Consider the following 72,089-nt stretch of genomic DNA (forward strand, 5'->3'; position numbering starts at 1 on the left):
ATCTTCACCTTCCACTCCTCTCGAGGGCTTATTTCCAGCCTTCTTATGAGGACACTTCATCGCATAATGTCCCAGCTCGTGACAGTGAAAACATTTAATATTCGACATGTCCTTCTTCCTGCCACCCTGACTGGAATCTGATTTGGAATGGGATGACTTCCCCTTCCCTTTATTCGCCTTTCCATCTAAGGCATAGTTTTCCTCATCATCATGCTTGGATGAGGATCCATCTCTGGTGTTCTGTTGAATCTCTTTTTGCACCAAGTCAGACCACAACTGCTCCCACTCTGGTAGCTTCTCCCTCCCATTAACTGAGTCCTGGTAGTTGTGACAGCTCTTTAGAAGGCCTAGAAGTGCTAGGCTCACCATATCATCTTCAGCAACTGTAACACTAACACTTCCAAGCTCATCCTGACATTGGGTGAACTTGGTCAAGTACTTCAGTATTGTGTCGCCCTTCTCCATCTTGATTTTTCTGAGCTTGTCCTTTAGTGCCAACTTCATGTGGTCACTGTTGTTTTGAAATAGGATTTTCAAGGCCTTCCACTCACATACGGAGTCTCCTTACCGTGGAGGTTTGAGACAATATGATCTCGAACTCCTTCTAGGATAATCCTTCTTACCTTTTCCACACACTTTCTCCACTCTGCCAGATCCTGAGCATTAGCTGTTGGAGGCTTAGTAATATCTTGGTCTATGAATTTCTTAAGCCTGTTGTCTTCCAACACTACCTCCATCTTGCCCTTCCAAGAAATATAATTCAAACTACCCTCAAGGGCATATTCGATTCTCAATCCATAGAACGACATATTGCTAGCTCTGAAGTATGATACTACAAATTCGATTTCTCTTGCAAAAGGACAAACTCATAATCTCCTCTTCTATAGTGATTTCTACTCCAATACCATGTAGAAATTCCTTATAGATTCAAATTGTAAATTGTAATATGTTAAAACAATTGACTTGAATCTACTCTACTCATCAGCAGAAACAATAAATGATCAATGAAATCACGAAGCACATAAGAGAAAGAATTCAATCACACATAACACCATGATTTCCTCAGGAAAGCCATAGCTAAAAACCCCTACTATCTATATATTGAATTAATCAGAAAATATGAGAAGATTACAATGATTTTGTCAATCTCGAGCAACCTCTGCACTATCTCTATCTGTCTCATTGCTCAGGCCAATACTTAGCAAATTTATTGCTTTCCCAAGTCCCTATTTCCTTGTGCTATTCCTTAAGGAATTAGCCCCTATTTAATTGTGGAATTTCTTAATTATGAATTTCACAATCCTCATAGGTCTTCCTCTGATTGCATGCACCATCAATTTAATTTAGATGATTTTACAAATAATAGTACACTTTCCCTGGACTCCAATCTCAACTAGGTCTTTATCCGATCTAACATGCATGAGTTAATTATGAGTGAATCTTCAGTTTATTGGTTGATCACTGTAGGAATCAACATATTGCACTTCAGGTAGCACCACAGAGTATTGTAGGCAATACCACACTACGCTTCAGGCAACACCCCACTGTACTACAGGAAGCACCACACTGCACTTCAGGAAACACCCCACTATACTTTAAACAACACCACACTAGACTGCAGGCAGCACCCCACTATTAGACCTCCCACTAATTCCTCCATCAATTGGAACTAGTTTAACTGACTTTAACTTAGTTAAACTGAATTAATTAATTACAACTCAAAATAAACTCAACTAATGCTCATAATTGTAGGAGACACTCTACATGACTCTAGTTAGACCCTCAACTTGAATTAATTGAGCCAACTAAGTCAAATTAACTTAGTTAACTATTACAAGTTGTCATGAGATGTGGAATTACAATTTTATTCCCAATTTAATTCAAGGACAAAATTAAATTAGGATTTTTTTGTTGCATTTTCAATAAAGAAGGGATATGGATCTTAGCCTGGAGAGAAAAAAAATAAAGGTAGTGGCAAAGAATCATTGCAATGTTGGATTTGTGGCAAGGATCATCACAAGAAGGAATGTCCATTGTACTAGGGTGGAAGACCTCAAATCTGCAGTGCTCAAGAGGCACAAATAGTTGGGAATGTTGGTCAGAGCATTTCTCATATTTATGCAACACTTGATAACATGCAGACATACCATCAAGCATCCATTATTGAGATGGAAGGTAAGTTGTGTGATCGAGTTGTTTCCATTTTGATTGATCATGGATCTAATTATAGTTATGATGATAAGTGTGAGTTGAAAAAAGAAGTGCATGTAGAGTCTTGGTTGGTGTATTTGGCTACATGGACCAATAAAAGAGTTCATCATTGGGTGAGAGTTTATGCATTGGAGTTGAATGGTATGCCTACATCAACACATATAAATGTGCTTCGTTTGGGATCATATAGTATGCTTTTTGGCATGGATTGGTTGTTTACTCATAGGACCAAGGTAGATTTCTATGAGAAGGCTATTGAGTGCTTTGATGATGATGGAGAAAAGAGAATATTGTAGGGAAAGAAGAAGCCTACATCAATGAGAATGGTTACATCTATGGAAGCTAATCGCAGTTGCAGGAAAGGGTGTGTATTATTTGTAGTGCATATTTCTAGTGACAAAGGGAAAGATGTTGAGGATGATGAAGTCTTGAAGAGGTATCCTATTTTACAGCAATTTCAGAATGTGTTTCCTACAAATATTTCTTTATTGAGTTGGTACCAGGAGGAAAACCAACATCAAAGGCACCTTATCAGATGAGCACTCCGGAGTTGGTAGAATTGAAATTGCAGCCTAAGGAAATGCTTGATAAAGAATACATAAGGCCAAATGTGTCGCCTTGGGGTGCACCAATGTTCTTTGTGAAAAAGAAGGATGTTACTCTCAGGTTGTGCATTTATTATAGGCAGCCGAACAAGGTGATGATTAAGAATAGGTATCCATTGCCGCAGATTGATGATTTGTTTGATAATCTCAAGGGAGTAGTATCGTTCTCCAAGATTGATTTGAGATCAGGATATCATCAAGTGCGAATCAAAGAAGAAGGCATCTACAAGACTACATTCCATATAAGGTATGGGAATTATGAGTTTGTGGTGGTTCCTTTTGGTCTTACTAATGCTCCAACCACTTTCATATGTTGATGAACAATGTGTTGTGTCCTTATCTGGACAAGTTTGTGATAGTGTTTATTGATTATATATTGATATATTCTAATATTGAGGAGGAGTGCATAGAGTACCTGGAAGTGGTGTTAAGATTGTTCAGAGAGCATCAATTATGCCAATCTTAGCAAGTGTAGTTTCTTTCAGTCTCAAGTTCATTACTTGGGGCATGTTGTTTTAAAGGAAGGGATAACAGTGGACTCAAAAAATATTAACGCTATCATGGAGTGGCCAGCTCTTAGGAATGTGGATGAGGTCAAATCATTCATGGGACTAGCATGTTATTACAGGAGGTTCATCATGAACTTCTCAAGAATTTCCTATCTTATTACATCTTTGGAGAGGAAATGAAAGAAGTTTGAATGGACTAAAGAGTGTGCAACTAGCATTGAGCAGTTGAAGAATTTGCTTATAAATGCTCCAGTCTTGAAGATTGAAAATCCTAATAAGTAGTTCGTGGTATGTACAAATGCTTTCAAGAGAGGACTTGGTGGAGTCTTGATGCAAGAAGGACAAGTGGTATGCTATGAATCAAGGAAGTTAAATGAGCACGAAAAGAACTATGTGACTCATGATATTGAGTTGGAATATATCATTCATGCATTGAAGATGTGGAGACATTATCTTCTTGGCAGGTGGTTTATTCTGATGAGTGATCATAGTGGATTGAGGTACTTGTTTGACCAACCCAATCTGAATTCCAAGTAAGCTAGATGGTTGGATAACCTCAACAAGTTTGACTTTGAGATCAGATACATTAAGGGAAAGGAAAACAAGGTTACGGATGCTCTTTGTAGGAGAATGAAGGTGAATCGTCTTTCAACCATGAGTTCATATGAGACATATTTGGAGCAACAGATTTTGCAGGTAGAGCAACATCATAACATGTACCAATAATTGAGGCATAAATTACAGCAGTAGGGTGAAGGTAATAGGGACGAGGAGTATCATCTCACAACAGATGGCTTTGTCATATTTAGGAACATGATTTATGTTCCAGATGATAGTGAGCTCATGGAGTTTATCTTGAGGGAGTTTCATGTCAAATCGTATTTAGGTCACCCAAGATCTTAGAAGACTTTGGCATCAGTTAATAAGTTCTACCATTGACCGAACATGAAGAAAGAGGTGATTGAGTTTGTTGCGAGATGTTTGGACTGTCAGCAGGTGAAAGTCGAGTGTAAGCACCCAATTGGTCTATTGCAGCCCAAGCAACATGATTCCATTATGGTTGTGGTTGACAAGCTTAGTAAGGTAGCTCATTTTATTGTAGTGAATTCTACCGATTTAGCTAGATAGGTAGTTCATATCTTCATTAAGGAGATAGTGAGGTTGCATGGTGTTCCCAAGAAGATTATATCAGATAGAGATGCCAAGTTCACTTCCAAGTTTTGGAAGGAGTTGTTTGCAGGCTTGGAGACTGAGTTGACTTTCTGTATAGCTTATCATCTGTAGATAGATAGATAGACAGAGAAGGTTAACAACATTATTAAGGACATGTCGAGGATGTATATCTGCATCAACAAAGGAAGTGGGAGGAGTATCCTCCACTAGTATAGTTTACATATAATAATGGGTATCGGGAGTCCTTGAGGATGATTCCATTTGACGCTCTTTATGAGCGAAGTTGTAATACTCCTATCAGTTGGAGTGATCTAGAGAACAGGGTGTTGATTGGATCAGACATGTTGGATAAGATGGAGCATGAGATGCAGGTTATTAAGAGGAATTTGAATGCAATACAGGACATGCAAAAGAGTTATGCGAATCAACATAGAGCATTCAAAGATTTTTAGGTTGGGGAGCATGTGTACTTGTGCATCAAGCCCAAGAGGAGCTCCTCAAGGATTGGGTCATGTGCCAAGTTGGCACCTCGGTAATGTGGGCCTTTTGAGATCCTTGAGAGGATTGGACTAGTGTCCTACCGACTTGCACCACCACCAACAATGAAAGTCCATGATGTTTTCCATGTTTCATTACTTAAGAGATATGCGCAAGATGTTGCTCATGTGATTGATTGGTCCATATTGTAGGTGGAACCAGAGGGATAATTCCAACCAGAACCTCAATGCATATTGCAGCAGAAACAACTCATGCTCTAGAACCGAGCAGTAAATCAAGTTAAAGTGTGGTGGAAGCACTTTGGGCTCGATGAAGCTACACGGGAGATGGGTGATTAGATGCGAGTTTTTTATCCTTCATTATTTTCTAGTTCAAGCAAATGAGTTTTTAGTATATATATATGGTTGTAAATACTACAATGAGTTATGTTTTAAGTCTCTAATAAGTGGTATGTTTGTTTTTATTTTCGCGGGATGTCATTGTAAATACTGCATCGAGCTATGTTATAAAGTTCCATAGGCATTATGTTTGTTTTTCAACGGTTTGTTGGTCATAAGTGTCATGGAACACCGAGGAAGATATTCCCCAAGGAGGAGGGGTTTGTAACCACTCAAGTTTAAATTTGCTTGTAAATTATTGGGATGTGAATGCATGGTACATGAATTCGTTTATTTGGTTCATTTTCTGTCATTGGCATGGGTTTGGTTTCAGTCTTGCCTTCCTGGATAGCCATGGTCTGATGGGATTCATTCTTGGTTGAGCTTTGGATTGTTGGAAGGTTTTGGAACCGGATGAGGTGGTCAAAGTAAAATTCCCAAAGGTTGGGGATGGAGATGGTTTTCTCCAAGAAGCCCTCAATAGGTGGGTGGAGAGAGACACATTCCTCAATGTACGATGAAGAAATTTTGAGGCATCCAAGCTTGGTTTGGTTTTGTGATCTTGGGACTGGTTTAGGTGAGATCGCGATAGCTTGAGGGTGGAGGTGGTTTAACCTTTGGAGTCCCTATTTGATTATGTCTTGGTTTATCCCATGAGATCCCACATTCATGCTTGTAATATGGCACATGGGATGATTGACTGAAAGAAAGATTTGGTTCAGCCTAATCTATGGTCGGGTGGTACATGGAAGTCCTTGACATGGTTGGATTTTGCATAAGTTAATAAGATCTATTTTTCCTATTGTGATCTATGAGCACTTATACTTGTTATTATGTGGATTTTATCATTGATTTGTCATGGTTAATATTCTGGTTGTATGCTAGTTATAAGCATGGTTCTATGATGTTCTCTAGCTATGGCTCTTTTTCATGATTTGATAAGTATTTGAATGGTTGATGAATGCATGGGATAACAACTGTTGTTACAGCTACTTGAGAGGGCATTAGACCTCCCTAGTGATTCTCTACTGAAGTTCAAAGATTTAAGATCATATATGCATTCATGACTTGCAACTTATATGTTTACCATATGTTTAATGAAATACCTAATGTGTATTAGCTTGTCTAGGTCAAGTTCTTGATTCAAGTTTGAATGTTTGGCATTGTTATCATCTTAATCATGATTCTAGAAAGTTACAGACAGTTCTAGCTAGTGGTGTGGATGCTTGCCTAAAAAAGTGCCACAGATCTCAGAACCACATGCACTAAACTGGAGAAATTGGGTCATAACCACACGCAGGAAATCTTGTGGCCAGTGCTGTTGGAGCCTCATAACCTCACGTATGCAGGGTTATGGGTGCAGTTAGAGTGTTAAGTCACTGAAAAAGAGTTATAGCTCAGGGATTGGTTACCAGGGGTGGTTGTCAGGCTCCTAAGTGATCTGTAGTCTTTGAGGGATGTTAATAAGTTTTCAGTTTGTCGGCCCCACTTACATAACTGGAACTTGGAGGTCAGGTCATGTCATAGTAGCACTCAACTCACATTTACCCTGGAAATCTTGTAAAAGAGGGTAAATGTGGGGTGGGTGGTTACATTCTTTGAAGGGGAGCGACATGTTAAGCCCTATATAAGCTCCATATTAACCCTAAAACCCCTTATTAAGACCCAAATACTGAGTGATTACATTTCTATTGATATATTGTTATGTAGACTAGAACCCTTCAATGGTCCCATTTTATTATAATTGTACCTTTTGTCTCCCATATATAATGAAGTATAGTCTTAAGATCATTAAATATCATCTTGTACATTGTATTCATTATAAAAGAAGGCTTCACCCTCGAAGACAACTATAATGATCGGTTTCTTATCATTTTTAAGGCACAAGGTTCACAACAATTTGAGAATAAGTTATTAAAATTTGGCCATTATCATAAGGAGAAATAAAACGATTTATATAGGAGAGACAATATTAGAAGATCCTATTAAGTGGAAAAATGTGCCAAGAGAAATTATGGAATTTCTAGTGACAAACCTATCAATATAAGATGGACCCTGAAGTGGTGAATTGTTTATGTAGAAGAATCTTTAACTAATCAAGCATTAAGGGTAACAATATTTTGAAGAGATAAGACATGTTAAACCTCAAGGTCTAAAACTATTTCATTATTATTTATATAATTGATACCACTATTGATGAGCTCATAATTTGTAATTATACCTTTTGTCTCTTTTTTCTCAAAGGAAATCCTGTGGTTTCCACCTTCTTCCTTATAATATCCCAATGAAAAGAGGCTCAACCACTAATCATAATAGTGTTTGGAAACCTTGAAGAACCTAATCAGATTTATGACCTAACACTATCCAGTAAAAAATATGCTTAGGTGAATAATTCCACCGATTAAACAAAACCTTGAAATTTTAACCTTTTATGTTTACGTCGATAGGCGTCCCTTCTTGAAATTGGTCAGACCAACCTTTGTATACCCCTTTCCACCCATGATGACATTTGTCCCATGGTATGAGAAAGACATTTGTCCCCGTAACATACTCTACCCTAAACAAATTTAAAATTACTAATTTTAACACAACATTCTACTTACTTTACGATCAAATACTTTTCCCACATGTAATTAAACATGTATTAATGATTGACAAGCAATAAATCAAATCGAACAAATGAAAAGTAGGGGTATGGTTCATGTTTGTCCAATTTACAATATGGTTTCATTTATGTTTCATTCGGAATTTCATACAATGGTTTCTCAGCACCTTTTCCTCGTCAGGTTGTTCGCCATTTGCTCTTTTGGTAAATTTGGAAAGAGGGCTCTACTGCAAACCCCCACGAATTCAAAACTCTTTACGAGACAACCATCAAACCCTTCTTTTCCGCTTCCTTTTTTTGTCAAGAGTCAAGGGTTAAATCTCTTTCATAGTCTTCCTCCTGTTGTAGCTAACACAATGCTCCGCATAGGGTTCTCAATCAGGGTAACTGGATCTGGCATGGAGGTCTATTGGTTCTCAACCAAGAATTATGTTTTTCAAGCTAAGGAGTAGGTATATATATTTTTTATTCTTTTTAATGGTTTTTCTTTCCATTTCTATACATGTGCAGAGGGCCACTGCGCTTACTTATGGTAACTAATACTCTGCCTTTGGTGGCAGGGCAAGCCTTGTGTTACCAGGCCACCACAAGTGAGAAAGTTATCATCTAGCATAATTCAATGCCCTTTCTGATTTTCTAACCTCTAATTCCTCTAAGCTTAATATGTGTTTTTAATGGATTTGATGTTTGTATAGGTGGGTAATCAAACTCCTTCTAAGCTCAAGTTTATCTACCGCAAATGTTATTGAGGATGAGCACCCTAGCCAACAGCTGACTTCTAGGTTCTGTTGCTTCCAGGTTATTGAATCTTGGTCCATCTCATGCAGGGTTCTTCCCGTAGGTTTTTCGTTGGGTTACATTAAGTTGTTTTTACTGTTTGACAAGGTGTGTTGACCGCCAAGCCTTAATGGCTAACTATAACCCATATTTCTTTGATTTTATGCTACCAATCTTCTTTTTCTTCGTTGATGGTTCGACAATAACCAACACAATGGTTTAACTTATTGGTTGCAAGATGTATTAATTAAGCTAATTAAACCCAACAATATATACTTGTTTTCAGACAGCGGTTTCTTAGACTATTTTTAATAAAATATCAAATTTACCACTAGTAGTGGGAAAAATACATTAAAAAACGATGAGGGAGTCTTAAACTCTAAGTTAAGGTTGAGAAACTAAGTAATGAGTTGGTGGGAGGAGAGGTATAAGGTGCACTATTAATTATATATATATAGAGATATATATATTTATTTATATATGCATCTGATATTGTATTGATATTTTAAATATTTTATTAAGAATAGATATCAAAATTTCGTTATTCTCTTAATGATGTAATATTATATAAGATGGGCATTCTCTATGTAATTTTTTTAATAAGACTTTTCACATTTTCATTGTTATTAAAATATGACAATATTATTGTTATGTAATTTGTGTATTATAATTTTCCATACTAATATATTTTGTATCATTTTGATATATATATTTTTTATAATTATAAGATAAATTAATATAGAAAGTTTGATAGTTTTAATTATTTTTTGAGTTTTGTTTTTTTGAAATATTGTATAATTATATTCAATTCAAATTTTTGAACTAATAAATAAGACATAATGATAATAACAATATGTATTACTTTAAATTTTATGTAATTATATAAATTTAAAAATTAAAATTATAAAGGGAAATTTTGTTTTATTCTTTTCCTTTTTAAAATGTGTGTAATTATATAGATTTTAAAATATAAATATTAAAAAGACTAAATAATTGTATGGTAAATACTTACCCACTTTATTTCCTAACATACAATATAAATAATTGTGCAAATCTCCATTTTCAAAAACTAAATACTTTTTGTTTTTATAACAAAATTATAAATTTCCAATTATATAATTATATAATTAATAGAAAATTATAGAAAAACATATTTCTTATCAATTTAAATTTTTTATTAAATTTTTACTAATCCAAATCAATTTAAAATAGGGCAAAACCTAAAAGCATCTTCTTTATGTATAAAATTTGAATATAATAAAATATAACATTCTAAATATAATTTTTATTTATTATGATGATGATGATGATTAATGTCCACTAAGACCAATGCGGTCTATCAGACCTCAAGAAAGGAGAGTCTAATTGTCATTCTTCACAATCTTGTTTCTATGATTAAGGAGCAGGGAAAGAACTATTCCAAGATCGCTATAGTTGGGCTGACTTAATGTAGTATACCTAGGGGGGATAACATGGGGTACAAAGGGAGGTACCCAAGGGAATAATGTAATAATGGGATGGACCATAGTTAATAAATAAAGTGGTTAACCCGCAAAAATAAAAATAAAAATATCTCTCCACTTTGCCCAAGAAAGTGTTATGATACCACTTGTAAAAGATCTATCCTGCAAATATATGAAAATAACAAATATGCCCAGAAATAATAAGAGAGAAATAGATAAACTTCAAATCTTTATTAATATTAAACCCTTAAGGTAGGGTAACACCATACAATCACTCCTTAAGGAAGGATAACATTCCACAAGCCATATGCTTGTCAATACAATAATCATTGACATCTCTCAATGGGGAGTCTCTAGCCTCTATATTATTCCCTTGGGTACCTCCCTCTGTACCCCATACTATCCCCCCTAGGTATACTACACTTAATAAGTCAAGAAGATTGGAGGTGTGGCTGATGATAGGGAATTGAGAGAGGATGTGGGCAAGAGCCAGACAGTCTAAAAGGAAGTGCTTTTTATCTTCCACCTTCTTAGTATCATAAATCTGACAGATTCTATCATCCCAAGGAGTCTTGGGAGTGGACCACCACCCGGTCTCACTCCGAAGCTCATGAGAGTTAGTTCTAATCCTAATGATGTTCATTTTCTTCTTAGTGCTAGTCAACATAGAGAGATAATTTTGGTTATCAAGTGTGTGGTTGATCATCTCCTTATATTACCTTAGCTTCCTTTTACCCTTCAACTCCTTAGCATCCCACATCTTGTCCTTAAAACTGGAGGTAATAGTATCTTTGATATTGTCCTTTCTTCCCATGATGATCATCTCCTTAATTCCTCAAAGGTTGAACCAAGACTGAGCATCCTGATGCCACCCACGCTTGAGGTGCGAGTGGGGGTTTTGACTAAAGTTAGAAGCAATTTTTGGGATCCTCTTGGATTCCATATTGTGAAACTTCTTCTTATACATCATATATCTAAACATAGCTACACTTTCAATGGGGGAGACACGAGTTTCGATCAAGAGGATATGATAGGGAGTATTTCCCTTGATCTTGAGGTTATAGGTTATGAATTTCTTTTGGATCATCTCAATCTTTCTCCACGACTCCCTAGATATACTGCATCCCCAAACTTCACATCCATATAAGATAACAGGGGTGACGAGAGTCTCAAAGAGGAACCTTTTTTTACTTCAAATGTAAATATCGGCTGACTTACAATTGTTTTCAAGTTCATAATAAGCTTTCCAACCTCCAATAATTCTTTTCTCAATGCTATAATTCCAGTTGTTCTGATGAGGAAAGTCAATACCCAAATATTTATAAGAAGAAACCTGCTCAAGACAATTGTTATCATAGACAAAACTACCATGGGTGATCTTTTTAGATTTAATGATCATGACTTTAGTCTTGTGAGTATTAACTGTCATACCCATATTAGAGCAGTATACATGAAGAGTCCTAAGCTACTTGTCTAGGTCATCATGGCTCCTTGCAAGAAGAACAATATCATCAACATAAAGGAGAAGAGTAATGATAATACCAGCGAGTTCGATGCCTTTGTAGCGCTCAGTTTCCAGACACTCCTCTAGTTTGTCAATGTAAATACCAAAAAGGCTAGGGGAAAAGGGACAACCTGATCCGGATTTAAACAGGAACGCAACAAACTACAGATATAACCATATACACAAAGATGCAGCGGAAATAATACTTCATTTCATTAATGGAAAATACTGAAATATGCTTACAACTAGAAATGGAAATAAACTAGCTAGGGCGATGGTAGCTTATCTCTGAGAAGAGATGTGATGGCTACATGCCTCTGAACTATGTTACAATGAGGCTCGAAGGCCTATTTATTGTTGAGAAACAATGGAAAACCCTTAACATTCCAAAACCTAACCCTAGGAGATGAAACGCAAAACTGTGGGCCCCGTTTGGGGTAAATTGGTACATCAATTTCCCGGGGTCGTAACTTTGGCATACGATCTCCGTTTGACGCGTACAATAGCTCATTAGAAAGATCTATCCGAGCACTATCATTGTTGGAACGGGCAACATCGATCCATGATTCCCCAAAAAACGTCGTTTAGGGCCTCAAAACGGCTCCGGAAGTTCAAGACCCGAAAAACTGCTAAAAATAGTAAGTTGTGCTACAATTAAGGAAACTGAAAATGCTGAGAAAGATAATGGTGGGGGTCCAGGTGGACTTGGCAGGTGGCCACCAATATCCACCTGGATCATTCCTCCCCCCTTAGGAAGCAATGGTCCCCATTGCGTTGAGCTCCTCCATGAGATGAGGAAACTTCTGCTGAACTTGTTCCCTGGTGAGCCACTTGCCCTGCTGAAGGAGTAGGCCTGCTTTGAAAACTCGATACAGTTGGATATTCTGTTGGCGAGTGTTCTTGATCTGTGTGTCCATGATCCGATCAGTTGCAGCTTGTTCCATGCAATCTGGATTTAATTCTGTGGGTTTGAGCTGTTCTGCAATGTCGGATGTGTCTACCAATGGTGGAAAGTATGGCTGAAGGCGGTCCACATTGAACACTGGGTGCAGGCCAAGGAATGGGGGAATGCTGAGCTCAAATGCATCGTCTCCCATAGCCTTAGTAATGGTGTAAGGACCATATCGGAGTGGTCTCAATTTCCGATAGGCTCCAGTAAGGCGTTCCTTTTGCAAATGCAACCAGACTTTGTCGCCCACCTGAAACTTGTGTGGCACCCGGTGTTGATCATGTCGCTGCTTGTACTTGGCATTTGATTTCTCAAGAATGTCATGGACCTGCTGGCGAATATGTTGGATGCACTCAATGAAGCTGGTGGCCTTATCTGTTTCGGACTGGACATGAGCTAAATTCATGTAAGTAGCTGCAAGTGGCATGGCCACATCAATGGGGCATAGTGGTTGGAATCCCAAACCCACCTGAAAAGGGCTATGGCCAGTGGAGCTGTGAAGAGCTCGGTTGTAGCTGTGCTGAACATAGGGGAGGCTCTCGTCCCATGTGCGTGGATGCTTTGAGTTATACATGCGCAGAATGTGCACAATCATCCTGTTGACAACCTCTGTCTGGCCATCAGTTTGAGGATGGAAGGCTGTGGACTTCGTGAGTTTGGTGTCCAGCATCGACCAGAGACTGGACCAAAATGTGTGCTGAGAAACCGACTGTCCCGATCTGAGATGATAGACTGTGGGATCCCAAAGTTCACCCACACTCGTTCAAAGAAGAGTTTAGCAGTGGCTTTTGCTGTGATATTCTTCTTGCAGGCCACCATAATGGCCATCTTCGAGAACCTGTTGACGACCACAAAAACACAGTCATTTCCATGCTTAGTGGAAGGAAGGCCTGACATGTAATCCATGGAGATGGATTCCCAAGGTCGAATAGGGGTAGGCAACGGGGTATAGAGGTCGTGCTTCTTAATGGTCGGTTTGGCAATGGCACAGGCAGTACATGATCGGATGTACTTCCCAACATCATGTCAAAGATTCGGCCAATAGAAATAATTTTGCAGTACTGCCACTGTTTTCTCGACCCCGAAATTCCCAGCAGCCCGACTGTAGTGTGCTTCCCAAATCATCTTGGCACGCTCGCTTGAAGGAACACAAAGGTGACCGAGGTGGCATAATAGGGCATCCTGGAGGTGAAAATCTGCAACATGCCGACCCTCCAAGAGTGTCTGGTATGTGTGGCCGAATTCTGGGTCGCTTTTGTAGAGAAGTGGCCAATCAGAAGTCTCGTGCCCACAAGAGTTGAGCACGGTGGTTAGCGCCATGATCGGTGGCCGACTGAGGCAATCTGCAACATTATTGGTGCTACCCTTTTTATACTTGATGTTCAAGTGAAACTCTTGCAGGTATGTAGACCACTTCTGATGGCGATCATTCTGCAATTTCCCTTGGGTCTGTATGAACTGCAGCGGTCGGTGGTTTGTGTGGATGACCGTTTCCTTCCCCAAAATGTAATGCTTCCATTGTCAGCAGGCCTGTACAATGGAATACATCTCTTTATCATAAGTGGGGTACTTTTGGACTGTGTCTGAAAGTGTTTCACTATGATATGCCACTGGATGTCCATGTTGAGTAAGGACTGCCCCAATAGCATAGTCAGAGGCATCTGTCTCGACCTCAAATGGTTGTTGTAAATCTGGTAACGCGAGCACTGGTGTCGTGCAGAGGCGATCCTTCAACTCCCTGAATGCCTTCTGTTGAGATTCAGACCAAAAGAATTTTGCTTTCGCCCCGCCCTTGGTGACTTGACTCAAGGGCCAAGAAATATGATAAAACCCCAACACAAACCTGCGGTAGAAGTTGGCAAGACCTAGAAAGCTGCGGAGCTCTGTTAGAGTGGTTGGAGAGGGCCAATCCCGAATGACTTGGATCTTGGCTGGATCGACATGCACCCCCTGTTCATCAATGATGCATCCCAGATACTGAACCTGGGTCATGCCAAAAGTGAATTTCTCCAAATTTGCACATAGCTTGTGTTGCCGCAGTGTTTGGAGAACCTGTCGGATGTGGTGGAGGTGCTCTTCCTAACTCTGGCTGAAGATCAGAATGTCATCCAAGTATACTACTACAAAGGAGTTGGTGAATGGCCGCAAGATGTCATCCATTAGCCTCATAAAGGTTGCAGGAGCATTCGTTAACCCGAAAGGCATGACCAACCATTCGAAGAGGCCCTCCTTGGATTTGAAGGCAGTCTTCCACACATCGGAGGGTTCGATTGGTACCTGGTGATATCCTGACTTCAGATCGATCTTGCTGAAATATTTCGCCCCCTTTAGTTGGCCTAGGAGGTCATCAATCCGCGGGATCGGGTACTTATTACGGACAGTGATCTTGTTCAGCGCCCGATAGTCAATACAGAGTCTCCACGTCCCATCCTTCTTCTGTACCAACACGATCGGGCTCCCACAGGGCGATGAACTCGGACAGATGTGACCTTTCTGCAGGAGCTCCTGAATCTGCCTCTTGATTTCATCGTTCTCCAGAACGGAGCGCCGATAAATTGGTCCATTGGGTAGCGGCGCACCTGGGGTCAGATCGATGGAGTGCTTGACTTGACAGTGCAGAGGAACCCCTGCCGGGGAGGTGAAGATGTCCTCGTACTCCTCCACAACCTTGTCCATCTGTAGTTGTCGTGCAGAGGGACCCCGTTTGGAGGTCGCGGCCACTGTCTTCTTCTTTCCTTGAGGGCGTATCATCAGGAAAACAAATTTCCTGATTTTGGAAATGATCTTACTGCATTGTTTTGCAGTAATCAAAGAGATGGCGGCAGGTGGTGCTACCTCTGGTATCCTGAACAACTTATTTCCCAATGTAATAATAACAACACGGGGCCTTGATTCATACACAGCATGTCGCTTCCACAAGTATGGTTGTCCTAGTAATACATCACAAACTTCAAGAGGAGCAATGTCACACAATACCTCATCCGTGAAGGGCTTGATGTTGTATGGAAGGCGACACTGCTGGCTCACGCGAAGATCTCGTCCTTGGTGAAGCCACCCAATGGTGTATGGTTGTGGATGTGCTGTGGTCGGTAAGCCCAACCGCTTCACGACCTCTGCCGAAATGAGGTTCTTTTGACTCCCGCTATCAACAATGAACTGTATCGGGGAGCCCTTTACCCACATCTGGGAGTGGAAGAGACGCTCCTCCTCCTCTGGATCTTCGGGTTCATTTTTCTGGATCTTTGCGGTAGCAACAGTGGCGCTGGGATCCGCATCAATGATCTGCTTCCCTTTTTCATACCCCTTATCGGGTTCTGACTCAGAGTCGGAACATGCATCTGATTCTGAAACCTTTAGCTCAGCCACCAGTGACTGCTTGGCCCGACACTCGCTTGTGTTGTGAGTGGAGCTCTTATGGAACTCGCACCATTTTCCAGTGTCCTTTCTCGGCTTCGCGGCGCTGTTCTTTGCTTGCAGCTTCGGCTGGTTGTCTTGGGCTGTCCTGCCTTGGCTTTGTCCTTTGTTCTATGGTTTAGGGTCACCTTTCCCCTGCTTTGGATTCGCAGATCCAAAGTCTCGCTTCTTTTGTTTAAACTTCTGCTCGACCTTGACGGCATATCGATATGCTGCGCCGAGCGAGGGGATGTTTAGGAATTGTATTTCTTCCTGGATGTACTTGTGCAGGCAGCCACGGTATTTGAGTATCAAATGTTGCTCCGAATCCTTGATACCCAACTTTGTGCGAAGGGTATGGAAAAGATTGGTGAACTCCGGCACGTCTTGGTCCCTTCCCTGCCGCAGCGTGGTCCACTTTATGTATTCATCCTCATAGCTTCCGATAGGGTAGTACTGCTCCTTGAAGGCATCCCGGAACGAATCCCAGGTGGGTGCTGCTGAAAATAGTGAGCCAGTACTTTCATCCTTCTACTCGCAGTAGGTTTCCCACCAGTCCTTGACGTGGGGGGCTGCTTTGAGAAGAGCAAAAACAATCTTTTCCCGACTCAAAAATTCATGAACAGAAAAATAACCCTCTAGCAGATTTAACCATTTATCTACGACATCTGCGTCTATCTGACCCTCGAATATGGGGATTTCAAAATTAACTTGTACCTTGAAGGGTGTGGCGTTTCCAGAGTAGCTGCTGGAAGCCGATGCGTTGCTTCTGGGTAGCCACTGAAGGATATGGGCAAAGTTGTCCATCATCGCGTTCCGTTGTCGCTCGAGGGCTTCTTCAAGCAAGATTTTGATGGGATCTCCTGCCCCCTCATCTTTCTTCTCGTCCGCCATGGGAGGTCGTCGGGATTTGCAAGGCTAGTCTTGCAAAGGTTCAACCAGTTCAAACCCTAACTCCTTATATCCCGACCTTGTTGGGGACATGCAAAGAAAAACAGAGAAAAAGCAGACCGCTTTGATACCACTGATCCGGATTTAAACAGGAACGCAACAAACTACAGAGATAACCATATACACAAAGATGCAGCGGAAATAATACTTCATTTCATTAATGGAAAATACTGAAATATGCTTACAACCAGAAATGGAAATAAACCAGCTAAGGCGATGGTAGCTTATGAGAAGAGATGTGATGGCTACATGCCTCTGAACTGTGTTACAATGAGGCTCAAAGGCCTATTTATTGTTGAGAAACAATGGAAAACCCTTAACATTCCAAAACCTAACCTAAGGAGATGAAACGCCAAACTGTGGGCCCCGTTTGGGGTAAATTGGTACATCAATTTCCCGGGGTCGTAACTTTGGCATACGATCTCCGTTTGACGCGTACAATAGCTCATTAGAAAGATCTATCCAAGCACTATCATTTTTGGAACGAGCAACATCGGTCCATACCATGGACCCATGTTGCCCCCGGATTCCCCAAAAAACGTCGTTTAGGGCCTCAAAACGACTCCGGAAGTTCAGGACTCGAAAAACTGCTAGAAATAGTAAGTTGTGCTACAATTAAGGAAACTGAAAATGCTGAGAAAGACAATGGTGGGGGTCCAGGTGGACTTGGCAGGTGGCCACCAATATCCACCTGGATCACAACCTTGCTTAACCCCGATATTTCATTTAATATCTTTTGACCACCCTCCGTTGGTCTTAAGCTTGGAAATGATATTCTCGTAGAGGTGAATCACAACAATCCTTAGTTCAGGAGGAACCATGATTTCTTCAAGCCTCTCCCAGAGCTTATCTCATGGGACAGTGTCGAAAGCTATTCTAAAGTCCACAAAACAACATAAGAGATCAGTTTTACTATTGCGACATTCCTTTGTGATGATCCTAAGAGTGACAAGGTGGTCGATGGTCAAGTGATGCCTCCTAAAACCATATTGCCCTTTAGCTCTTTTACCGTGGTTCTCAAGCCAAAGGTTAAGTTTTTTTTCTAGAATGAGCCCATAAAGCTTGGTTAGGATGTGGCTAATCATAATGGTCCTGTAGTTAGAGGAAACACTTTTGTCTCGATTTTTGAAGATAGGCACAATAAGGCTTTGCGTCCAAATCTTAGGGAAGCCATACTTTACAGTCAAATTGAGAAGCTTGTGAAGATGAGGAATGATGATAGATTTTCCCATTTTAAATACCTCAGCTTGGTAACCTTCAATATCTTTGGCCTTCCCATTAGCGAGCTTATTAGTCCTTGACTCAATGTCTTCCAGAGAAAAAATATCATCCTTAATATGAGTATTTAAGATGGTGCCCATGGTGTCCAAGGAGTCATATAACTTCGTAAGATAGCTATCCCAATTTTCCCGGGGGATAGAATGATTATCTTTAGTTTTACGAGCAAGCACATTCCGCCAAAACTTTCTAGGCGCAACTTTAGAAAGCTAGAGAAGATGCTATTGTCTCTTATTAATATATCACATCTTCTTCCTCTTAATGAGAGCTTTGTAAATATTTATATTATGGAGCATAATGCTTTCATTAGGGGCATTTCTGATTGCTTTCCTGGAAATCTTACATTCTTTGTCATACCAACGATTGGAAGTTCTAGTATTTTCCATATATGAAGTATTATTAGATAAATTGCTAATGGTGGTGGAAAGGGTAGTAGTAAAATAGTAATAGATTTGATCAATGTTGTTATTATAAGTTAGGGAGCCTAAATCCCTTTGCAAATCCCTTAAGAAAAGGTCAACATTACTTCTGTCAAAGTGAATGTGAATTTTTCTTTCATTGTTCTCCTGCATGTGGATGGTATGCATAGCAAGATTGAGGGATAAAGACAAAGGTTTGTGGTCAGAGTCAGGATCGTACCTATTAAGAAGCTCAAAGTTTGTAATATGGTTAAGGACATGGATGTTAGAAATCACATAATCCATGACGTCGCTACCTAACCCATGGAAACAGGTCATTTGACTGGAGAGAGGCCATTTATTAATACCATTACAAATGATTAGGTCCTGGGAACTACAAAGTTTGAGGAGCTCGGTGCCAAATAAGTTCTCATCATGTCTTCATATTTTCTCTTGAATCTATTAGTTAAGTTACCATCCTCATCAAGCCACAAGGGTTCAGGGTTAGAGTTGTTACTTAACATAATATCTTGGTTAGAGGTAGTTCGAGCATTAAAGTCCCCAAACAAAAGGATATTGCCTTCATTCCTAAGGTTGTAGATGTCTTTTTCTAAGGTATTGAAAGGAAAATTCTTATCGAGGTTATTTTTCTTATAGGATGTAGAGTTGATAGGGGCAAAATAGTAGATTGCAAGAAAGATCCTATTGGTTGTAGAATCAGAGATCTCGATCCAAATATATTGATTAAAGGGGTCAGTTTTATGAAGCCAGATGTGAGAGGAAATAATGTTCCTAATATAATAGGCTATACCACCAAAACCTCTCCTGGAGGATTTCTTATTCCAGGCAAACCAAAGAGTGAACCTATCAAGGTGAGGGACCCTAAATTCGTCATGCTCCCAAGTTTCAACTAAAAGAATAAGATCAATATCACTCGGGATCCAACTTAACATAGGACTTTTACACAATGAAAAACCACGACAATTTCAGAAGAAGATCCAGAGTGATGCTATTCCCTATTTATCACTCGTGTTTGGGACTTTATCTCTAATAGTAGCTTTTCTATTCCTAATGATTGCCCATTTTCCTTCTTTTCTTGCCTCCTTGACCTTTTGTATTTCTTTCCTAAGTTTAACTTGGTCTTCTGGAATGAGATCTTCATTTATAAATATGCATGTTCCCTTTAGGCTTGGGGATTTCCTAAGTATATTTAATTTATGGTCATTACAACTGACCTTGACACAGATTAGTCTATGTTTATTCTCAAGTATCTTTCCTACCCTTATTGCTTCGGTGAGATAAGTTGTTTGAATTTGAGATTTTGTCTCTAATTGTTCTTTAACTAATACTAATGTGTCTTCATTGTTTTGTTCTTCTATACCAGCAATTATAAGGTGTAAGGCTCTTTTGTGGCACTCATGGTCGAGTACAATTAGTTTATTAATTTCTTCTTTTATGGGTTTAATATCTAATTTATTCTCTGTGTTATTTAGGGCTGAGTTATTATGTAGTTGTTCTTTTAGATTTTTAATCTCGCTTTTCAAAGTGTCATTTTCTTTAACCATTGCTTGTTTTCTATGTTTGATTTCTTGAATTCTACCTTTCATTCCTTGGAGTTCAGTCTCGAGTGAGAGTATTTTATTTTCTAACGATTTGTGGTTATTATCAAACATTATAGTTAATTCTAGTTTAAAATGGTTTTCTCTTTCTTCTCTTCATCTTTCTAAAGATTCAATGTACTCATAAAGACTCTCTAGGGTAATTTTACTTGGTCTCCCTTTGCTAGAGGGAGGTTTAAAAAGATGAAAAGTACTAATAGTGGAAATAAGCAAAACTTAACAAGAGGAGAGTAAGTGGAAACGTATGCACCTATGAGAGATCAGATTGTATATTAATATTAACTCATTATATTAATATTTTATAATTAAATTATTGTTTTTAAATTATCAAAATTAATAAATTTTTATTCAAATATAATTAATAATTAATTTATTATCCAAATCAGTCAGAGCTCCATGTTTAAAGAATTATATCATCTCAATTCCATATATTAATAATGACATCATTTTAATTAAACATATATTATTAATTATATAAATTTAATTAACTTATATTATTATTAATTTTTTTTATATATTTAAAATAACTTAAAATTAAATTTTAATAATAAATAGTTAACTCGTTTTCTAAAAGGAGATTTCAAACTTTTTCTATGGCCAGTCATAATAAGATTCTCGACCTTTTAATGCAATTGGTAAGTACAACCTTCTAGTCTTGTCATTGATGGGACTTTGCTTTTTAAATTATTAACTTTTATCCTCTTTGTTATAGTATACAATTGACATATTTACGTCGATAGGCTTCTCTTCTTGAAAATGGCCAGACTAACCTTTGTCTACCCTTTTCATCATGTGATGACAACTTTCCTGTGGTGTGAGAAAGACATTTGTCCCCATTTTCAGCTATGAACCTTCCTCCATGCTGCACGATCGTGGTCTCCACAGATTTCTATGCCGATAAAACACGAGATGTTCGATTTTTCGAGGACAACGTAGACGTTCAACGCATGAAGGAGGTGAACCCATCGGTCAATGAGCCAATCATGCCTACCCTCATCAAATTCAACGACATCAACCCTGAATCCATCATTTTGAAGCGATGTTTATGCTCTTTTTTAACTAAATTAACTAATTAAAAAAATGTCAAATGAACAATTGTGTTGAAATGAGTTATGATTTTTCGTATGTGTTATTGATATGTCGTTGTATTGGCCTATGAAATTGTAAGTAAACTTAGTTATAGGTTAAGAATCTCCATTTTAGATAAATTTACACCGTTAAGAATTTTGTTACAAATTTTTAAAAATGTATATATGTTTAACTCATTACTATTATTATTATTATTATCTAACTGTTATGAGATTCAAATCCACATGTGGATTGTAGCTTGTATACTAAGTGAGTACAATGAAAATCCTTCTAGCTATACCTGTAAGCTCACAATAAGCTCACAACAGTCTTTATTTTCCATATATGTTAATCACTTTACTATCCTAAAGGACTCATGGTATTTGGAGGTTAGATTCTCCAAAAAAATGTAGAGACACAAAATTTACACTGCATATCAAACCCACTATCAAGTGATGCAGGAGCATCTGGCTGACAGGACGAGATAAAAGGAAGGTTGTTTGGTCTCTGAAGGGGACAGAGGAGTAAATTTGTTGAAGGGATAATGTGTTTGTTTTTTTCTTTTCTTTTATTTGATTAAGTTGTCTAAGTCAAGTAACTGAACAGTAACTAGGAACAGTAGAAATTATAATTAGTTAGGATTAGATTTTTAAAACAGCTAATTTTGTCTTTGTGTTAATGACGAACGACAAAGAAAAAGTTCTAAACAAAACTGATGTAACTAATCAAAACATAACCGACAGCGGTTGAAAAGAAACTGACAGTCACCTAACAGTTGTTAAAAGGGGAACAAAACATAGTAGTCTTTCTTCTTTGATTTTTTGGGTAATGAAAAAAATTGATTGTTACAAAAATTATGTGCACTCTAGCCTCTCCAGCGTCTCTAGACTGTTTTGAGTTGTTATACAATATAGCATCCATTTTTCTCTTATGTATAGTATAGTTCTGTGTGTGACATAATTCACAGGTGTATGGTTATATGTAAATCGAGCTACGCTGGTCCAACGAGAGAATTAAATCTGGACAGCACACGAAGGAACCCCCAAGACGAGGGACGAAAAGCCACTTATAGTTTACAAGAAATCTACAGGCGGAATTATCAAGACCCGACCCAAATTAAACGACAAGCGAGTAATTAATCTCAGACATTGCCAGGTATGCACAACAGACGAATATTCATAGCTCTATGCGTTTAAATTTATACAGAAGAGAAAACAGAAATTTCTGTGCATTCATTTCATATATATCAGTCAAAACCAAAACCGTTCAACAGTTACAAATTCCGTGCCAAATTCCTTGACAAGTTGGGGCAAGATACCACACGGGGTTAGAAACCCTCGACACAATTATAGACACCAAACAGAGAAGTAGCAATTGTAAACCCTACAGCCGAGACTGTAACTGTCAGCGGCGCAACAAGCCATTGACACACCGACTTGACAAAACCCGACCAGACTTGAACAAAAAAAAACAAAAGCGACCAGAGCATAGAAACGTTGCTACCCGTGAAAAGCTGGGACAACCAAGCCGCTAGGCTTCAAATCACTTCGAGTAGCCAACCAAGCCGCCAGGCCCCGAATCCTTTCAAGGAACCAGACCTACAGTCACAAAACAGTGTCATAAGAATAAGAAATGGTTCATAAGGAGGGACGAAGCATATAACAGGATGACATCAAATATCCGTAAGTGTTTACCTGACATTGGCGAGCCGTGGCCAAAGCAGTTCCACCAAAATACCCTACTCACCAAGGAGCCGGTACATTAGCTAGCTGAGAGAAGGAAATGCCAAAGCTGGTAGCATAGAACCGGAGAACATACCTTGTGAGTGACGAAGGCGCCGGAGAAAGTTGACACCATATCCTGCCTAAGAACGAGGAGGGATGAACAGGGGAGACCGGACCTTACCGAGTCAACATTGTCAATGGACCAGGAGGAGCAACATTCGGGCAGCATTCCGAGTCAGAGGACGAGCAGCAGAACCCCAGGTCGAAACCTCCAGAAACCACCGAGCATGCAGAGCATACAGAACCCAAACGAAATGTGCAAACCAAACGACCAAGTGAGGGTTTGATTGCCCATACCTAGGCGGGACGAGAAATCCGAGGGAGGACAGTTGGCAATCAACGGAGGGCAGAGGTACCAATCATCTGTACAAGTACAAAGGACAATTACAGTATCCATAAATTCAACCGTCGGCGAATCGACTTATATCCAAAAGAAATATGTTGTTCATTATTAACTGCCACGTAATTCCCGCATTGTTGTTCGTGGAGAAGGGCTACGTGGGCTGGGACCATCAAGTGGTATCAGAGCAATTGATTGAAAGAATCGGGATATGGAGGTTCAGAGACGAGGACGTGGAAGAGGTGTGTGCAGAGCAGCCGATGAGGGCTTGAGGGAAGAAATAAGGACCCTTACTGCTCGCTTAGAGGCAGTGGAGGCAGGAAGGAGAAGAGACCCAGAACTTGGAGATGATAGCGAGGAGGAGGCAGTAGCTGCTGCAGACGGATCAGATGAAGAAGCCCTAGAGATAAAACTGTTGAGATCAGTATTGCTAGCTAGCAGCAAACCTAAACTGGAGATTCCTAACTATGATGGCAGTCTGTCTGCAGATGTTCTGCTGGACTAGATAAGCGAGTTAGATAAGTATTTTGAAAACGAAGAGATTAGTGAGGACAAAAGAGTCAGATTTGTTGCAACCAAATTAAAAGGACACACTGCCTTATGGTGGGATAGTGTCCAGGCAGACAGAAGGAGAATGAATAAACAACCGATAAAGAAGTGGCCAAGGATGGTGGCAAAGCTGAAGGGCAGATTCCTGCCTAAAGATTATCAGGTTGAGCTTTACCGACGGGTACAAAACTTAAGACAGAAGGGTATGACCGTAAAGGAATACACAGAAGAATTTTATCGTGTAAACCTGAGGGCTGGTTATACTGATGATACTCCAGAGAAGACAGCGCGATACGTGAACGGTTTGAGGTTGGAAATCCTGGATGAGATTAGTATTCTTTCACCGCGTAACATAGAAGAAGCTTTTCAAAGTGTTGTAAAGGCTGAAGAAAAGATTAATAGGAAACAGAATAATAGGAGAGGACGGGGAAATGGTAGAGGACGAGGACAGTCCTATGGCAGAGGGAGAACTGCCAGTAACAACGAAGAAGGCAGTAGCTCCAGGGCTTCAGGAACAATAGAGAAGGGAGATAGCACGAGAGGAGGTCGGCCATATCAGCGAGGAAGAGGGAATGGCCAAGGAAGGGGAGCTAATGTCCAGTGCTACAGGTGCCACAAGTGGGGGCATAGATCCTTCGAATGCTCGGAAGCAGAGCACACTGGCCAGAGGGGAACATTTGTTGCACAGCCTGAGGAAGTTGAGGCACCGCCCTAGGAGGTGGAAAATGTGGCAGAAACAGGAGAGGCTTTGGTTCTAAATAAAGTACTGTTGAAGCCAGCCAAGGAGACGGCTGAGCAGACCCAACGGAAGGCACTGTTCCGAACAGTTTGCAAATCACATGGGAAGTGCTGTAAATTGATCATAGACAACGGGAGTACAGACAACTTGGTTGCCACCGAGATGGTGGAGAAGTTGGGCTTAAGGCGACTTAAGCACCCTACACCTTACAAGGTGTCATGGTTGCAGAAAGGCCACCAGCTATTAGTTGATGAACAGTGCGAGGTTGAATTTCACATTGGCAAGTACCAGGACAAGGTTGTTTGCGATATCATGCCAATGGACGTGTGCCACATACTGCTGGGGAGACCGTGGCAGTATGATCGGAAGGTGGTACACGATGGGAAGACGAATTGTTACAAATTTGTGAAAGATGGAGTCAAGCATACGCTTGTACCCATCAAAGAGGAGGACACAGCAGAAGCGAGTGGAACAAAAGCCTTATTAGTAGGTGGAAAACAGTTTATCAAATAGATTGAGAAGAATGAAGTGAATTATGTTGTCGTGAGGAGAGCTAAGACTGTGTTGCTGCACACAGAAATGTCTGAATTGCCTGCAGAGATTCAGGAGATGTTAGAGGAATTCAAGGACATTGTAGTTGATGACTTACCGGACAAGTTACCTCCCAAGAGGAGTATTAGCCATCATATCGATTTCATACCAGGAGCCAGCTTACCAAATAAAGCAGCGTATTGAATGAGCCCAAAGGATAACGAAGAGATTCGCAAATAGGTGCAAGAGCTGCTGGACAAGGGGTTGATCAGAGAAAGCTTGAGCCCTTGTGCGGTGCCAACAGTACTCGCGCCTAAAAAGGGTGGAGAATGGCGGATGTGTACGGACTCACGAGCTATTAATAAAATCACCATTCGATACAGATTTCCCTTACCCAGAATGGATGATATGATGGATTGTCTCAGTGGGGCAGCTTATTTCACGAAGATTGATCTGAAGAGTCATTATCATCATATCAGGATCAGAGAAGGAGACGAGTGGAAAAAAGCCTTCAAGACCAATGAAGGGTTGTACGAGTGGCTAGTCATGTCGTTCAGTTTAAGTAACGCTCCTAGTACTTTTATGAGGTTGATGAATGAAATGTTGAAAGAGTTTATCGGTAAGTTTGTGATAGTATATCTTGATGATATTTTGATTTTTAGCAGAACAAAAGAAGAGCACCTTCAACATGTTCAAAGAGTGCTAGAGAAGTTACAGCAGAACAAACACCTGATAAACCTGAAGAAATGTACTTTCCTGCAAAAAGAACTAGTTTATTTGGGGTTTGTAATCACATAAAATGAATTGAAGATGGATCTAGAAAAGATCGCAGTGATCGTCAATTGGCCGTCACCAAAGAGCTTGTTTGAGGTACGTAGCTTTCATGGGTTGGCAAGTTTTTACCGCAAGTTTATACGAAATTTTAGTGAAATCTGCGCGCCAATGCTAGACACCATAAAAAAGGCCAGTCAGCCTTTTTGTTGGACCAGAGCAGCAGAGAACAATTTTCAGCTTTTGAAGCGGAAGATTACAGAGAGGTCGATTTTAAGGCTACCAGATTTTAACAAGCTTTTCCAGGTTCGATGCGATGCAAGCGGGACAGCCATTGGCGCTGTGCTCAGTCAGGAAGATAAACCTGTGGCATTCTTTAGTGAGAAATTGAACAAGAGCAGGCAGAAATATTCCTCGTACGACAAGGAATTTTATGTCGTGGTCCAAGCTTTAAAGCATTGGAGACACTACCTGCTGGGCAATGAGTTTGTGTTATTTTCTGATAATTCATCGCTGCAATATATAATGCAACAGCACAAATTGAACCATAAGCACGCCAAATGGGTATAGTATTTGTAGATTTTCACCTTCGTGCTAAAACACATCAGTGGGCAAGCCAATAAAGTGGTAGACGCCTTGAGCAGAAGAGCTTTGCTCTTATAGGAAAGTACAATACAGGTGATGGGGTTCGAACACCTAAAAGATTTGTACCAGGCCGACACGGACTTCAAGGAAGCCTTTGAAGCCTGTCAGAATCCAGTGCTGAGAAATACAAGTCCATGGTTGGACTACAATTTACAGGAAGGACTATTATTCAGAGGAGGACAGTTATGTATCCCGGACTGTTCGATGAGGGAAAATATCATACGGGAGAAACATAGCGGGGGTCTAGCCAGTCATTTCAGCATAGACAAGACTTTGGAGCAGCTCGGACACTTTTATTACTGGCCCAGAATGCGCAGGGATGTACAGCGGTATGTGAACAGGTGTAAAGTATGCCAACTAGCAAAGGGACATAGTCAAAATACTGGACTTTACACACCACTACCTGTTCCAAGCAGGCCGTGGGACTCAGTCAGCATCGACTTTGTCTTGGGACTGCCTAGAACACAGCGAGGATATGACTCAGTGATGGTGGTGGTAGACAGATTTTCAAAAATGGCGCATTTTATTCCGTGTCGAAAAACTAGTGATGCCACTCATGTAGCTCACCTGTTTTTCACAGAGATTGTTAGATTACATGGCCTACCCAGATCTATCATTTTTGACAGGGACGTAAAATTCACAGGACACTTTTGGCGCACCCTGTGGAAAAAGTTGGACACACAGTTGAACTTCAGTTCTGCATATCATCCGCAGACTGATGGACAAACGGAAGTGGTGAACAGGAGTTTGGGAAATTTGTTACGGAGTTTGACTGGGGAAAATTCACGGTTATGGGATCGTGCTCTCGCTCAGGCAGAATTCGCTTATAACAATTCGCCAAATCGTAGCACCAGACACAGTCCATTTCAAATCTTATACGGCATGCATCCTCGAGGGATACATGAACTGCGAGATTTGGGAAAGTTGGAGTGGAGGAGTGCCGACGGAGAAGACTTTGCGGAAGCAATGAGTGAACTACATGAATGGGTGAAGCTAAAGCTGCAGGACAGCGTGCAGAGATACAAACAACAGGCAGATTTAAAGCGACGGGAAGTCCAATTCAATATAGGTGACGAAGTCCTTGCACACTTACGCAAAGAACAGTTTCCTAAAGGCGCATATAACAAACTGAAATTTAAAAAGATTGGCCCCTGTAAAATTTTGCGCAAGTTCTCAGCCAACGCTTATGAAATTCAGCTGCCACCTGATATAGGCATATCACCCATTTTCAATGTGGCAGACCTGTTCCCATATACTGCCAACTCAGAGGACGACAGTGTGGTACGGCCAGAACGGGACACCCAAGTTGGAGACAGTTCTTGGATGAGGCACATGCCTTCGGTTCAGCCCCATGAGATCGAGAAGATTCTCGATACCCAGGTAGCCAAGAAGACTCGCAGGAAGGAGTATCTACGATACCTCGTCAAGTGGAAAAACCGTCCAATCGAGGACAGTTCGTGGCTCGATGCGGCGCAGATACAGAAGGTTGGTTATTCTGTGGAGGAGCTCATGGAATGGAGCCATGACTTTTTCTTACCCCGGGAGCCTGATGCAGGAGCATCTAGCTGACAGGACGAGATAAAAGGAAGGTTGTTTGGTCTCTGAAGGGGACGGAGGAGTAAATTTGCTGAAGGGATAATGTGTTTGTTTGTTTTTTTTTCCTTTTATTTGATTAAGCTATCTAAGTCAAGTAATTGAACAATAATTAGGAACGATAGAAATTATAATTAGTTAGGATTAGAGTTTTAAAAAATCCAATTTTGTCTTTGTGTTAATGACGAACGACAAAGAAAAAGTTCTGAACAAAATTGATGTAACTAATCAAAACATAACCGACAACGGTTGAAAAGAAACTGACAATCACCTAACAGTTGTTAAAAGGGGAACAGAACACAGTAATCTTTCTTCTTCGATTTTCTAGGTATTGAAAAAAAATTATTGTTACAAAAATTTTGTGCACTCTACCCTCTCCAGCGTCTCTAGACTGTTTTGAGTTGTTATACAATATAGCATCCGTTTTTCTCTTATGTATAGTATAGTTCTGTGTGTGACATAATTCACAGGTGTATGGTTATATGTAAATCGAGCTACACTAGTCCAACGAGAGAATTAAATCTGGACAGCACATGAAGGAACCCCCAGGACGAGGGACGAAAAGCCACTTACAGTTTACAAGAAATCTACAGGCAGAATTATCAAGACCCAACCCAAATTAAACGACAAGCAAGTAATTAATCTCAGACATTGCCAGGTATGCACAATAGACGAATATTCATAGCTCTATGCGTTCAAATTTATACAGAAGAGAAAACAGAAATTTATGTGCATTCATTTCATATATATCGGTCAAAACCAAAACCGTTCAACAGTTACAAATTCCGTGCCAAATTCCTTGATAAGTTGGGGAAAGATACCACACGGGGTTAGAAACCCTCGACGCAATTACAGACACCAAACAGAGAAGTAGCAATTGTAAACCCTACAGCCGAGACTGTAACTGTCAGCGGTGCAACAAGCCATTGACACACCGACTTGACAAAACCCGACCAGACTTGAACAAAAAAAAACAAAAGCGACCAGAGCATAGAAACGTTGCTACCCGTGACAAGTTGGGACAACCAAGACCAAGCCGCCAGGCTTTGAATCACTTCGAGTAGCCAACCAAGCCGCCAAGCCCCGAATCCTTTCGAGGAACCAGACCTGTAGTCACAAAACAGTGTCATAAGAATAAGAAATGGTTCGCAAGGAGGGACGAAGCATATAACAGGATGACATCAAATATCCGTAAGTGTTTACCTGACATTGGCAAGCCGTGGCCGAAGCAGTTCCACCAGAATACCTTGTTCACGAAGGAGCCGATGCATTAGCTAGTTGAGAGAAGGAAATGCCAAAGCTGGTAGCATAGAACCGGAGAACATACCTTGTGAGTGACGAAGGCGCCGAAGAAAGTTGACACCATATCCTGCCTGAGAACGAGGAGGGATGAACAGAACCCTAAGGACGGACATCTGAAGCAACTCCCACCAGTAATTGAATACAGTGACAAAGAGAGGAAAACCACAGGCATTAATATAATTATTTACAAGAAGCACAGAGACGCAACCGCGGACCATAGACATCCAGTGAACAGTCAGGGACAAGAACGGAACAGGGGAGACCGGACCTTACCGAGTCGACATTGTCAACAGACCAGGAGGAGCAACGTTCGGGCAGCATTCCGAGTCAGAGGACGAGCAGCAGAACCCCAGGTCGAAACCTCCAGAAACCACCGAGCATGCAGAGCATATAGAACCCAAACGAAATGTGCAAACCAAACGACCAAGTGAGGGTTTGATTGCCCATACCTAGGCGGGACGAGAAATCCGAGGGAGGACAGTTGGCAATCAATAGAGGGCAGAGGTACCAATCATCTGTACAGGTACAAAGGACAATTACAGTATCCATAAATTCAACTGCCGGCAAATCGACTTATATCCAAAAGAAATATGTTGTTCATTATTAACTGCCACGTAATTCTCGCATTGTTGTTCGTGGAGAAGGGCTACGTGGGCTGGGACCATCATCAAGGAATAGTTGTGAGATAAGGAATACCATTTCTCATTAGAACTCTTGTGTCCAAGTTTACACCATTATTTGTAATATCAACTACAACAAAATTGTTCATTCTCAAGACATGAAAAAACCTTTCCTCACTTGATCAATAATGTTCCCAACATGTAATCCTGAGGCAAATATCCATGACCAAAGTGATAGATAACTAGTTGTGAATCTCACAATACCACCAAATCTTCGATGTTTGCTTCTTTGGTCAAAAATAGCCTTTGTAATAATCCATACACCTCTTTCACATAAGTTGAGAATAAGCTTACACACTCCAACCACCCCCAATTTTTTTTTTTTTTTGCATGTGGTTCACAAGCACCCTGGTCAGTGAGTGATGGCTACGTCCACAAAAAAAATATGGGTGATAGCTGGGCTAAATCGCCCCTCGACCTACTGCAAGACCTGACCCCAAGGGCTTCGGGTGGATTCAACCCTGTGACCTCCCAATGGCGAGGCACGGTTTTTGACCAACTGAGCTAACCCTTGGGGCTAACCACCCCCAACTTATATATTAATTCATTTTATAATTAATAATGAGAATAATAATAATTTAAAATAAAATTATAATTTATTTTAACTTGATTATTAAAATAATAATAGTCAATATATAAAATAAAAGGAATTTAAATAATTTGATTTTTTAAATTTTCTTATCTTAAAATTTTAAATAACACTTTTAAAATAATTTGATTAAACAAATAGTAATAATTATAAGAATAAGAAATAATAATTTTATACATTTAGAAGGAAAAATATTAAATTTTATCTATTATAAATTAGTTGGTTTGTGTGGTTCTGTGAAGTTGCTTCCTCCCCAAAATGAGTTCACTAATTATCTTAGACATATATCACCACCATGGGTAGAACAACTTAGCTTTGACAGACATGAAGAAGGAATGTGGTGATTAAGTTTATGAATGTGTTGCAAACTCATCAATGGAGAATGCTTGATAGCTTGGATGCACTTATGAGGAGACAAAGAAGAATGATGGACAAATTGGAAAGGACGAAAACCTCTCTTGCTCATATGGAGTCACATGTCCACTCCTCATGCAATCCACCTTCTTCCTCACAACTCAGATTTGGTTCACTCCTTTGATCTTTTATGGTGATGGATAATTTCTCGATTTTATGTGTCATTTAGTTTTTTGGTATGTTGGTTTTCGAATGCTTTCATTGTACTACTTTTTTGTTCTATATTTTGGTAACATTATCATGACCAAAAAATCAGGTAGGAGAGAGGAAGGCAAAATTTTACACAAAGGTAGGCAATGTTGTATTATTACTCTGAATTTAGGTCTAGTAGGAGAGAGGAAAGCAAAATTTTGCACAAAGGTAGGCAATGATGTATTATTACTCTGAATTAATATAAATGCCTAAATTCAGAGAAAAATGAAAAAAATAGTTGGTTTGTGTGGTTTTTACTTTGTGTTAAATTATTGATTTAAATTTCATGTGGATGAAGTGAGGATGAGAGTCATTTATGGGGGTTAAAAGCTATCCAAATCATTGTTTTAGTGATAACATCTCATATGTAGATAGATATTTCTTTTCTACAATATTCAACCTCACTTTAACACAACTTAACAGAAATATATATTACCAAAAATATATATGATTTAATTTTGAAAATTTTTCATTTGTATGAAATGTATAACTAATTTTGAAAAAAATTCATTTGTATGAAATGTATAGCTAATATTAAAGTAAAATTAAAATACAACTTTTTCGATTTAAAAAACTATAAGCTATCTTTAATGTGATAAACGTTAAAATAATTTCTTTCTTTCTTTTCCTATGTAACTCTCCTTACACCTTTTAAACCATTGTTAATATATATTTCAACACCAATTAAGTCCTTATAAAGTCCTTATAGAGCATGAGATTAATCCAATTATGATATTTCGATCCCGCATCATAGAGAGTTCAAACACACCATTTTCCCAACCCAATTAACTTTACACTGGCGGAGAGTACATAATTTATCAGTAGCTTCCCAGAATTGGCGAAGTAATTGTAAAATGGTCCTCAGTCATCACACCCTGCTCAGGAAACTCAAATTCTTCAAACAATCAAGTTCAATGGACTAACCCATTTTATATTATCATGAAAACGTTTTAATCTTTTTTCTCAAATATTTCGTTTAGGACTTCTTGTGTCTGTTTTGTCCCTGTAATTCGCCGCTGAATTTTTCGGTACCAGGGATGCTGCTAGGCCTCCCAAACAGAGCTCCTCTTCAACCCCAGGTATGTTAAAGTGTGTTAGATTTCTTTCATTGAATCGATCGAAATGTCTTTAGGGTAAATCAACCATTGAAGTTATGCCGTCAATATGGCTGCATTGCCCGATTTTGGATCAGCTGTAACGCTAAACCCTGTCTAAACCCTCCTAGAATGCGGCACACAAGCCAGGAAATTGTAAATAATGTCCCCTATTTTGGAACTGTTCATAATTCATGGGCTACAAAAGTTCAGTACTCTGAAATTTTGGTCAGAAGAGTATGCTCCATTTCAAAAGGAGGTTTAAGAGATGACGAGGTTGTGGAAGATTTGGAAGAGTCATCAGGTTCCGAGACTGAAGAAGAACCCCAAACATTGAAAAAGAAGCATGGAAACATGAAGGATGAGGGTTTTGTTAGAAATGTTGATGGAATTTTGTGTATCCTGAAGGGGGTTGAGGGGCTTAGTCTTGAAGCAAGGTTAGCTCTAGAGAAATCTGGGGTGTTTGTTAGCTCGGACCTTGTGGAAGAAGTACTGGCCAGAGTTAGGAATGATTGGAAATCTGCATATACAGTTTTTCTGTGGGCTGGCTCACAACAAGGCTACAAGCATAATTTAAGAGTGTACCATACAATGATTGCAATCTTGGGCAAGCTAAAACAGTTTAATCTTGCATGGGGATTGATCAGAGAAATGAAGGATAGGGGCATGGTGACCCATCAAACTCTGTTGATCATGATGCGTAGGTATTCGGCTGCCGGCGATGTAGGAAGAGCTGTGAGGACTTTCCATGGCCTGGAGAAGTTCAAGTTAAAAGTGGATATCAATGCATTTCAGGGGCTTCTAGGTGCTCTTTGTAGGTACAAGAATGTTGAAGACGCAGAGAAGTTGCTCTATTTGAATAAGAATGTTTTTGATTACGAGACGAAAACTTTTAATATTGTGCTTAATGGGTGGTGCAATTTGATTATCAGTGTGGTAGAGGCAAAGAGATTTTGGAAGGTTATGATGAATAATAGCATCACCCCAGATGCCTTCTCGTACAGTAGTATGATTTGTTGCTTCTCCAAATCAGGAAACCTTCACGATGTTCTGAAATTCTTTGATGATATGAAGAACAGAGGTTGTGCCCCTGATCTTAAGGTGTATAATTCTGTTGTTTATGCTCTCGCTAAAGGAAAATGTGTCAAAGAGGCATATAATCTCTTGAATGTAATGACGGAAAAGGGTTTTACTCCAAATGCTGTGACATATAACTCTCTAATTAAGCCCCTTTGTAAGGCTCTAAGAGTAAAAGATGCAGACAAGGTCTTCAGCGAGATGCTTCAGAAGGGTCATGCTCCATCTATCAGAACCTTTCATGCATTTTTCAATGTCCTTAGGGATTCAAAGGAAATTCTGAAGCTATTGGAGAGAATGATAGAGAGTAAATGCAATCCAACTATAGAGACTTTCATTATGTTGATCAGGAAGTTTTGTCGTTGGCGCCAATATGAAAATGTCTTTAAGCTCTGGAATGATATGGAGAAGCATAGACTCAATCCTGACCGTAGTGCCTATACTGTGTTGATACATGGTCTTTTTCTAAACAGTAAAGTAGAAGAGGCTTACAGATACTATGAAGAAATGAAAACCAAAGGTTTCTCCCCAGAGCCCAAGACAGATGAAATATTCAAGGTTTGGATTGCGGGCAAAGAATCAGCAGCTTCTCAGTTATCGAAGCTCAAAATGAAAGAGGTACAGAAGAGTTCAGAGGTAAGGAAGGTGGAGAATATTAGTGGTAGTTCCATGCCTAAGCAGACGAAGGATCGACAATTTAACAAGGGAAATAATTTTTTTGTTTCTCAGAAACAACAAAACAAAGGACAATTTAATGGGAAAGAAAAAGATATGGCTTCAAAGGGGAGACAATTTAACAAGGGAAAAAGTCTTTTTCTTTCTCAGAAACATCAAAACTAAGTACAATTTAATAGGAAAGAAGAAGATCTTCCTTCCACAAGTGAAAAAAGGAAGCAGAAATTGCTGGTCTAACATCAAAGTTGGTTGAAGCAACCTGTTCTCAAAATAAGGTTGTTGGGTGAAACCATAATAGATTGTAGAAATCTGTAACCAGCCCAACAGCTATTTGCATGGACCTTTTGCTCCTTTAGCCAATCTGGACGAACACAAATAGCTTTGCATATGAAATTTGTGAGGCGACTTAATTTAGTTGTAATCATTTTAACAGTGAATCAGTAAAGATGACCCTGAGGCACATATCAATCTATAGCTCTGAAGGCATTTTCTTATGTCAGATGGCTATATTAACTATCTTTGCTATCTATATTTGGTTTCCCAGAATTGCGGTTCTCGAATATGAGTGCTTGTTAATTTGTGGAGATTATTTTCAACAAATAGCACTTTGACAAAAATTGTTGGCCCTTAACAAACTGTAAAAACTGTGAGGTTCTGGCAGAGCCATTTCTTAACAGAAAATAATATTCCAAGATGGATATTTAAGTTCCTCATGGATTGGTCATTTAGTTTGATTAAATATGAAGGCTTTATAAAATATGCAACTAAACCTTATTTAATTAAGTTTTCAATGCTTAGGAAGGCTTTCACATTTTCTATGCTTTTAAAACATGTTGATGAGCTTCAGGTCCTTGGAAAAAATGAGGACTCTCTCTCAACGAGCTTCATACCGAGACTAGTAAGATCTATACTTAGTTGTTTAGCATTTATGACATGTTATAATAAGAAATGTTTGGTAGATGTATGAACTTTGACCCAAATATTGTGTTTGGGTACAAATGAAGAGAGTAATGAGCTCCCCTTTTCTTTTATTTTTTTTGGGGATTTCGTATCTGGTCTGCTCCATCTAGCTATGTTTTACGGCTACTTATTTGATTTAGATTTATAGTTAAGTCTTAACTTATCATTTATTTTTCCCTTTACTGGGAGATGCATTATGTACTCCCTTTACAATTGTTAGTGCATGTTGTAATCTTGGGTTCCATTGACTTAATTTGGTGCATTGTAGCACTTTGAGAAGCATGTCTGCTAACTCTTCCAATCTTGCATCAAACTCTGTTTCTTTTGCTGTTGCTTCTGCTGACACAGACATGGTCTCTTCTTCTTCCTTTTTCATGGCAGCAGTCATTGAATCTTCATTTATCACTTATCATATTTACTGAAGAAGCATACATGACACTGAATTATTATTGCTTTGAATCATTAATTGGATTTAAAGGTCCTGAAATTGCAGGTTTCATTTATACCATATCTTTGAGTTTGTAACTATTAAAAATATTGATGATTTTTTCTTGCAAGACTAACCATTTGAGTTTTATTAAAGCATTTGCCTGAAACTGAGGGGAAATTGGTCTCTGTCCCCCGTTAAACTTACAATGTGGGAAACATCTATCCCTCTTGGATATTGCAGGTCTTTAAGGGCTTCTAAAATCACCCTGGGCAATGATTGCTTCCAGTTGTTGAATGACTCTTAGGGGAAGAATACCGTTATCTGCAGTTGCTGCTGCAGAGGGTGTTGTTGTTTCTACTTTCATGAGTACAACAGCAACAGGAGTTGTAGGAGAGGTGAGGGGTAGCTGAGGAAACATGCACAACAGCAATAGGCTTTAGTCTAGGAGTCTTAGAACCCTGGCCACTAGCACTCACATTTATAATGTTGCACCACTTGTCCTTCAAGGTCAGACGGGAATGAGCTGTGAGATAGATTATGAACTCAGGATCCTTGAGATACAGATTGTATGGCATGGAATCCTTTAGATTATTTATGTCTTCATTTGTTGTATTCCAACTTTGTCATGAACATGGATTTGAAAACAAGGGTTGTGGATGGTAAAAGGTTTGACAAAGAAAGCAATGATAGAAGAGTTATATGCTTGTGAATGATATAGCATTTAATTGAATGTACAGTTAAAAATGATGGAGATTAGTATCTTCTGGACTACGACATTTTGCTTCACTATGTATATGATGTTGAATTTTTCCGGTCATGGATGCTGCTGGTGCAATGTCTAATGTTGTACTAACAAGCATGACCTCTTTCAGTTATTTCTAATATTTATTGTTGTTCTTGATATGTGGAACTCTTGTTTTCCCTTTCTTTTGTAAATGTTTATGCAAACCATAATACCTGTTAAATGACTGGATATACTCAAATATGTGTCTTGAATCTCTCCTATTGTATATTGATTGGATTCAGTTACTTGATAGACAATGACAACATTGACTATGGACATCGGAATATATTAGATTTGATTATGGTTTGTAGATTATGTTTTTGCATTTCAGAACTGTTTGTTACCTATCCTTGAACGGATGTTCTCTAGCTTCAGGGTGAGGTGTCAGTATTGTGTCCTAGCTGTGTTCAGTTGAATAATTCTATAAGAAATTAAGTATCCAGATTTTAGTGGCAGAGGTTGTGCTTTTTGCTATGGCAGGCAGGTCTTCATCAATGTTTGGTATCTGCTTATATGACATGTCATTTCACAACGGACATCTGGCCTTCTTTCTTGTAAGAAACCCTTGCTGAGGGCACATACTGTAACGATAAGTTTTTTTTGGATGATCAGGAGGAAGGAGATGGGGTTTCCATGTTTTGCCCTAAAATATCTGACAAAGAAAACACATTGCAGGAACAGGAATTTGGGAGTCTATTTGCTTCAGCAACAGTGCAACCTAGGTAAGCTTTTAAAGATTGGAAATTAAAGTGACCGTACCAAATATCGCAAGAATTAATTTTTGACACCCTATTTCTCTTGATAAGGTTCAAGAATTTCTATTTTGGACCAAAGAAGAGCTATTTTTAATCTGTACCATATGTTCACTTACATTGAGTTCTTGTATACAGCTGAAATTTTTGTGGATTACTGGTGTACCCATGAATATTTCTTTTATGTTTGACCAATTCAGAGACTAATATTGTAATAACAAACATGACCCTTTTCAGGTCTTTCTAATGTGTAATGTTGTTCGGTAATATTTGGGGCTGTTATTTTCCCTTTGTTAAATATTTATGAAAACCCCTAACACTGGTTAAATGATTGGGTTTATACCCAAAGACAATACACTGATAAGAACTATCTTACATATAATACCTATTTGGGTTGCTCCATTCTGTATAGCGGGCTTTAAGAAGTGTCAAAGATGAGAGCACAAAGTTGAATCCCAGTTGCGAATGTTTCCGGAACATGTTCATTAGTTATCCCCACGAACTCGAGCATAATGAAGTTGAAAATGACAGGGCCTTCAGAGGCACAACATATTGAACGATGAAATTTGTGTAAAACTTGAGAAAATAAAATGAATTGAAATATGTATATTGACTTCCATTGAAGCCCAAATAAATCAATGGGACTAAAAAGTATACCAATCATGAGAAAGCCAAGAAGGGTCCAAATAGTCCACAGCAGAAAAAATAAGAAAACTGAAATGAAAAGAAAACCTATTAAACTCACTACAAATAAAACAACATAGCAAAGCCTGGACCTACAAGAAGGTTATCCCTATGGAGAAAAATCTGGCATATGAGACAGCTGTCAAAGGAACATCCATGTCTGAACATAATTAAACTGGTAACCTAAAGAGGAGAGAGCAAACCTTACTCATCATTCGAACTAGTGTTGTTAGGAGCTGAAGCTAAGCGCAAAACAACGATTTAATATATATATATATACACACGTTTGGACTTGCATATCCATTTCACATGTCTTTATATTTTAGAAGCACCATATAAAGTCTTTTGAAACAGGACATTATCTTATACACCTAGATTCTATTCTCTTAAGTGACATGTTGAGCTCGTAATGAGTATATTGTTGTAATGACTTTGAGCTTTGTTGTTGACCTAACATCATGTCTTAAAGAATCTAGGGTTTATGTTAGGTACCATCCTTGAAATTAGGGGAAGTGCTTGTGGTTTTCCTCAAGATATATTACCAAGAAAAGAAAACAATGAGAAGGTATTTTGATGCACATATATTCAAAAAGTATATAGAATTTCAAACTAGCTAGATTTTTGTGCTACTTGTAGATGAATCCTAAATTTTTAAGATGTTAGATATGAATCCATAGTAGATTGATCATTAAATGTTAAAGTATCAACCATTTGGTACGTTGATAACTTCAACTATCTAGCAATTATAGCTAATGTTATCAATATCTAGCTGCATTAGATATTGTCAACCATCTTGCAATGATAACATTTGTCATCAATATTTAATTATGATAGATAACATCAACCATGAAATAAAACAAGCCATCACGACTAATGAATTGTAATATGTGATCAATTACCATATAATGTTTACAAAAAAATAGACCATAATGAAGATAAACAACTCTTAAATTCTAATTTAAAAGGAAACAAATCTACTATCTACTAGTGTTTCATCTTGCCACAACTATCTTCATTTTTTTGTGTTTTCTCATGATCTAACAACATTAGTAGGAAGTGGTCACAGACACTAGTAATATAAACACTACCATTAGTTACACAATTCCCTCATAGGAGTGGATGTTGTGTAGTTAAACCTTCTATATTTGGAATTTTGCTAGTGTTAACAATGGCATGGATAGGGATGGCATTTCACCGTGATCAAAAGTTGAGTCTCATTATGACCTGTTTCGTGTTTGAACATTGTAAAATTATGACTCCATTCTCCAAAGTATCCTCTAGATTGTTATCCAAAGTATTTTATGTTCTATCATTCTTGGCTTCCTCACAATAATAGGACAATGACTTGTAAGCTTTAATGCACATAACACAATTTTTTTGCCCTACTTTGAATTTGTTTCTCTTCATGTTATGGACAAATTTGTAGATGCTCCAATACCTCTCTATAGAAGAAGTGTTTACAACCTTTGAAAGCACCCTTATCACTAATATATGCAAATGTGTAGTAGAATTGTCATAGATGTTTTACCATTATACATGATTCATCGTATATCGATCTTTCATTGTGTCAATAAAACCAAAAAACCCATGGCCTCTAATGTACTTGATTACATTGAATGTCATCACAAATTAGTTTGTCTAGTGCAAACAAATATCCATTTTGAACATTTAGATTCATGCATGAACTTAACTTAAAACCCACCAACAAGTGTTGGTTGGGCCAACCATTATGCAAAATAATATTTTGGTGCAAGGATATATGTTGAAGCATGGATTTGAACATTTAGATTGTCCTACTGTTTGGCTAATTGTTTATGGATTTGATTGTACAAGATCACATCTTTAAGCTCAACAATGCCTTTGATTTGGACTAGCATGTTGTCCATCTCTTTGGAAACCTCTTTAATGACTAATTGATTTGAATATGTGAACTAAATTGTAATATAAATGGGCTTGGTGAATATACAATGTACTTAAACTATGATCAAAATTTACCATCAAGAACATTCTCCTCCACCTCTTGAGATTACTTTTGAGCATATGAGATCACATATCTCAAACCCTACCATGATCACTAACCACCATACTAGCAAATGCCTCTCCCATCTTCAAATAGTGCCTAAATATGAGATAATGGCTAGTGAGTTTGTTCTTCACAAGCATAAATAGCTCCAAGTTAGAATTATTTCAAAAAATGATGTGGTTGGCACTATGATTGGTGATGAATTTTGCCATCTTCTCTCTCTTTTTTCTTTTATTTCCATGTTGTCAAACTACCATCCTCCAACCCATAGGTGGGAATGAGATTCTAGGTATCTTGTCAGCGCAATTAACAATTAGCTCATGAAGAGCAAATATGTCACAAGTAGTATTTGAACTTGGATGGAGAGGATAACAATTTCCTCTTTATCACTCAAGCTAGATACAATTGACATCTCCTTCCCTTTCTTGTATAAGGCACCAATTGATTGATATCCAAGATCCTTCATAGTCAACTTAATAATAACATTAAAAAGGTTTAACATGTGTACCAAAACCCAAGAGTGAAAATATGATAGGCTATACATCCTCGATGATTACTCCTATTTCCTTACAATTAGGTGAATATTCAACGATGACTTGATTAACGTTATACAACATGGTTTCTTGAATAGTTTTGACTAAGGGATTTTCAATGTAAAGATGAATCTTTTAACAATCTGAGAAGTCATGGGCTGCAAGAGAGATTGCACCATTAGCAAACACACCTAAGAACTTTATGTTTCCTACTTCCATAGCGTAATAAATTGTCCAAGTAACTTTCTAAATTCATTGCATATGATGAATCGAAGTCAATTTTTTAGATCAACAAATTGTGATCCATCATTGAGAAAAAAGGAAAAGAAAAGATGAAATTGATGTTTGTTTGCTTAGGGATTAATGCTTGGAACCTAATCATCACTAACGATATTATAACTATACAAATATAAAACATTAAAGGAAAAACATAAATAGACACATGGTCAACTTGAAGAGAGAAAAAAAACCCAAAAAAACTAAGGATCAACAAAAGAGCAACCAAATTAATAAAAATGTAGACTGATAAGAATATCATAAAGCAATCAAATAAAAACTAAGGAACAAAAGAAAATAGGAAATACTACGCAAAAGTAAATTAACAATTTACAAGGAAAAACCACTTATTAAAAATATACTAACTAAAGAAAATTGATCATTTTCAAAATTAATAAGATAATATTAATTACTCATAAGTAAAGACAATTAACTGAAAATATACTAATGAAAGAAATTGATATTTCCTTCCTATATGGTGTAAATGGGTTGAATTGAGGGAAGGTTGAATGTTTGTCCCTTCGAGTCATGTGCAACATCAAATAGTCATTAAGTTGGACCATGCAAAGGAGGAGGTAAGCATGGGGAAATTACCTTAACTTGGCCCTTTTGTCCATGAAATGATTTTCCATCTACTCCACTGCATATAGGTATGATGGTTTTGGATGAGCAAGGAATTAATAATTCCTAGTATGTTTCAGATGTGAATAACAAAGTGGTCTATGCCAAGATTTTGCTAGTAAAGTTGGTTGAACCATGGTTTGAATTTCATTGATGTTCTTCTAGCTATTCTAACCAATATTGGGAGAACTTTAGGGTAGGGCTAGAATAGTTTTTTGCTTTAGCCTCCTTGGACCCCTTCATCTCTATTCCACAAGGCAAGACACAATTTCTTATGTGGTCCTATAAACAACGATGCCAATGTTTATAGGGAAAGAGGAACGAGGTGGATTTGTTTGAAGAGGAAGTTTGACCTTTACTAAGTCAAACTATAGGATTTGACTTAGAGGGATGTCCTAAAGGAATTAAGAGAGAGGTTCTAGGAGAATTTTAGTCCTACTCATAGTCTTATGAGAGACTGAAATAAACTAGCAAGCATGAATGGATAGTAAACAAAAGCAAGCCATGAACAAGGGGGAGCAAAACTAGGGTAGTCAAACAAAGTAGGCATTATCTTGCAAACAACCTAGCAAAGGAAGGCCCCCAATATAGCAAACTAGAACATAAACAAAAGCTCAGGAAGCTACAATATGGTAGCACAAAAGATTGCCCACTTAAATCATCGCAAGTAGAAAGAATTGAGAAATCAGCGAAGGAGAAATAAGGTAACACTTCATTTGATGTTATTGACATTGAGCTTATGGAATGGATACTAGATAAAAGTTCCTTTTAAACACCAAGTATTTCAAACAAATTGGTCTTTATTGGCACAACAAATTCATAATATCGCAAGTAATTGAAAAACAAGAAATTCAACAAAAAACCATCTTGGACTATTTGGATTTCCTAGACATGAAGGGAATTTAGGGCATGGAAGTAGTGCAGCGAGATAATAACTAAGAAGACGAAACTCCAGCCACAAAGGCCCCTACTAACACCACCCCAATTTTCATTATAGTGCACTCATCCTCTAGGACTAAGGACTAGGTGCTGGACTATTTGATATTAGTTCTCTTTTTTATTTCCCTTCATGTTAAATATTATGAGAAGTATATCCTCTATTTTGGACTCTAAAATAGGGTGTTGGTTGACTATTTCTTGGCTTCAAAATAATGCATGTAACTATTGATGGGCCACCAAATGGTGGGATTGCAAGGCCCACCATCTTACAGTTGATGCGATCTATTATGTACCTAAAAGGTAAAGCTTACATTAAATTGGAAAAGATCATGATGAATAGGAAACATCTTGGCTTATGCATGTTGACTTTTATGAAATGCTTTAGTCTCAAAATTTATGTGATGTCCTTTTGCTTAATCATGATGTTTTGATGAATTTATACATTCTTGAGATTGCAAGCTAATGATTGAAACAAGTAGGCTGAATCCTAGGGTTTTGATCTCCATCAATAAACAATTAGCTCCACATGAGATAAAAATAGGATCATGCCACCTCTCAAATATCCAAGGGAGCCAAGAATTCAAGCACTTAAACCACTCAATTAGGAATGATTAATATATTATTATTATTATTTAGTAATCTATGAATATAATTCCTTAATGAATTAATGCATTACATCAATATTAACATATTAATACCTCAACATTAAATCTATTAGTAAGTTAATGCATTAATATATTAAGATATACTTCATTAATATATATTAATATTATATTACATTAAATACATAATTAATAATATCCAACCTATTAATATTATATTACATTAAATACATTAATAATAATATCCAACCTATTAAGATATTAACATTAATAATTAAAATTATATTTTAGGTTTTTTATTTTTTTGTTCTTTTTGTTTTTTCGATTAGGTTCCCCACCATCGACTTTTTCCTCCTTAACTTTCTCCATTTCTTTATATTTAGATTTATAAATGCCCCTCTCCTCCTTCTCTCAATCATTATATCCTGATGATGAATCAACTCAAAACATTGATTAAAAATGATTGCTATGGATCAAATTCTAAACTTGAATTTTTCAAATGATCCTCATTGTTAGAGGCATTTGAAGTGGTAGAACGAGAAACAAGCCTCTTGAAACAAAGATGCTTGATTCTAGGAATCAACGAGACAATCACCAAGCTTCAATCAAGGATTAATTGAATGGATAGTTAGGATTTTTTATTATAAGTTAAGCCAGGATGGAAGTAATAGCTAGTTTCTTCTTACTGTAGAACTTACATAGTGAATTTGAATTCTAGAAGACATTTTGTCGTTATAATTTTGAAATTTTGAATAGAGAAGATTGATTTTCTAGATTTAAACATCTAGTGGTTTCATTGAGGGTTCTTGTAGTAACCTTGAGTAGGTCCACTCAATGGAATGCAAAGAACTCCTTTTATTGTAGCATTCTTAATCCTGCTCTAGATTACATAGATGTATTATGTAATTTACTTCAACAATTTTTATTTGGGTTGTGTAATTTCCTTCTTATCATTTCAATTCTATAATCCCACTTCTTACTTGATGCATTTATAGTTCTCTAATTGTGGTTTTCAACATCTTGGTCCATATTATTTGTATATGAAAGTAATAATTGTTTAACATTATTCATTAGAAGAAATTTCATCTAGTGCCCATGAATTTTTTCCATAATTTCCATGTCATAAAATGTAAACCAATCAGTTTTTTTTTAATTTAAAAAGAGGTACATGTCCTAAATAATTTTAAATTGTTTGAGTTGGGTATCCATAAAATATTTTATTATTAATTTGGGTATTTAAGAAATATTTTATTAATGATATTTACCTACCTTACCCATATGAATTAGAATATCGAAAAATTTATTAATGCAATGTAAATCTGGGTATTAGTGAAAAAATATAAATTAAAAATATATAAATATAGATTAAATATAAAATATTTAAATAATTAAAATGTAGTTAATTATAAAAATATAAAATATAATATTGTTAAATAGTTAAAAATAAAATATAGTTATAATTAAATATAAAACAGTTATATGATTAAAAAAATTTAAATAGTTAAAAAATTGTATGCCAAAAAGGACAAATTTACCGGTTTTGTGCGACTTTTTGGACTTTTTGATATCGAAATCCGGCAAAAATATTTGAGGTGAAATCTTGATGTGTTATTTAAACTGATTTTTTCACTGTATATATGGATTCAGCACCCTGAAAAACCATTAGGGCACTTGGATTGTGCAAGGGTTACCCATTAAACTTGTGATTTCAATCAATTCCTGCCGGATTTAGAGAAATTAGACCAAAAAAACCCACCGGAAAAACTTTCAAAAAGTCGCAGTAAAGACAACTCGATATATTTTAGGCAAAATTGTGGCTTCAGTAGACAATGTCCTTAAAAAAAATGCCAAAAAAAAATTAAATATAAAATATATATACACTGTTAAATATAAAATATAAATATAGATAGTTAAATTTAAATATAAAATATATATGGACAGTTATTTTAATAAAAGTGCCATATATTGAGGGATTTTGATAAAGTAAAAAAATTAGAAATAATATATTAAATTTTCTATTATTAAAAGTGTCATATATTGAGGGATTTCAGTAAAAGTAGAATAATTAGGAATAACATATTAAAAAAATTATTAAATCTTGTGCTAATAAATATTGTGGAACATCGATAAAAGTAAAATAATATTAAAATTTGTCTACATAACATTTTTTATCAATTTCTTGATTTTTCCTTAGGAGGCCACTTTTAGGCCGAAATTTCTTCTAATGTAGTGGTTGAATGATCTTATGTATACTCTCTCCTTCATCATAGAGAACAATAACAATCACCTCCTTCAACCCTTGTTCTTCACTTGGAATTTAGGAGTGCATGTCACTAGCCTAAGTGGATGAAGAGATAGAATATGAGGGACTAATATTGAGCATCATATTAACTTTTGAATTGAATTCTACACCTTCTTTAACAACATTTAGTTCTAATATTAGTTTCAGGATCATTTCATTACCTAATTCCCTACATAGTCTAGAAGGTTAACACTTGAATAGGTTCCTACGATTAGTTTGTGGTATATGATTATGAAAAGATTGTTGAACCCATGACACATTACATCATTCATTTTCAAACTCTCTATTGAGTTAGTCATATAGTAGCTAGCTAGTAACCCTATAGTCTCCATCTCTTCTCATAAAAGAGAGATTGAAGGTTATGAACAAATTGCTTGAGGTAGGAAGCCAATAGAAAATTCAAGCAAGCATTATATTGCATGTACTCTATTAATTCATAAGTCAGATTGTACTATTGTAGTTGCACATACAATGCTCATGGATTGATAAATTAAGGGAAAGCTAAGGATTTCAAAACTCTTATTGTAATTCTTTGACCCATCACTTGTTGGCATTGTTGTGAAGAAGGCATGTATATATATATATATATATATACTAGATTGTATGCATTGACCTATAGATAAATTTTGTATAATTTTATCAAGAACACATATTTATGTACAAGTAAACAAAGACATCAACAAGAGGACTATGAGCAAACATCCAACAAATCATTGAATAACTTATTGGGTTACCTCAAGAAAGAGTAAGCATTTTTGTGAATCCCTTTGCTAGTCAAGGCATTGGACATAATGAAAAATCATCATCTCATCATACCATGGATGAAGATGGATAATGAAAACATGAGATCTTTGAGTTCCCCATTCAAGAAACTAATGAAGAAATAAGGATGTAAAATATAAATATTATTGCTCTCCTACATTTTCATGTCCTTACTATAGAGGAACATAATACTTTCCTTTTTGAATTTGAAGATGTTTGTAGGAGTTATGACTATGCAATAGATGCTCAAAAGCTCAAGTTTTTCCCCTCCATACTGAAGGAACCAACCTTGAGATGGTTTATGCATTTAGAAAGGAAATATATTAGAATTTGGGAGTAAATAAAGAAAACCTTCATGGATAAATATCAAGTCTATTGTAAAGCTATGGTTATTAGAGATGATATCTTTAGAATCATCCAAGGAGAAAATGAATCCCCAAAAGTCTATGAAGAGAGGTTCCAACTTAGTTACAAGAAGGATAATAGTTGCAAACTAGATGAAAACTCCCTCAAACTTGTGTTCTTAGAGGAGTAAGAGAGGAATTGACATAAACCTTGAATCTCCTTGCAGATGGGGACATCTTCCACTATAAGTATGAAGACGTCAAGAAAGTAGTCAAGAACTACTCCAGGTCTACAAAAAATAAAAGTTGGGGTGGAAATAATGCTACCCCAAAATCATCTAATTTTGTAACTCTCATAAAGATGGAAAAATAAGCTTATTAGAAGATATGAAAACTAACATTTTACATCCATTAACTATGGAAATGGATACAATTCACATAAAGAAGAAAAAAGAAGCAAAAAAGGCTTGAGTTGTTTTTATTATTATCATCAATGCAAAAAAAGGCATGCTAGGAATCAATGTTTGCTCAATACTATGAAAATATGTGGAATTTGTGAAGAACAACTTCAAAATAAAAAAATGTCCTCTATTGTCAGGTATCAAGGTTGCTTACCAAGGAGCTAAGGAGAATATGGAGCAAATATATTTCATCAACCAAAATAGGCAAGGAATAGATTGTTTGTTTCAACCAATATGTCTAATTCCCATACTTAATATTTTATTGGATATAATGCACAAATGAATGCTCAACCCCAATATCCTCCCAATCAACCTTGTTGGCCAATGAAAAATAAATGGTAGTACCAAAATTTTCCTCAACCATTCAAATATCCTCTTCAATCTTTTTCATCTAAACCTAATCTAGATTGGATCATTATATTGTTTGTCATTTATCTTGATTCTTTCAGAGTGGAAAAAGTGGAGGAATCAACTCACAAGAACATTTTTACTAGTGGGATGCAGTTTGGTAGATTGGGGTATGAAACCTTTCGAGAGTATTTTGAGGAAGAAAATGAAATTTTTTGGGGGTAAAAAATTTTGCACTTTAACGATACACCCTCTCTTCATATTCTACACATAGAGACCTTAATAATGGTGCAAGAATTTCCTCAATCAGAGTCCATACGCAAAAGTTATCTCACTTAGAAGTTGACCTTCCTATTTTGATTGCCATAATTTGAGAGAATGCCACATCAGCCCCCCATTACTCATGGAAATGGGGCTATCCACGTGACCATAATGAAGATCACTCTATAAGAGTCCATAATGTGACTCTAGATAAGATTTGAAGGAGTCAAACCTAACCACTAGTAGACTATTGGGTTGTGTTATAACCAGGCCACTAGGAGAAAAAGGGGTTCCATTATTTTCGAGTGCATTCGTTCCATAGATAAGCAGAGTAACCAAGAGAGATAGGGAGAGAGCACACAAATAAGATTTTTGCACTGTAGCATCCTACGGGCCACAAGCCTTACTTCTTTTTACTCATAGCCATTTTCTATTAAGAGAAAGAGAACAAAGTGACCTCACCTTTTAGCTGGGTTTTCTCTCGAAAGGGTTTCCTTGGTTATGTCTTGTTTCAATCATGGTTTGTGACTTTTTATTTTACTATTCTTTGTTTTTGCATAATTATAATTTTTGTGCATACACAATAAACAATAATTTATAGATCTATAAATATAAAGAGAAATAAACCCTAATAGTATAGATTTTAGATTTTTAAGTATAATTTTATCAGATATTTTGCGATGAAATGTTGAGTGGAATATCCATGGAAAATTATAGATCATATTGGTATGATAGCAGGTTTCTTTGGGTATATCATGGATATTTGCAGGGGATCTATATCGGCTAAGACAAAAGTCATAAAAGCGTAGTCATGGTTGTTGAATCCGTGAATAAACTTTGTGATCCTACGAAGAAGATTTTGTTGTGGCTGGAAGCACACATTACAGATATAAACCATAATGGTATTCCCCTCATGGAAGCCTTGACCAATAAGCTGAGGCTATTCATAGAATATGTTGGTTCTAATGAAAATGTCATTTAGGAGATTGGGAAGAAACAAATAACGAGTCAAAGAAAGAACCCAAAAAATATCAACCCAGTTCGAGTGCCATGAACCATTCATTGTCCCTATTCAAAATGGAAGTAAAAGTTGACATCAATTCATATCAAGGTGAGATAAATGTTCTGAAGATAAATAGTTGGTTACATCAATGAAAAGTTTATTTTAGTCTTCATCATATAAAGGAAGAAAAAAAATTATTTCATTTGTACCACTGAAATTAGAGGGCCATACCCTGATCTAGTGTCAAAGCCACACGAAGACCTTGAGGTTGGAGGGAGATCTTCTAGCAACTAAGTGGGAGGACTTAAAATCCCTCATAAATTCATAATTTTACCCTATTGGGTATGTAGAGGATAAGTGGATATGGTGGCACTACGTCAGGCAAAAGAAGGGGCAAAGTGTACAAGAGTACTTCACAAAGTTTAGAAAGATGACCATAACTCTAGGTATCTCCCCAAAGAAATCAGATGTACTCCTCAAGTATCTTAGGGTTCTACACAACCATTCAAAAGAAAGTGGTGTTATTCAAGCCCATATTAATGAATGTGGTTTGTGTACAGGTACAATACCCAGAGAACATAGGCCTGAAGAAAGGGAAATCATGTCGATCAAAGTAGAAGGAGCACTAGGATGATTTTAAGGAGGACAAGAATAAGTGGAAAGGAGAAAAAGATAAAAGCATGACACCACAACACAATAGTGCAAATATCCCAACAACCATTGCAACCACTCTAACATTGACAAGCATATGGAGGGGAAGTGATGGAAGTTGCATTCAGAGATTAACCCAAAGAAAAAAAAGAAATATAGTAAGAAGAATGTCATGGCCATTGAGTTGATATCATCTACGCTTCAATGAAAAAGGAGGTGAATCCAAGTAGCCTTCAACAATAGGAAGAGAACAAAAAGACCAGGCTCTTCCATATAAAGGTATAGGTTAAAAAGGAAAATATTGATGCTCTATTCGACTCGAGATTGCAGGAGAATCTCATTGCAGCAAAGCTAATCAAAAAATTGGGATTGGAAGTTCATGACCATCCAAGCCCATATCCATTGGGATGGATAAATAAGGATGTAGAGGTAAAGGTAACACAATAATGAAAAATTACATTTTTTATCAATGTTGATTTTATCTAGATGTAGCTCCCTTGATGTATGTGGGTGGTGTTTGGAAGTCCCTATATCTACATGCGAGATGCAATCTTTATGTGGAGAGCCAAATAATATCCTCTCGTCAAGGATGGAAAATCATTAACCATCAACGCATATAAAGGGAAGTTGAAAATTTTGTTGGTAAGTGCCATCCAAGTTAAGAAATTGATCAGTTCTAGCAAGAAGAATGTTTTACTATTTTTAAGAGAAAATTATTATGTAGAAGACTCAATATGAGAAAAGGCATCCCTAGAGGGGTGTACTAAGAAAGACAAACAACAATTGGAATAGTATGTTCCCGAATTCTAAACAACAAGGATCGGTTCTCAGATCCTAAAGGGAGAAGTGGGGCACCACCCAATAGAGAAGTGGAGCATGAGATCCAACTATTGCTAGACTCCCCATTTCCAAATATTGGGTTGTACAGGTAGCCTATTTTAGAAGAAAGTGAGATTAAGAAACAATTGCATCAAATACTAGAACAAGGTGTCATTCAACATAGTACATCAGCATGTGGGTGACCCATTATCATTGTGCCAAAGAAGGATGGGACTTGACCAATATGTATAGATTACATGGTGTTGAATAAAATTTTGCTCAAGAACATGTACCCCATACCCAGAATAGATGATATGTTGGATCAACTGCCAAAAGTGAAATACTTCACTAAGTTGGACTTAAAGTTTGGATATCACCAGGTTCGAGTCAGAGAAGAAGATACTTGGAAGACCACCTTCAAAACTAGGCAAGGTCTATATGGGCAGTTAGTCATGCCATTCATCATATGAAATGCAACAACTACATTTATGAGGTTAATGAATGATATAAGGTGCCCTTTTATAGATTAATTTATTATTGTCTATTTGGATGATATACTAGTATATAGTGCTACTTAGGAGGAGCACATTTCACATTGGACGCAGGTGCTGGAGACATTGAAGAAGCACCAATTGCTGGAAAATCTCAACAAGAGTGAGTTTGCACAACATTCTATGGTGTATCTGGGATATGAGATAAGTGGAGGACAGCTTAAAATAGATCCTTCCAAGATGGAGGCCATCATGAAATGGATAATTCCTACTAATGTTTTTGAGGTTAGGAGTTCCGTTGGGGTAGCACAATACTTGAGGAAATTCATAATCTCATTTTCAGTGGCAGTAACACAACTCCATATCATAACAACAAGTGGAAAGAGCTTCCATTGAGGAAAGGTTCAGTAGAGGGCCTTTGAGGAGCTAAAGAAGAAGATCTGTCAAGCACCCACTCTGGCATTCCTGAACTTGCAACAACCCTTTGAAATGTAAAGAAATGTGAGTGGGTATGCTATGGGATGTTGGGGGTGTGTTATATTTTTTTCATGACTAGTCGCACACGCAGGGGGGTGATAACCCCCCATGTTTGTTGCATTGGGTACAGCAGGTGTGTCACAGGGGGGCACAACCCCCCTTTCACGGAGTCTGTGGCAACGCTCCTGGAATTTTTTTGGACCTTATATTAGGTGGGCGAACCTACCTATGGTTTTGTGCATGGGTTTTGTACATGGTTTTGGCCATGATGTTTGTCTTCCTAAGGTATTTTGTAGATTCGGTCAAGGGAACTACGATTATGTTCTAATATAGGGTTAAAGGATTGGGGTTTATGAATGCTTCGACATGTATATGTATGTATTGTAACATTGAAAGGAACACAACGAAAAATCTATCAGGTAGTCCCGGTTATGGGATCCATGGGAAAATCTCTGTGTATATATGTTTTATGTTTTATGTTCTTGTCATTGTTTATTTCCTGTTTTTAGAATTCGTATGCAGGTGATTTATGTACAGGGTTAAAACCTATATTTGGTATCAGAGTTGTTTCGACTTCAAGGGGACGCCTTTGTTGTCGAGGATTTTTGCTCGGGCCTGTGGTAGACCCTATTCAATTAGAGATCTGCAGGATCGATTCTTGCAGTGAAAGAAGATGGCGGGAAGTGGAAAGATAGAGATCAATAAATTTAATGGTCGTAGTTTTGAGTTATGGAAACTCAAGATGGAGGATCTGCTAGTGGAAAAATACCAGTGGATCGTGGTAGATTCAGGTGCTAAACCAACGAAAATGTCAAATGAAGACTAGGTAAAGTTGGATCAGAAAGAAAAGAGCACAATACAATTGTGTATCTCAAACTTAGTATTGTTGAATATATCAAGCGAAGCTACGACGAAGGCTTTGTGGGACAAGATAGGGACTTTGTACCAATCTAAGTTTGTGGTGAATGAATTGTTCCTACGAAAAAAGTTTTATAACCTGAGGATGAAGGATGGAGACTCGGTGACAAAGCATTTGAATGCCTTTAATACTATGGTAAGCCAGATGTTATCTGCTGATATTAAAATTCCAAATGAAGATAAGTGCATCTGTTTGTTGTGTTCTCTACTAGATTCGTGGGATAGTATGGTTGTTGCAATAGGTAGAAATACAACTACCTTGAAGTTTGATGAAATAGTCTCATCCTTGTTATCGGAGGAGATGAGACAGAAAAATATGGAGGGCTAGAATGGAGATGCCTTGTCTGTATGAGGACGATCCCAAAACGTAAACAAAAATAAGTCCTTCAGTGGGAGATCTAAATCTAGAGGGAGATCTAAATCTCCAGGAAAACCTGTAAAGGTGTGTTGGAAATGCGGAAAGGAAGGGCAGGTCAAAAGGCACTGTAGATTTAAAGCTCCTAAGAAATGAAAGGAATCTGATGATTCTCCTTCTGCACAGGTGAAAACCACCTTAGATGAAGGCGGGGATGTGTGCTTGGCTTCTTCTTCTTGTACACGTGTAGATCATGAGGCATGGTTGATTGACTCAGATGCATCCTTTCGCTTCACTTCCCATAGGGAGGTTCTGCAAGTATGAGAAATATGATGGTGGTGATGTTTTCTTAGAGGATGATAAGAAGGCTAGAATCATCAGATGCAGAAAATTCAAGTTGAAGCTGCAAGGTGGAAGGATTAGAACACTTCTGAGTGCTCTGCATATTCCTGCGTAGGCCAGAAATTTGATTTATGTAAGCAAGATGGATGATGCAGGTGTAAAAACAATGTTCGAGAAAGATCACTGCAAGATGGTTTGAGGAGCACTAGTATTGAAATAGTTATTTTGGATTGGAACTTTGTACAAACATCTGGGTAGTATTGTTTTTTATGGGTGCAATAGTTCTGTGGTTCCTGAAAGTGGAGTAGAAAATATAGTGGTCTCTGGAGAAAAGACCATGCTATGGCATCAAAGGCTTGGACATATTGGAGAGAAGGGCCTTCAAATACTGTATAGTAATGGTATGGTAGAAGGTATGTCTAATTTCTCTTTGGATTTCGATTTATGTGAACATTGTGTATATGGGAAGCAGAATCAGGTGAGTTTTCCCTATGGTGCTAAGAGGGAGAAAGGGATATTAGAGCTTGTGCACAGTGATGTGTTTGGACCTATGTCGGTTCCATCACTGGGTAAGTTTGTGTACTATGTATCATTTATAGATGAATTCTCAAGGAATACGTGGATATATTTCCTCAGGAAGAAATCTGAAATCTTTGACAAATTTAAAGAATTTAAGGCTCTGGTGGAAAACCAAACAAAGAAGAAGATAAAGGTGTTGATGACAGATAAGGATGGAGAGTTCTACAAGAAGGAATTTGAAGAGTTTTGTACGAAGTGTGGTATAGCATGATAGAAGACTACTCCATACACACCTCAACAAAACGGAGTTGCAGAAAGAATGAACAACATGTTGATGGAAAAGGCAAGAAGCATGCTCAGTGGTGTCGCGTTACGACAGGAATTATGGGCAAAGGCAGTGGAGAATGCATGTTACCTAGTTAATAGATCACCTTCATCAGTGTTGGAGGATAAGTCTCCACATGAGGTATCGACTGGTATGAAACCCTCTCTTTCACATCTAAGGGTATTTAGTTGTGATGCATATGTAGATGTTCCAAAGGAGAAAATAACCAAGTTGGATAGTAAATTTGAAAGGTGCATCTTTATTGGGTATAAGGATGGTTTAAAAGGTTATAAACATTGCAACCCAAAAACAAGGAAGGTTGTATACAACCGATATGTGGTGTTTAGGAAGGTGAAAGATGTTAGTAAACATGAATTCCTACTAAAGGAACCTGAGAAGATAAAGTTTGAGCTAAAGGAGGAATAATCAAACTCTACAATAGAATAGGAATCAGAAGATGAAGAGCCACAAACTCCAACTATGAGAAAATCAGTTCGAGAAAGAAGGCAACCAGAAAGGTATAGTCCATTTGCTCTCTGTTCAGTTTTTTCTTTATCTATTCTTGATGATGATCCCAGAACTGTCAGGGAGGCAGTAGATCCAGAGGATGGAAAACTCCGGAAAGAGGTCATGGTTGATGACATGCCATCTATGGACAAAAGTGAGGCCTGGGATATGGTGGAGTTGTTGGTTGGAAGGAAATCCATTGGCATTAGAGGAAATTTTAGCTTAAAAATGCCCATGAAAGTTTCACGTAATTTCCATGTCATAATATGTAAACCAATCAAAATCCTTTAAATTTAAAAAGAGGTACATGTAAATATTTTGGAGGGAAAAGAAGAAAAGCTATTTTTTAATTGTATTTTTTGCTTATCTCCTTATAGGTTTATTCAAATTTCAAGTGTAGACACTCGTTGGATGCGGAATTAAATTCTGCATCCAAAAAGTACCCATCATGCATACTTTTGAGAAGACCCATATTGATAAAAATTGAAGATACATTAAAAAAAATGCGTTCAACACGTTTTTTAATGTATCTTCATTTTTTGTCAATGTGGATCTTCTTAAAAGTATGCATGATGGGTACTCTTTGGATGTGAAATTTAATTTCGCATCCAACGAGTGTCTCCACTTGAAATTTGAGTAAACCTATGAGATAACCCAAAAATACAATTAAAAAATAGTTTTCTTCTTTTCCTTCCAAAATTCATAACTCTTATTTTATTATTTTAACTATTGTTTTATTATTTTTCCTTAGGAGGCCACTTTTAAGCTGAAATTTCCTTTAATGAAGCAAATGGGTGAAAAAGAAGAAGATGAATGCAGAAGGTAAGGTGGAGAAATACAAGGTTCGTTTGGTAGCAAAAGGTTATTCCTAGGTGTCGGGAATTGATTTTGGTGATATTTTTTCTCCTGTTGCCAAGGTAGCTTCTATTATATTATTTTTATCTATTGTCGTTGCTTTTGATTTTGAGGTAGAACAGATAGATGTGAAGAAAATATTTCTTTATGGGGATCTGGAAGAAGAGATCTACATGAAGCAACCTGAAGGCTTTGTGGTGAAGGGAAAGAAAAAACTGGTATGCAGGTTAAAAAAGTCTTTGTATGGGTTAAAACAATCACCAAAGATGTGATATTGAAAATTTGATACATTTATACTGGGACTTGGCTTCACTAGAAGCAAAGAGGATCATTGTGTGTATTTTAAATTAATTGGTGACCGTGTTATTTATCTGATCTTGTAAGTGGATGATATGTTGCTGATTGGAAATGACAAAGAAATTATCTAGGATTTGAAGACCCAATTTTCCTCCAAATTCGACATGAAGGATCTTAATGCTGCAAACTATATTTTGGGTGTGGAAATTAAACGAGATCAAGGAAAGAGGAAGCTCTGGTTAAACCAGAGGAAGTATGTCGAGACAATACTACAAAGATTTAATATGCAAGATAGTAAAACGGTCAATATTCCCGTTCATATAGGTGTAAAGTTATATGTTGAACAATGTCCCAAGACACAAGAAGAGGAAGAGGATGTGTCATGTGTTCCATATGCAAGTGCAGTCGGTAGCCTGATGTATGCAATGGTCTGTACTAGACCATACATTGCACATGCATTGGGAGTATTGAACAAGTTTATGTCAAAACCAAGGAAGGAGCATTGGACAACAATGAAGTGGGTTTTCAAGTATTTGCATGGCACTAGTAATTATGATATGTGTTACCAAGGAAGACCAATATTGGACAGAGTTTTGGACATCCGTGGATTTCTTGATGCAAGCTGGGCTGGAGATTTGGATCGGAGAATATCTACAACTGGGTATGTGTTTAGCCTATTTGGAGGTGCAGTTAGTTGGATGAGCAAGAGACAGTCTGTAGTGGCACTTTCAACTACAAAGGAAGAATACATGGCAACCACTCATGCAAGCAAGGAAGCAGTTTGGTTGCAGAGATTGTGTTCAAGTATGGGGTTAGTACAACGAGCTATAAGGATAGATTGTGTTAGCCAAAGTGCAATTTTCTTGGCAAAGAACCCTGCTTATCATTCAAAGACAAAGTGAATTGATGTTTAGTATCACTTTGTGAGGGTTTGGTTGAGGAAAAAAAGGTGTTGTTGGTAAAGGTGGACACTTTAAAGAATGTCGCAGATGCATTGAGGAAGTACAATGAGCTATAAGGATAGATTGTGTTAGCCAAAGTGCAATTTTCTTGGCAAAGAACCCTGCTTATCATTCAAAGACAAAGTGAATTGATGTTTAGTATCACTTTGTGAGGGATTTGGTTGAGGAAAAAAAGGTGTTGTTGGTAAAGGTGGACACTTTGAAGAATGTCGCAGATGCATTGAGGAATTTTGTGAGCACTAAGAATTTTTCTTGGTGTAGAGAAACAATGGGCTTTGCAGGGCTGGACCAATGACTAAGCTCTCCTTTGACTCCGTGTGTGGAAAAGAAAACAACAAGTAGGAGAAGGTTGGGTGTGTGTTATATTATTTACACGGGGGAGTCACAGGGGTGTGGTAGCCCCCCTGTATGGGGTTTGGGGTAGCGCATCGGGAAAAAAAAAATTGGACCCTATATTAGGTGGGCGGAACTACCTAGAGTTTTGTGCATGGGTTTTGCACATGGTTTTGGGCATGATGGCTTTTTTCCCATGGTATTTTGTAGATACGGTCATTGGAACTATGGTTATGTTCTAATCTAGGGTTAATGGATTGGGGTTTATGAATGCTTCAGCATGTATATGTATGTATTGTAACATTGAAATGAATATAATAAAAAGTCAATCTGGTAGTCTTGGTTTTGGGATCCAGGGGAAAATCTCCGTGTATTTGTTTTGTGTTTCTTGCTATTGTATATTTTCTATTTTTTAAGAACTCGTTTGTAGGTAATTTTTGTACAGGGTTAAAACCTACAATAACAATTAAAAGAAATATTAATTCACCCCCTCAATATTTCCAACAAGTAATTTAGACCACATGAATATACACGACTCAATCTTAAGGAAAAATATATAATTATGAATAGCATGTAAGTTTGAAGAGTTGTTGAAAGGTTTTAAGAAAAGTAATGAACCTTAGAATTTACTTGTAAGAAACAACCTTTTGAAAAAAGAAAAAAAATATAGTTTAAGAGGGCATGAACAATTGAACATTTTTATTTTTAATTGGCTATCACCTTTGTTTTGTAATTGAACTATTAAGCACTTCAAGGAGGGGCTTTATTACGAATGGAGGAATTTTCCTTGTAAACTTGGAAGTTTGAGGTATATTTGAGATCATTGGGTCAAATTTTAAAACCTTGACCAAATTCAAATATAAATTATAATTGAAACATTCATACGAGTCAAGTAAAATACATTATCAATGATTTTTTATTGAGGTTATTAAAGGATCAAGGCCAAGGCCCTATAGCACTCATTTACAATGTGTGTGCAATGTCTCTTGTGCATTATTGTGTTCAATTTTTTAATCATGGGCATTTCATATATAATTAGTCATGTCAAGGTTAATTAATATATTTGTTGAATTAGAATAATTGAAAGGACCCAAGAACTACATGACTTGGTGTCGTCATATGAAAAACACTTTAGTCTTTAATGACTTGTGGAAAGATATTTGTAATGGAGACAAAGATCCAACTAAACCCACTGACGCTAGAGATCTAGAAAAATGGGAAGCATTAGATGAAAAGGCACATTTTTCTAGTATTTTATCACTAATGAGCTATATATTCATATAGAAAATGTATCTGATACATGGGCTACATGGAGTACTTCTAAATTTATGTTTGATACTTAATCTGAATCAAAAAGGGTTGAGATTCATAATAAATTGCTCCATCAAAAATTGGTTGAAACGGGAGATGTTATAGAATATATCTCTCTTTTGAAAAATATTTGGAAAAAAAATTTGAAATATGGTTTTAAAGACGTGGAAGAAAGTTTAATGATTAATATTTTGATGAAAGCTTTGTCACCCTCATATAATCAATTATTAGACACATTACAAATTGTTGATAAATTGGTGAATCAAAATTTTGATTCTCTCATTGACTTGTTGGTTCAACAAGATACGATGTTTGGTAAAAGAATAACTCAGGGGAAGATCTTCTCTTTATCAACTCAAGGAGAAATATAAAGAAGGGGCAGCTCATTTAATGAAAAAGCAAGAGGTAGAAGTTCCTATAATGAAAGTGCCATAGAAAAAAGCGCATAAAATGGAAGAGAAATAAATAATTATTGTGAAAATACAAGAGGAAGAGGTTGGTCCAACAATAATTACAAAGGAGGAGAAAAATTCAATAATATGGTCGTGGTTGTAAAAGAAGCTGCCAAGGAAGAGAAAGAAATGATCAAAATCAATGATACCACAAGATATCTCAATAAGGTGAAGAAATGAGTCAACCAAAATGAAAAAGATGTATTTGCATTGGCCATGTGGCAGAAGACTGTAGGACAAGAAATGAGAATTTGCTAAAAAATAAATAAATTTTCCAATAACATTCAAAGTTTAATACTTCCACATTAGCACAATATACAGAAAACACAGAAGATGATTATGTATTCACAACAACATAAGAAAATAAATACACAAATTCATTGGCCACCAACAAATTGCCATGAAAGGAATTTAAAGATGATTGGATACTTGATACAACAAATACTCAACATATGTGTTATAGAAAAGATTATATCTTGACATATCAAGATATGGAACCAAATCCAATCTATTTGTCAAATAATACAAATCATACAGCTAAAGGAAATGATCAATTCACTTTTCTCTTCCAGGAATTGGAAAAGTGTTACTTTCAAATGTATGGTATGTTCTAACATTTAAGAAAAACATGTTGTCTCTAGTACTCATTAGGCAGGGAGGTCAAATCATTATGGAAGATGGATGGATAAGAATCAATTTAGGGAAACAAAACTTCAATATAATAATCTTTGTGTTGGCATTATGATGCATGTGTTGTACTTGATGGCAACCAACTCGTAGAAGATCAACTCACTTATATATATCTAGATGAATCTACGGAAAAGGTATCAGATGTGACAAAATACATAGGATGCAGGACAACTCAAAGGAATCAGATGACAATTCTCAGTATGACAAGTTAGCTTTGCCATCAAGTCCAAAGGGGGAGATTGTTGGCATTATGAGACAAGTGTTGTCCTTGATGGCAAATCACACAGATGATAAATTATAGTGCAGCAAAGTTATTTTCAAGTTCATGCACTTTCATGCAAAGAAAAGTTTCTTTCATGTAAGGAAAAGTTCACGCACTTTCATGCAGAGAAAAGTTTCTTTCATGTAGAGAAAAGTTCACACAATTTCATGCAGAGAAAAGTTTCTTTCATGTAGAGAAAATTTCACGCACTTTCATGCAGAGAAAAGTTTCTTTCATGTAGAGAAAAGTTCACGCACTTTCATGCAGAGAAAAGTTCCTTTCATGAAGAGAAAAGTTCACGCACTTTCATGCAGAGAAAAGTTCACGCACTTTCATGGTTGGTTCATGGTATTAATTTGACAGTTTTTGATCCTATGGTTTTGGTCCGTGGTATTGCATCCAAAAGTGTTGATCTCAAGTATTGGGTCCATGGTATTGATTTGTTATGGTTTTTGGTCCGTGGTATTGTGAAATGACTAAGGCTATAAAAGGGGAAGGAGATCATTTGGCAAGGCATCTTTTGAATAACTGAATATCTGATAAAGTGCTAGATCTGGAATATGGTGATTGGGTTATGGTGCAGATCTAGATCTGAATAAAGAAGGAACCTGAGCGCAAGGAGAAGGATAAGTTCTATTGATGGGTCAAAATCTTAAGGCTGGAATAGTGGTATCTCTATATGATTTTGATCTGTGATATGTAGCGCACACTTGATCTATAAATCTGATAATCTGGGTTAACTAATATCTGAATGTTTGAAAGAATGAATTTATAGATCTGTACGCAGGTTTCTGTTGGTGAAGTTGCGGACTTTACTTGCAATATGTTTTAGTTGTTTTTATCTATTACTGCGGTGTTCAAGGTTCTGATTTGATATCTGGTTGCTGTGTTCTGAGAAAGTATTAATTCAGTTTATGCACAAGGAATTTGGTTGATTGCAGATCTATTTGATACTTAATGGATCAGGATCTTAAGTATTGGAATGTTTATCATTATCTGGTTTGATAGACTAGATCTGAATTATTGACGTATGTTTATGAATGGTATGATCTGGGTATGTCTGATGTATGGAACAACTGCAAAGTTATAAGGAAATATTTGCAGATCTATATGTGGGTTGGCTTTGGTGAAAGCATTGATTCAGTATTCGGTAATTCAGATATTGATGATGCTAGTATTGATTGATTATGAGCTTCAATGATATTAATGGGTCCAGTATGAAAATTGGATGAAATGTGGCCTTTCAGATTATGATGTTGTGCTTCAGTGTATCCAGTCTGAAAATTTATGAAACGTGGTACCTCGAGGAAGAAAGAGAAGGTTGTAGCCTTCGGTAGGTCGGCACCTACGTACTAGTACATCAGCTAGTACAAGAGCCAAGGGGGTGGTAGCTCTCTTCTAGTAGCAGCTGGAAAACAAGTAAAGGTTGGAGCATTTCAGCAAGTAGCAGCCTGCGTACTAGTAAATGGATCGGCTAGTACAAGAGCAAAGGGGGTTGTAGCTCCCTTCTAGGAGAGTCTGGAGAACGAGAGAAGGTTGTAGCCTTCTGCAGGTAGAAGCCTGTGTACTGGTATAAGTCTGCACTAGTATAGAACTATTGTAAAAGGTATTTATTATTAAAGAAGATTGAGACGACTTGCAACAGGCGGTTTTCACCCACATTGGGTTTCCACCTTACATCATGGTGTTCATGTGTGCTTCTTGTGTGTGATGATGTGTTCTATTTTACTGCTTCGGTTTACTGCTCATATGGTTAATAATGTTTTGATGCACTCATTAGAGATCAACTAATTGAATCATATGTTTACTGGATATATACTTGTTGCATCACATATGAATCTTAATATGGAAAGTGAAAAGTTATATTGATCTGATAATACTGATTCACTCCCCCCCCCCCCTCTCAGTATTATTTCCAACACATTGAAGGGATATGAAGATTGAAAACTTCTCAGAGGTTAAAGGAACAATGATTCCTCATATGGAAGAATTGGTCGCATCAGTGGATTTATCACCTAGCTTTCTAAGATTATGGCATTGTAGATTTGGCCACTTAAATTTTGATAGCCTTAGTAAACGTAAGGAAGATGAAATGGTTAAAGAATTTCCACATTTCAAAAAGGATATTATAAAAGGAATTGCCACATTGTATCATTAGAAAACAAAAGAGAGATCATTTCCCCACAAGTACATGGTGAGCAAACAAATGCTTGCAACTAATCCATAGTGACATTTGTGGTTCTATGGAATCCTTTCTTGGTGGAGACAAATACTTTATTCTTTTCGTAGACAAATTTTCAAGGATAACTTGGATGCAAATTTTCAATAAGAAATTAGAGGTGTTTGACAAATTCATACAATTTCAACTATTATTTGAAAATGCCTCCAAGGAGAAAATTGTTGTAACTTTGAGCACAGGTAAAGGAGGTGAATTCAATTCAATGAATTCAATGATTATTTCCAAAGGAATGTAATAAGAAGACAACTAACTAATTCTTATGATCCACAACAAAATGGAGTCATAGAAAGAACGAATAGCACAGTAATGGGAATATCTAGATCTATGATGAACTTAAAGGGGTTAAGCACAAAGTATTGGGTAGAAGTAGTTCATACAATAGTTTATCTAAGAAATAGATCCCCCCACATTAGACTTAGATGGAACCACTCCATTTGAAGCTTGTTATGGTACTAAGCCTTAAATAAATCATCTTCGAGTTTTTGGCTCCACTTTTTTGCCTTAGTTTCCAAGGTGAAAAGAGCTAAGTTTGAAAGTCACAACATGAAATGTGTTCTCGTTAGATATTTAGATAAAAAGAAAGGATACATATTGTTATCTAATGGGAAATTTAATATTAGTTGGGATGTTTTCTTTGATGAAACAAAAAGTTAAACAATGCATGAGCTTGATGATTGCCTCAGTCACTTGGAAAATAAAGTAGACAATTCAATTCCTCAGAAAATCAAATTGGATTGAGAAAGACTTAGCTCCTAGTATGAATATTGAGAAAGATCCCTCTTTTTCAAATGAATATTCTTCCACATAGAACATAAATATTGCAGTAACTTCTCTACAAGTACAACATAGCAAACCAAAATGGCTCACACAATTATTAAAATATGTTCATGGAGATGAACACGACAAGATAGGGACAAGAAGTTCCACTCAATCAATTTTTTCCTTAGCCACTCATGACTCTATTGAACTGACAAATTTTACAGAAGAAATGAAGCATAAGGAATGGCAACAAGCAATGATGGATGAATATGACTCGATAATTGAAAATTGCACATGGAAACTTGTAGATTGTCCAACAAATGTTAAACCCATCAACTGTGAATGGGTTTATAACATTAAGTATAAAGAAGGTAGTGAAGTAGATAAGCATAAAGCAATACTTATGGCTAAAGGATTTTCTTGATAATAAGGGATTCACCATGAAGAAACATTTGCCACAACAACAAAGTGGAACCAAATAAGAATGGTGATAAATTTGGCTACACAGTATGATTGGACACTTTTGTTAGTTTTTTTGTTTTGGGTAGAAACAAATAGGTGTTCTAGTCTCTATGGTGTCTAAGAGGCTAAGGAACACGAGATCTCCAAAACCAAGAAAAAGTTTCACGAGAAAATACTTGGAGACACCTTAATTAAATTAATTAGCCAATAAGTAAATATTTCCTAAGTCTAACTTAAGAAAACTGATTAATTAAATTGAATTAATTGAGGGAGTTCGGTTTTTCTGTAGAGAATTTTGTAAAGGTTAATTGATAGAGTCAAGATGATCTTAGCCATCAGTTGAGATGTGATCATGAATGTTGATATTCCAATGAGAGACTATAAGATTAAGTCAAAGGGTTTGGAGAAAGACACTGAAAAAAATTGTGAGTAAAGCAATTCAACTTACCCAGTTGCAGTGATTCAGTGAGGGTGAAGTTGAAGCTAGGAAAGCATCAGTAGAAGTGGTTCAACAGAGATTTTGGAGTAGGATCCTGGAGGATATTTCCACATTATTTTCTAGTTTCTGGGAGACAGAGAGAAGAGGTTGAATTATCTATAAAGGAGGTCATGCTCAGCTAGTGTGAATCGCCAGTTGATAGTGCAACTGCCAAAGGAGCTCATTAAGTGAGCCAGAGGTTGGATCTATCATCCAAAGGAAAAGCGAGTGGGCCTAGAGTAGTCCAAGAGGTAGGACGACATGCTAGGAAGGGTTCCCAAGGGTTGTGTGAATTTCTAGGAGAAGCAGTGCGCATTTCCCAGAGGCATCCAAATAGCCTATACGAGTGTAAGATGCTTGGAGAGGGCCAGATCGAGTAGCAGAGGGAGACAGTTAGTCTCCAAAATATTTTTCCTGTGGAGCTCAGTATTTTTTGAAGGTTCTCAAGTGGAAGGAAACTAGTTGTAATTTATCCTAAATTGTTGAATAATAATAAAACCCTCATCTGTTGCACTGGTTTTCCCTACGAGGTTTCTCTAGGGACTATTGTCCAAAAATAAAAGTGTTATATTTTTATGTATGTGTGCATATTTTCTCATTTCGGTATTTTATCTTTTGCAACGTTTTATTTATGAAGACTTTAGTTGTGAGTTATGTGTGGTTCACGACCACCCTTGATCACTGGGTGGCCGCTACGTCCACGGCTTAGAGACTAGGCTGATCCATGAGGGATCAAAACTTTCGACCATCAATAGACCTGACCCCAACAGCTTACGAGAATTGACCCTGTGACCTCCCATCTAGTGAGGCCCCAACTTGACCGATTGACCTAACTCTCGGGGCTATTTTAGTTGTGAGTTATTCACTATTTGTCATTAATATTTATTAACAGAAGACAAATAAACAACATAAGTTAGGAAAATAATACCTAGTAGTTGCAGTCGTGGAAATTTTCACATGGTATCAAAGTGAAAGATTGGATCAAAAAGGCTCTAGAGAAAAGTGAGCAAGGGTTGTATAGTTCAAAGGGAGATCTGAAGCACGGAAAACCAGATATGTGCAAGGAAGCCATGCAGTGTGAATTTCAAAGAGGTAGGAGTTTGATTTCTAGTCCAGGGAGGTGATCTTAAGGAAAAGTGAACTGTCTCAGTTGCAGCAATAGGCAGTGAGGTTTCTGGAAAGGATTTCTGTTGGGAAGATCATATTTCACAGAATATATCTAACGCAATGGGTTTGCAACAAAAGGGTTTTGTAGTAGCAAATCAGAGCAGGGAAAGAAAGTGAAAGCACACGAGGGTTTCGACCCAGTTTATTCATTTCTCCAAAAATCTCAAGGATTGTTAGCTCTGCTATAGAATGATGATTTTCTAAGGTCATAGATGAGCTTGGTCTGCTTAGTCATGCTCAAAAGGAGGCTCATAATGGTCATTTTCCCTTTTCTCTTATACCCCTCTTTCCCTCTGCCACTTCCATTCTTCTATTTTTCCTCCTAAACCCAGCAAAATAGTCCCTTTTCCTTTAAACCCCGAGCGCAAAGCCTAGACCCGCCATAAAAACTTCAACCATATGAATTTGCGCCTTTATAACTCATCGCCTTTTATCCCCGCTGTTGATCACACCCCACCAATCCAACGGCTCTCATCATACCCGATATAATAATCTGCTCGATCGAATCCCCACCGTCAGATCATCTCCAAAAAGATTTGACGGCCTTCACACTTATCGCGCCGGCGATGTGATCGAACATTAGCACGCGATGAGAACGGTTTTTCTCTCTCATCCACTGCTACGTGTCGATCGCCGAGTGGCATCGCTCGGTTTTGTCCTTTTACCGCTTTACGCCCGAAGGCGGTGCGATCAATACCGTTTACCGCCTGACCTATCCACCCCGCTCGATAACGACCACGTACTTTCGCCTCCCGATCATTGTTTGATCTAGCTGCCTAAGATCTAACGACCCAAATTCAACTCGCTCCCACCTCGACCGATATCCTTCGTTGAGCCATATCTTCCGTCCATTTCCCTGATCCGACGGCCATCCGTTCCACTCATCCATATCATCCACTCACCCATGCAGTCCACGTCCTTTGACCACTCCATTTTCCCGAAGGAGGAAGGCAACCAGCTTGCTAGTACCAGTCATAGTAAATCCTCAAAAACCATATTTAACAAACAGTATGGCCAAGGGAGAAAGGGACAGAGCATGACCCTGTGACGACATTTAGCAGTTATGGAACCCCACTGGTACGAACACTCCAACTGCCTAAGAGGACAGCAGAGCACCTGAGAAGGTCGAATTCACTCACTGCAGCAAGCAAACACAGTCAAAGACTCCATCAGGCAGTTAAATGCAGTTGGTGGTCAATTATGACCCCCCCATACCTAAATGGCCAAGTTCCCTTGTAATGTAAAATCTATAAATACCCAGAAGAAAGATGTAATTAGGGTTGATAGGTTGGCATTTGATGTAAGCTTCAACTTCTGGAGACTATAGATATTTTGTCACTTGTAGCGTCTCGTCTTCATTTTCAGCTAATACAAGCTTGTTTTGCTATTAACTGCTCACTTTCCATTTTCCTCTGTTCTAAGTTGTGCCTGTTATGTTGTGTTCTTGAGCTCTTGATGTTTAGCACTAGATAGTTGTCATCCTATATCTGTGTTAAAATCTTGTATGCATCATTGAACAGGTGGCCCAGGTTTCTTTCTAACTAATGCAGGAGAGTTGTCATCTTGTCTATGCATTAGTAGATTAGATTTGCAGACTTCTTTACTGGTTGCAGCCAGCCATCACATGGTCTTGTGCATCTACTGGTGTGGTTAGTATTCTCCATATTCACCCAATCTCTAAACTGTGAGTAGGTGGTCTAAAGCCTTGTAGTCTGAGGGTGTTCATGCATGTCTGGAGTGAAACAAAGTAGAAGTGGTTATCTGGCTTGGACAAGCATCATTCCTTCCATTCATCCATCATAAAAATAGTTGAATTTATATGTTACCAGGCATCTCCGAGCTACAACCTAGGAGAGTTTCTTGGAATCCTAACATAATTGGTGCCATTGCCGGGGAGAGGAGATTGAAGCTCAGCTTCCCTGGGAGAACAACACAGATCCAGATTTGATGATAGAAAAAGTCTGGACACATTTTTGGTTGTAATCATCTATCTGGCGACTCTACTGGAGGACCAAACTTTTGGCAACTCCACATTACAGTTTTGGCTTAGTTTGTGAGACATACTCAGAGAAATCCTCAAAAATCACTAGTTGACCCAGTGCCTGACCCTGAGAAGATCGTTAAGCAGAAAAAGATCATACAAAAAGGAGCATCAGGATCAAGTAAGCCTAAACAATCTTATGTATCTCTGCAAGAGAGGCTTGTAACTGAGCACGTTCATTTTGAATATATAGAGCCTAGCATTGTCAATGAAGAAATACCCTCAGAGATTCATAAAGCTCCTTGTTCAATAAGTTCCCCTTTGGATCTCAGTCCAAAGAAAACCTCCCCTATAGTCCATCATATTCCTTTATCCCTGTCATTTATTTCTCAGCTCCCTACCTTTCAAACTGCCACTACTCTTCCATCTATTCTAGTCATGGCAGACCCACAAGCACCCACTAAGATGGAGAGAATCATAGCTGCTAAGTATGGACCCCTGGTCCTGCCTGTTCCTTTGAATGCCATGCCTGCAGGAGAATACCAGAAATACATGCCTAAGTTCACTGGTACAGAGGGAGTAACAGTTGAAGAGCATCTTGAATATTTCTATAGCTATGCTGATAACCTAGATATCTTTGAAAATGATATATGGATGAGGGTATTTGTTGAAAGCCTTGATGGGGAGGCTAGAAAATGGTTCAGAGAGCTGACCCCTAGGTCCATAGCAGACATTGAAGCATTAGATGATGTGTTTTTGAAGCATTGGGGAGATAAAAAGGACTTGCTATACTACCATACTGAGTTTGGCAACCTCAAAAGAGAAAATGGGGAATCATTGCCTGATTTTAATAAGAGATTCAATCGCATGTATAGCAAAATACCAGCTGAAGTAAAGCCTACCCCCACCTCTACAAAACTCACCTATGCTAATGCCTTTGATTCTGATTTCTGCCTGCTATTAAGAGAGAGAAGATGTGCTACTCTAGCTGAAATGCAAGATGCAGCCTTAGAGGTGGAATCCAATTTCATGGCTGCAGAAAAACTCAAAATTCATGCTGATAGAAGGAGGCAGAGAGGTGAGGCCTCTTCCTCTTCTTCATCTTCAGAGCCTAAATTAGATAAAATGACTAAAATGATAGAGTCATTGGCTGCTGAGATATCCAAGTTGAAGGTTGAGCAGAGTTCTAGGAAGGTGAGGCTGCCTAATACATTTTCTCCCAGAAATCCAAATCTATTCAGAGGAGCAAATGAACAATTGCAGAACATTCAGAGGGGCAAAGAGTCCAGTGAAGAACAAAGGGTTAAGACTCCTTTCCAAAACGTAGTCATGCAGGAGGAACAGTTTGATGAAGAGGATGAGATTCGTTGTATGGAAGACAAGGGCAATGCTACCTTTTTGACATTCGTTGCCTATGAAGAGTCATTACTCAAAGACCAAACTAGCCAAGGGTGGGACAAAGAAGCTGTTCTACAGACTGAAGATCAGCAAAGATATAATTTGAGGTCAAGAATGAGCAATGCCAAATAAAATCCTACCCAAAGAGCTAATGTCCCCATAGAGCAGCAGACCAACAAACAGAAAAAACCAGCAGCTAATCCAGTCATCCTCAAAGCACCAGCTCAAGAGGTAAGAGGCCTTGAAAAGTCCCCTTCCCCTTTCAGTTTTGAATTAGAAGTCCAGAACTTAAAAATATCTATACCTCTGATAGAACTTCCAAAGAGTGAAGTCTTTAGAAAGCCTATCCTTGATGCCCTTGAGCTAAAAGCCTCACAAGCCTCCAATGACTATGTGAATTTACAAGATGATAAGCCTGTAGTTGCGCTTAGCCCAATGAATAAACCTTTTGATAATAGCTCCCCATCATTTTACGTCTCCTTGACCATTCATGACAAAACCCTCCACAACTGCCTGCTGAACACAGGTGCCAACCATAATCTGATGCCTAAAGTTGTCATGGAAGAGTTAGGTCTTGACATCACCAAACCTTATCATGACCTATTCTCCTTTGATTCAAGAAAGGTGAAATGTCTGGGATTAATTAAAGACTTTGCTATCACCCTAACTCCACTGCCCATGAAGAACATGATGATGGATATTGTGGTAGCAAATGTCCTAGTTTAGCATGCTACTTTCGATAGGGTGGATTAAGGGCTGGGTGGGACATTACAAAATGACTTATCTTATGCCACTATCCCAGTTTTTGGAGGGGAAAGCAGGAGACTATACAGGGAAGCCCAGCTAGCCTACATCATCAGTGATGAGAAGAATCCTACTAATCATCCCATTTACGTTGTGGACACTGATTTTGGAGCATGCATTCTCCAAATCGAAGAATCCCAGAGGGCCTCGATGCAGCTTAAGAAACCAGTAGGCCAGGCCATTGAAGAGCAAGGAAATCAGGTCTGGGATATGTCCTTTGATGGAGCATGTTCAAGGTAAACTGCAGGAGCAGGAGTGGTGCTGGTATCTGTTAGTGTCGGTCTTGAAGCCCTCCATCAGCGATCAAAGCTCTTTGCATTTGCATAGGTAGGTGTCTCATCAGTGTCAAGTTTTGCATCCCGTTAAGCATGCCATAACTCTGATGGAGGAGCTGGTCTATTTATACCCCTCTTGGCTTTGCTGGATCAGGTCATATCAGTCATTAAGCTCTTTCAAGCTTGTCTTGTTTTGTCTTGAGGTCAAAGTCCTAGGTCTAGGGTTTTGGTCATTTATCTCTGCAAGGTCATGTCTCTGAAAGTCCATGAGTGCTCAGCAAGCCAGAGGGAGGAATTGTAAACATGTTTCTTCGATATTTTTATCTTGTACAGTGAATTTTCACCTTGGATTTAAAAACTCTGTTTTTAAAGCCAAGGTCATTTTTTTTTAAATTTTTGTAAAAAGTGATGAAATTTCAAAAGACTGCAGCGGACATCATGAAAACCCTGGTCCCCTTGCCGAGATCCCTCAGATGATCTACCTGCAAAAAGAATCAAGAAAAAGCACTAAAAGAGTCGATTTCAGGGCAAAAGGAAGCCAAAAAGTCAGTTTTATAAAGTGTCAAAGATAAACTTTAGAAAGTGGGTTTGAGCATTAAATTTTTTCAAATGGAGTTTATAAAAGTTCAATTTCCCTCCTATTAGTCTCATTGTGCATCCAAAGCATGGTTGAGAGAGAGTGAGCAAACATCAAGAGCATTGGGCGAAAATTGGTCAAGGTTCGAGCTCAAGACAGGCGCGCGACCCGTCAGGTGCGCACGACCCGTCAGAGGCCATCCAGCAGTTCAGTTTTTGAACGGGCGCGACCCGTTGGGAGGGGCGCGCGACCCGTCAACCTGTTCTCTGCAATCTCCTTTCAAATTTGCTCAATCTTCCTCCAAGTCATCGAATTTGTTCAAGCATAGAATTCAGCACTTTTACAAGCAGAAACAGCAGTACATTTTGTCCACTCTGCTCCTCAAACATGTCAGAAACCGAAACATATGAGCAAAGTGATGACCAAGCATCAGTGTCAGAGGTTGAGGTACAGAGGAGGCCACATAGAGGTGGAAAAGGTGGCCATCACAGGAGAGAGGAGCCTACTTCTTTGGTAGGTCTACAAGCTTGTCCTTTGGCAGTTTCTTGCTTTCAGTACATGTCCTGTTATGAGTTTTGTGAGAGGATCTCTCGGATTCAACATCACCGAGAGTTGGCCCGCCTCTTTGTCTTACACTTGCATGAGGGACATGTTAACCTTGCTGGGGTGGATTTCATTTTGACACCCGAGATCATTGCACAGGCTACAGGGATTCCAAATGTCGGGGAAATTTGGAATAAGCGTAAGGTATTGGATACAGTTCACTTTGAGCCTTTTGTCCGGCCACCATTCATGAGACATTTGGCCGGTGTGTTTCCTTTCAGGTTCCTCCGGAGTCAGTATGCCCTTTCAGGTTCCTCCGGAGCAGGCACTTGATGAGTTATGGAGGATTCGTAGTGACCGAGTCTTGAACCGAAGAAGACCCGGTGATCCATTGCCCGCTGACCGAGAGTCCATGCTCATCCAGGAGAACGCACACTTGGAGAGGCTGTTGGCTAAGGCCAACCAAGAGAAGAAAATGTTGAGGAACATGAAAAACCATTACTGGGCAAGAATGCATGTGTGCAAGGCCAAGATGAAAATGTTTCAAAGGCGGTTGTCCGAGGCCCTTAAACGGAAAAAGAGGACCAATCCACTCCGTATCTTGGCTGAGGCTTCCCTCAAAGATCAAGGCACTAATTAGCCCAGCCATAGCACAAAACCCAAAAAATTTTGAGAATTTTGGGTGAATTTTGACATTTTCAGGCAATTTGCAGGTTTTTCCCATTAACGGGTCTCACCCCGCGCGCGACCCTTCATCATGGCAACTCCTTTTGGCGAAAACTCAGCATTTCTAGATTTTTCATGCAAAGTTACATATGCCCATGGATGGACTTGAGATTTTGTGCAGTTTTGGTCCCCAAAAGGTCAAAAAACTACCAAAAAATGACTTTCTGGCCCTTTTTTGAGTTGCAGAAACCAGTCTTGGGAGAATTAAGTTTTGACAGGGCAAATGACCTCCAAATTCAAAAATTCCAGTTGGGTTGGAAATTAGACTCACATACCTTTCCAACAAGCCCACTTTTGCTCAATTTGGACACCTGCAAGTGCCTCAAACATCGCTCCAAAGGCGCGCGACCCGTCAGGCAGTTTTTGCCAGATTGCATTGTACAGCCCAGAAAACGCAGTTTTGACCCAGTTTGACTTTTTGGGGTGGAAGATGATTATCTTTGATGTAATTATTGTAACTCTAAGACAATTTTACTCTTTTTTAACACTTCTAGAAGATTCATTCATGTAAAGGGTAAATATTTAATGAATGGATTAGTTTCCTAGCTTATAGAGGCAAGTTGTTTTGACTGCCTAGATTGTAGTGCTTAGTTTAGAAGTGGTTGAAACAGCTCCTAGGATAGTGAGCTCGAACCATGGAGGCAGGGAAAGAGGTTAGATCATCTATATTATGTACTTTCTTGCTCATTTTCATGGTTGGACTCTTGAGGGAGAAGCTATCATTGTATTATTTCACTGTATCTCTGCAATTTTGGCTAAGGAAGACCAGGGTTTTGCAGTCCTTTTTGGGATTCTTGTGGTTTCATGTATTGATGGAGTGCTTCTTAATGTTCTTGTAAGTGTTTTATGTGATTCATCTCCTTTCTTTCCTTCTGCATATTAAACAAATGAAGTGTTAAAGTAAGAATTCATGCTTGCCATGCTCTGCTTTTAAATTTGTTTAATTTCTATGTTTTCTACTGTTTAAGGAGAATTCAAAGTATTATTTGCTCTCCTTAGCTCCTCACCGGTCTTTTCCATCCACTCACCTCAATCAAAGGCATCAATACGGTCTCCTACCTCGCCCCAAAGAAACCCCTGCAGAAACTGTGTCAAATCCCCGCACCCAAAATTGCAATTCCTCAATTTGCCACCAAAAACCCAAAAAACCCCAAATCAACCTTTTTAATCAGTTTACTAGCCTAATATCAGTGTTACCTTGTTGGTCATCTCGTCCCATTGAAGATCTGTCGAGATTGACCGGAGAGAGCCTTCTCCTGCCCCGTAGGGCTAGCTACGAGGCTAAATGGTTTGATGTAGCCTTGAGGTTTACCTTTCTCAGCCTGAGGTGAAATTTCAATCGCTAACAGTATCTCCAAAGCAAGAAAGCACACATCTGTCTTTTAAGCTGACTTTTTAGGTCACCAACAATACAACAGAGTATGAGGCTCTGATATTGGGCTTAAATTCTGCCAAAAACAAAAGGATCAGAGACATAAAGGTGTTTGGAGATGCTGATCTCATCATTCAGCAAGTGAACAAAATGTTCCAAGCAAGGCATCCAAAGCTGAAAGCATACAGATATGAGGTATGAAGACTCAAAGACTCCTTTGATAGTTTTTGTATCTCATACATTCCTAGAGTCAAAAATCAGCTTGTTGATTCCTTTGCTGTGTCTACTAGCATGTTCATCCCTT

The 72,089-nt window shown here is 37.9% G+C and overlaps 2 protein-coding genes and 1 pseudogene across 2 annotated transcripts; all 3 read left to right on the top strand.

Moving 5' to 3' along the window:
- The first annotated feature begins 24,169 nt into the window (after nt 1-24,169).
- LOC149164168 (uncharacterized) lies at nt 24,170-24,766 on the top strand. Its single transcript, XM_089429388.1, has one exon. The coding sequence runs from the start codon at nt 24,170-24,172 to the stop codon at nt 24,764-24,766; it is 597 nt and encodes a 198-aa protein (XP_089285514.1).
- A 2,007-nt stretch (nt 24,767-26,773) lies between these two features.
- Nucleotides 26,774-28,818, top strand: LOC149164169 (uncharacterized). The gene is made up of 4 exons (XM_089429390.1): nt 26,774-27,085; nt 27,551-27,890; nt 27,978-28,222; nt 28,801-28,818. Exons 1-4 carry the CDS (start codon nt 26,774-26,776, stop codon nt 28,816-28,818), a joined length of 915 nt encoding a protein of 304 aa, XP_089285516.1.
- A 3,835-nt stretch (nt 28,819-32,653) lies between these two features.
- Nucleotides 32,654-34,578, top strand: LOC149164170 (pentatricopeptide repeat-containing protein At5g15010, mitochondrial pseudogene; annotated as a pseudogene).
- Nucleotides 34,579-72,089: the final 37,511 nt, after the last annotated feature.

Source organism: Pinus tabuliformis, chromosome 5_1 (genome assembly GCF_031772625.1).
Source record: "Pinus tabuliformis cultivar Carrire ecotype Pingquan chromosome 5_1, CPIR1, whole genome shotgun sequence".
NCBI lineage: Eukaryota > Viridiplantae > Streptophyta > Pinopsida > Pinales > Pinaceae > Pinus > Pinus tabuliformis.

Excerpts from the sequence above, each read along its gene's own strand:
- LOC149164168 (XM_089429388.1), top strand. The coding sequence starts at position 24,170 with ATGGTGGCAAAGCTGAAGGGCAGATTCCTGCCTAAAGATTATCAGGTT.
- LOC149164169 (XM_089429390.1), top strand. The coding sequence starts at position 26,774 with ATGGGGTTCGAACACCTAAAAGATTTGTACCAGGCCGACACGGACTTC. Across the intron at positions 27,086-27,550 it reads GGTATGTGAACAGGTGTAAA|GCAGAATTCGCTTATAACAA; the intron begins GTATGCCAACTA and ends GCTCTCGCTCAG. Across the intron at positions 27,891-27,977 it reads ATTTAAAAAGATTGGCCCCT|ACCTGTTCCCATATACTGCC; the intron begins GTAAAATTTTGC and ends TCAATGTGGCAG.